This window comes from Nymphaea colorata, chromosome 10, assembly GCF_008831285.2.
Source record: "Nymphaea colorata isolate Beijing-Zhang1983 chromosome 10, ASM883128v2, whole genome shotgun sequence".
Lineage (NCBI taxonomy): Eukaryota > Viridiplantae > Streptophyta > Magnoliopsida > Nymphaeales > Nymphaeaceae > Nymphaea > Nymphaea colorata.
Window position 1 is genome coordinate 5,123,516 of NC_045147.1, and position 72,089 is coordinate 5,195,604.

At 38.4% G+C, this 72,089-nt stretch overlaps 1 protein-coding gene and 1 pseudogene across 3 annotated transcripts; one reads left to right on the plus strand and one right to left on the minus strand.

Moving 5' to 3' along the window:
- Positions 1–14,293: 14,293 nt before the first annotated feature.
- On the minus strand, positions 14,294–53,880 carry LOC116262387 (probable cyclic nucleotide-gated ion channel 20, chloroplastic). 3 transcript variants are annotated; one of them, XM_031641715.2, is made up of 13 exons: positions 53,570–53,879; positions 52,449–53,099; positions 49,899–49,994; positions 48,423–48,521; positions 47,548–47,688; positions 28,434–28,682; positions 23,577–23,846; positions 22,786–22,931; positions 22,336–22,413; positions 21,110–21,239; positions 20,299–20,548; positions 15,324–15,486; positions 14,294–14,811 (listed from the first exon to the last, which is right to left on the minus strand). In XM_031641715.2, the coding sequence occupies exons 2-13, from the start codon at positions 53,004–53,006 to the stop codon at positions 14,694–14,696; spliced, it is 2,298 nt and encodes a 765-aa protein (XP_031497575.1). In that variant the 5' UTR covers positions 53,007–53,099; positions 53,570–53,879; the 3' UTR covers positions 14,294–14,693. The 3 variants fall into 3 exon arrangements, with proteins under 3 accessions (XP_031497575.1, XP_031497574.1, XP_031497576.1); XM_031641714.2 differs by having other exon boundaries at positions 49,806–49,994; positions 53,570–53,878; XM_031641716.2 differs by lacking the exon at positions 28,434–28,682 and having other exon boundaries at positions 49,806–49,994; positions 53,570–53,880.
- A 3,542-nt stretch (positions 53,881–57,422) lies between these two features.
- Positions 57,423–57,519, plus strand: LOC116263459 (U6 spliceosomal RNA; annotated as a pseudogene).
- The last annotated feature ends 14,570 nt before the right edge of the window (positions 57,520–72,089 follow it).

Consider the following 72,089-nt stretch of genomic DNA (forward strand, 5'->3'; position numbering starts at 1 on the left):
TTATTGAGGGGCGCATGGACGGTAAACAGAGGGGGCAAAGGTGACTGTTTCCTTTTATTTTTTCTGTGTGGGATGTTGGAGCTTTGCTAGAAATCTAGATAGCGCACAAACGAAAATGCAGAAATTCGAAAGAAACGTTCATGATTCATGTGTTTCATAAAGGGCGAAAGAAGAACATGTAGAGGAGACCGCCGACTGAATGTCGGCGGCTGTGGGAAGAACGGCTACAGTCCCCGTAGAGTCGTTTCTCAGCGGCATTGGCGGCGGCGGTGGCGGCGGCAGCAATGGGTTTCTCTCCTCAGCCATAGCAGCCCAGTGATGGGGAGAGACAATTCACGTATGGCTAAGGGGACCGATTACCCAGACGGTAAAAACTTGATGTGTCTCACACCATCACAAGACACGAGTATTTATACTTAAGGGTCCGAAACGGATATGGACCTGTATCGACGCAGGACTATCCAGATGAGAAAATCTCAACAATCTCCCACTAGTCCAAGTCGATATCAAGGGTAAACAAAATGAATGGATTAGCCTTAAAATCCATTCCAAGGTCCCACCTTGTTGCCTTACAGAACTTCTCAACAAACAAATGAGAATACAAAATAAATAGACAACAAACTTAATGAGAATCAACAAACTGTATGTGATCACATTCATAAATGTTTGTATAATAGTGTGTTTACATTGAACTACACAAACCCATCCTCTTAACATGTTCAAAGAACATACCAGATGCTAGCGCTTTAGTAAGAGGATCTGCAACCATATTTGTAGTCTCAATGTGTTGAATACACACTAGTTGATTCTCTGTCCTTTCCTTAACAACAAAATACTTAAGTTCCATATGTTTACAAGAAGTAGTACTTTTGTTGTTGTTGGAAAAGGACACTGCAGCTTCATTATCAGAGTGAACCTTAAGTGGTCTATCAATAGATTCTACTATCTTGAGCTGTGAAATGAAGTTCTTTATCCAAATTGCCTGTGATGTAGTCTCATATAATGCAATGAATTATGCTTCCATGGTGTGAGCAGCAGTCACAGTCTGCTTTTTGCTTCCCCATGAGATGACACCTCCTGATAGAAGGAAAACAAAACCAGTAGTAGACTTTCTACTATCGGTACATCCTCCAAGATCGGCATCAGAATAGCCAATCACTTCTAAATGGTCCACCTTGCGATATGTCAACATGTAATCTTTTGTCCCTTGCAAGTACCGCATGACTCTCTTTACGGCCTTCCAATGTGCCATGTCTGGATTAGATTGAAATCTACCATAATATTCACCACCTCTATCTGATCTGACTATCTTGATAACCTCACCGGTTTGTTTCTCTACTTCTTTCTTTGTAGTCTTTGAAAACTTGACACACATCGGTTTTTTCAAAGATTAAGTAGAGATACAAATACCGAGAATAGTCATCTATAAAGGTGACAAAATACTTTTCGCCTGTGTAACAATGAGAAAAAGGTCCACAAACATCTGTGTGAACAATTCCTAACTTTTCAGTACATCGCTCGACACCTTCTTTATATATGTTAGTTTGCTTTGCCTTTATGCAATCTACACATATGTCGTTATCTGTAAAATCAAGAGATCGTAAGATCCCTTCATTTATGAGTCTCCTTATTCTCTTTTCAGAGATATGACCCAAACGGCGGTGCCATAGCATGTATGAATCATCCTTTATGGTACTACGCTTATTGCCAAATATATTATGACTAGAAACCAACGATTCAGGAGATTGGATCTTCACATTCAACTTGTATAAACCATCACACAATATAGCAGAACCAATTTCAACAAGATCTTTATAAATCAACATTTTTGAATTTTCAAACTTTAAACAGAAATCAAATTTGTCCAGTCTTGATACAGAAATTAAGTTTCTACTATATGATGGAACAAAGAAAACATCATGAAGATCCAAAACAAAGCCAGTATCAAGCCTAATCTGGCATTCTCCTACAGCTTTCACATGTGAGCGCATTTTGTTTCCTGAGAAAATGCTCCTCTCATGTAGTGTTGGTTCCCTTTTGCTCAGAAAGTCCTGTAAATTATTGGCAATATGCACAGTAGCACCAGAGTCAATCCACCAGCTATTAATAGGAACATGTAACATATTACTTTCAAGTGAAACAAATGACATGTTACCTTTCTTCTCTAACCAATTCTTGTACTTGATGCAGTCTGACTTCTTATGCCTCTTTTTCTTGCAAAAGAAACACTTTATAGGGGCTAAGTTACTCTGCGCAGTTTGAGAAGCAGTTTGTCCTGTTGACTTCTTCTTGGCACTCCTTTTCATTAAACTTTTCTTTATGCCAACTTTACCAGCCCCAGAGTGAGAAACCATATGTGCACTTTGCAACTTCTCACCCTTCATTCTTTCCTTCTCTTCAACACACTTAGACATCAATTCATTGAATGTCCATTCAGTATTATGTGTGTTGTAACTGATCTTAAAAGGTGTGTATTCAGCTCGTAAATAGGTCAAAGTAAAGAATACCAAGAATGATTCAGAAATAGCCAACTTCATGTCATTCAATTGAGAAGCAATGTTCCTCATTTCTAACATATGCTGGCGAATGTTACCCCCTCCTTGATATTTCATAGATATTAACTTTGACATTAGGGTACTGGCTCTGGCTTTATGAGAACTAACAAACTGAGCCACAACTGTATCCAAGAACTCTCTCACCGATCTACAAGGTGGGATAGCACCACGTATGTTCTTAGCGACCCTTGATTGCAAAAGCAATAAGCTTAGTCGGTTAGAACGCTCCCACTTGTCAAAATACACTATTTCATTATGTGTACTTTCTGGTGTAAGAGGTGGTGGCTCAGGTCGCCTCAAAGCCATATCTAGATCCATATACCCCAATGTAAACACAACATTTTCTTTCCATTCAGCATAATTTGAATCATCAAGTAAAGGGATAGAATTTGAGCCATTAAAATAAATAGATCCAGTCACTGCAGACGATAAAAGACATATATAAGTTGACATGCATTATATGAGACAAACCATATGGAACAGTAAACCAAATAAAGGCTCTTTATGTCTACTATTTCCAAGACAAATACCAGGGGTCATTAGGATACTACTTTGGTAATATACCTAATACGCACATGTATTCCGTCTTAACTTTATCTAGTAAAACTAAGAAATGTAAATCCAAACTATAGTTAAACATAACACCTTTGGGTGTAAAATGACAAAACTATGTAAGGATCTATTTTCCTATTTTACTCTACTTATTCTCCTGAACACAACACACTATCTTTGGGTAATTATGCTACTTCAAATGAGAATAAGTACAACATGAAACACTAATGTGCCTTTAAATCATGCGTAGTCACTTTGGTGAGGTATAACATGAATTAACTAATCATAGGCTCCTTACATTAGCGTTATCGTACAACTTTATGATCATGCAATAAAATTTAACCTTAGCATAATCTTAAACAAAACATGATACAAAAATATAATATGTCACAGTAACACATTTAAAATGAAATACACGAATCTCATGAATCATTTCTGCATAATCAACTTAATGCTATCTAAATTATTCATTAAAGCACCATAAAACATAATGAATCGGTCCTGTATCGATCTAAAATGATCAAACCAATCCATTAAACACCTTAAATGGGCATACAAACACATATACCAGCTTCCTCTAGCTTAGAACCGGTCCCGTATCAGTCCTAAATGGACCGAACCGGTAGAAAACTAGATGAACCGATCCGAAAAGAAAAAGAACCAGTCTCAAACAACTCTGAATCGGTTCGAAAAGGCCCAAAACCGGTTCTAAAACTGAATGAACCGGTTTGAAAATAAACTGAACCGGTTTAAAAAGATTCGAATCGGTCCTAAAATGGCCGAACCGGTCCCAAAATAGTCTGAATCGGTCCCCAAAAGCCTGAACCGGTCCTGAAACGGACCGTATCGGTTTCGAAACGAACCGAATCGGTTCTGTTTATAAAATCAGACCAAATGGATACGGATCGGGGTCGACAGGACCCGACCCGATCCAAAATGTTTAAAATCAAAGCGGGCGGGCGTAAGTCGAGCGGCAAAGGAAAACGTTTTTTTTCTTTCTTTTTTTAACTTTATGGATCCGGATCGGGTCAGGATTGACCCAACCCGGGTCCGACCAGCCTCCCGCTCGACCGAGCGAGCGGTTTCACTCACGCGAAACCGCCGCCCGCTCGATCGTCTCCCGCTCGACCGAGCGGGCGGTTTCAGCCATCGAAAAACCGCCGCTCCCTGCTAAGCACCGAACGACAGGGAACGGCGATCCATCTCCGACTGGCTAAGAATGGGCGCGGGAGGGTCGCACAGTCCCGTCCGGCGCCGGCGAACCCGATGGACCAAAACCCATGCGAAGATGGGCGCTTGCCCTTTCTCCCGCACCTTTTCCCGATTTTCCCCTTTCTTCAAATTAGGGCGTCTGCAACTGCGGCGGGAGAAGCCACCGGCAAGCCTCCCTTGGGTTAGGATGGGCTCTGGAGGATCTAACGACCCCGTCCGGCGTTGGCGAAACCACCGGTGGCCTCCCTTCCCAACGACGCCCTTCAATGGAAGGCCAATGCCTTCCCCTTTCCCTTTCCACTTCTTCCACGTTTCTGCCCTATTCCTTTTGCGTGAAAACATAATGCAAAGGGGAGATTCGCGCAGAGGAATCGTGGAGTGGGCCCATAACCCATTGTTGGAGCTTTGCTAGAAATCTAGATAGCGCACAAACGAAAATGCAGAAATTCAAAAGAAACGTTCATGATTCATGTGTTTCATAAAGGGCGAAAGAAGAACGTGTAGAGGCAACCGCCGACTGAATGTCGGCGGCTGTGGGAAGAACGGCTACAGTCCCCGTAGAATCGTTTCCCAGCGGCGGTGGCGGCGGCGGCAATGGGTTTCTCTCCTCAGCCATAGCAGCCCAGTGATAGGGACAGACAATTCACGTATGGCTAAGAGGACCGATTACCCAGACGGTAAAAACTTGATGTGTCTCACACCATCACAAGACAATAGTATTTATACTTAAGGGTCCGAAACGGATATGAACTCGTATCAACGCAGGACTATCCAAATGAAGAAATCCCAACATGGGACACCGGCAATTCGCCGGATGGCGGTGACCACGCGGGAGAAAGGCAGCCAATCGATTGTCTCATGCCCATTGCACCGCCTTAAAGGTCGGCCGAAAGGGGATTCTGGCAGAGCGTCACTCACCCTCAACGCCTTCTACTCTCTGCCGAAACCCCGTCTCTTTTTTTAGGTTGGAAGTCACCAGCGATTTGCTGGATGCCGGTGACCATGCGGGTCGGCCAACCCGTGTCCTGCCAAACGGTAGTGACATAGAACCGACCGGACGCGTTGTAGATGGACAGTCGTCTTGCTTGACAGTGAGATGACGACCGCTCTACGAGAGGGGGAAAACATTGTAACTCACGAGCAGACAGCGGATAGTGCCGACCGATAACAACCAGATGCAGCAGACTCGAGGGAAGGGCCAACCACGCTTCTGCATCTGCTAATCGACCCTCTGCCCAACAGCAGAGACTAAACGCCCCTGGAGGTTGACCTGTACAGAAGCTGGCCATCTCAACTCATGGGGAAGACTTGCACAACGGCAAGAGAATGTAGGCCCATAACCCAGTGTTGGGGCGTGCCACAAATCAGATGCAACAAAGATAAAAAACTTTTCATAAGACAAACCTGAGTTGGGGATCACCGTGAAACAATCCGTGGCGGTCATACCTGCAACAGTGCTGGTTCTCTCCTCAGCCATCCTCTCGTACTGAGGGTACACAGTAGGCTATGATGGTGGCTGAGAAAGACCAACTTTACCCAAGGCAATGAAAACTATAATGTGTCCTCGTCAAGGGACACTGTCATTTATACATCTCACACGATTAGTCAGTTTTAGTCACTTATTCATATTGATACAGGGTTGTTATAGTGGGTCCAGATCCAATACGACTCAACAATTCGACCATTCTTAGTTCAGTTCAGTTGAAGTAATTCACATGTTTTCATACAGTCTAACTTACACCAACTCACGATAGTCTAACAATTGAATGTGTATGATGTTGGTTACTAATGTGCCTCTCAATACTCCCCCAGAAATATGGTGTCCTGGTGAATGAAATCGATACCGGCGATATAACTCACAGGTATAGCCTCTTATTGCAGTACCTGCTGCCAACTGTCGACATTACTAAATGGTCGTTTAATCGGACCAAACGGTCCAACGAATTTATCCGGGTAGAACAAAACTAAATTAAAATACAAAAAATACATTAGACTACTAAAGATTTTCAAATTTTTGAATGTAATTTTTCTTTTTAGTTAGCTAGGGTGGGGCCACGGCTTAGGCGCCCCCCCCCCCTTCCGCGCCCCTGCACCGTTGGTTCCAAAGGTTTTGTGCTTCTATTTGTGGCTCAGGTGCTCTCTGTCCCTCCCTCTCTCTCTCTCCCGAGTCCCTACTCCTCTCAACCTCTCTTAGGAATTCATTTCATTTTTATGATCTTCAGATTTGTATGGCAATGGAGGAGCTGCTGGTAGATGGTGAAGGTCCAGTTGGTGGCCATAGATGGTGGCAAAAGAGCCGCTGATGGTTGTGAGGAACAATGACAGTGACAGTGCGATAAATATTTCTTTCTAACTAATGCTTGCAAATTTGGAGGATTCTTGCTACTATATTTCCCCTAAATTTCTGTCGATCACTGGTTTATCTTCTGTCAGTGATTTAAGTTTCATTTTTTTTTTCTGATTTCCAAGGTACATAAACTTGCGGCCATGGACTGATCATGGATAAGACTGTTTGCTACATTACTTATTACAGCCAGAAATCGTGTCCTCTTTTTTTTTTTTTTTTATTGTGTATTGTTTTTATTGCTCTTAGTCCGTTTCTTCCAAGCTGCTCGTTATTCACGTATGTGCTGAACTGCTGCTTTTGTTTTGAATGTGCTGCACAGTCAAAGCTTCATCGACTGCTGAATAGATATTTGAAGAGGCAAAAATAATAGTATAGCGTTAAATGCCGAATGCTTTCAGGCATTATCCTAGGGTCCTAGCCACATGGATGAATAACTTAGGAAGCACAAGAGAGGAAGGTGGAAATTGGGAAATTTTCAAGGGTATGCAGGAAGGAGGCTTGGGTAGGACATCATCAACAGGGACAAAAGGGCGACCAAAGGTCTCTCTCTCTCTCTTGGCTCTCTATTGTGTTTAAATGAAAGAATCAATGTGGAATTTCAGTTATTTATCCTGCTAATCACCAGTTTGATTAGATGCTTTAATGAAGGCTTATATTGTGAGAGTACCATGCCTTTCTTATTCCTTACTACCTTTATCCCCAAGAAATATCTAAATGGGATAAGATTGTTGTTAACAAAGTGCTTTTGTAAGTACATCTTGGTTTAAGTATTATTTTTTTTAGAGTCACCTATAAGAATAATATCATCAACATATACTACCATCACCACAATGCTCTTTAGTCTCTTCTTAATAAACGATGAGTGGTCAGATGGAGATCACTGAAAACCAACAACAAACATCACTTCATAGAACTTTTGAAGCCACGGTCTTGGGCATTGCTTAAGACAATATATGACTTTTTTTCCACGCTCTCCCTATCAGTGAAGCTAGGTGGCTGCTGCATGTTGATTGTCTCAATCAAATCACCTTAGAGAAACACAGTTTTGACATCTAACTGAGAGAGACTCCATCTATAATGCATGACTACAACAACCAACCATATAGTCCCTAGTTGGGCAACAAAAGAGGTATCAAAAAAGGCCACACTATAAGTTTGAGTACATCCCTTTGCAATCAAACAAGCCTTACACTCTCAACCGAGTCATCTGAGAGATATTTGATAGGTTAGACCCATTATAGCCAATTATGTCTGCATCAGACAGAGGAAAATCTATTTCCCATGTACCTCAAAAAGTAAATCATTCATCTCTACTTGCATTGCCTACATTAGGATAAAAAAAAGTTATTGATGACATATCAGAATGGACATGATATTTAAGGCTGAAATAAACATTGTATATTTTTGTCAAGTCTATCTACAGTGATAAACTTTGAGATGGGATGCAAGTGTCCTGTCTAGTGCCTTTGTGTAGGGCAATAGGCAAGTCATCATCACTAAGTGAAGCTTCTCTAAAATGATCATGCTCAATCAAGTATCCTTAGGTGCAATAGAGGGACTTACCTCAGCATGAGATGACAATGAGGGGTTGTTCGCATTTCTAGAAAATATTTGGTTTTGAATTGCTTCAAAAAAATGATGTTTTGTTTTAAAATAAGAGAGAAAGGGACTCGCCCATCGGTACGAGGATTGACCGTTCCCTGTGCCTTTACTGGAGGTAATCAATCCAAAGGCTATGTTTATTATTGATACATTTTGTTTTTGCTTGAACATTTTTTTCATTCTAAATGTGGTGTGGTGTTTTGGAAAGTGTTAAAGATTTGATATTTTAAATTTTTGAAAAAGTTTTGAAAAATCATTTGAGGGTATAAAACATTTTGATTTGGAAAATAGTGAATTGAGAAATCTTTACAAATATTGTTTGGAAACATTTGAAGATCGTCTTTTGAAAATTAATTTGGTGTTCTCTTAAGACTTTAAGTAGGTTTAAGGTTTTGCTTTAATTTGGTTACTACCTAATTAGAGCTCTATCTCATCTTGCTTAAGTTATTTTAGAGATGTACTTGTGATCATTTGTAATATTAAGTGAATGTGAATGTATGAATGCATTGATCCTATATGATTAAAATGAAATTATTCATTCTTATCATGACATTCATTTTAAAGTATTCATACCACTATGTACATATAAGTTTTTTTGTTTTTTTTATTTATAAGATTGTCATAAATATTGTTATGAAAATATAAAAGTTTTTAAAATAGAATGGGGTTGTAGACCATCAAGCATGATTCCAATGTTGAGTTGAATTTTGGTCTTGATGAAGCTGACAAATGAAAATATCTTGAGAGAAAAATATTCAAAAGGTTGAAAAAGATGAAAGACTTGATCACAAGAGATATAGAAAAAGAGAGAGAGAGAGATACGTATTCATATACATAATTATATATATACATATATAAATGTATATATATACATATAGATACATATATAAAAGCTTGTAAAAAGCAGGTTTAAATCAAATAGAAAATAGAAGAGAGTTTTAAAAAGAGAGAGATTTTATAATGAGATATACGTATATATGAGAGTTTGTAAAAGAATATGTTAAATAAAGAGAGAAGGACAAAGAGAAATATTCATGTACATGTATGGGTATATAGCATGTATATATGTATACGACTTCATGAGAGTTGAAATCAAGAAATGATTTAAAAATATCTGACTTCAAATTTTATGTAGGTGAGAGAGAAACTTGGACTCATGCAAGAACCTAAGCTAAGTCTCCAAGGCCGCATTAGAGGGAGTTTTTGCTTTCAAAAATATTTTGGAAAATATGATTCTAAATATTTTTGTATGTGAACATGAAAAGCATTATTAGTTTGTTGGCTACAAGATAATATATTCCTTCCACCGTTGGGTATGAAAGAAAACCAAACATACATAAAATGAAGAGCGACGTAGGAAAACACTCATTGAGGTACCTAATCGGGTGATTAAGAAAGAAACTAAGCGTGAGAATGACATGAAAAATACATATTAACATGTACAAATTCTTAAAGTGCTTTCTCGGGTTGGACAAGTCCCAACTTCAAAAATCAACACAAGAATGAAGAAATTTCAACCCAAACACTCATTATTGTCATACATTTGCTCATCAATTAAGGAAAATTAATATGTAAAGTATGAATATCATTTCAAGCATAAATGATGAGTAAAGCAACATAACAAGCATATTTTTTGAAATAAATGATGAAATAGAATTTATTTCGCCTTGCTCATACTCTCGGTGCACTCAAGATGTAGCTCTTGATTCCGGATAAGAAATCATTTGTTCTTGCATGGCCATGGGGAGTGGCAAGGGAAAACACAAAATGAAAATGGAATAAGAATTACTCTTCAAGAGAGTTGGAACTTAAAGAAAAAGAAGAGGAAAAGAAGAAGAAACAAGAGTCAAATCTTCAAGTGAAGAATCATTAGAAATTTTCCCAATGGTTAGCCATGCTCAAGTAAAAAAATTGTAGGGGTATTTATAAGGAGTTTTGGAGTCAAAATTCAAAATTCAAAATCTTTTTAATTTAACAAGATTTTCAAGTTTCAAACATTTTTGAATGATTTCATTTTTTTTAAATAAACTTTGACTAAGTGGGATTGGCCATTAGCCTTCAAACACCCATTGGAGGCGTGAGCAAATCTATTGCTCACCTAAAGAGGCCAAAACCGTCTCCAAAGAGAGTTTTTGGCGCAGGCCCTGTCCCGGCAACCCGCTGCCACGCACGGTCAAAATGCGTCGTGCGAACACGCTTGCATTACATGAGGGCTCGACGCAAGTGCTCGCGACAGTGCTTGATGCGAGCGCTCGCAATTGCCTCAACTCGAGCGTGTGAGCGACAGCGCTTGCGCGCTTGTGAGCTTGCAAGCACGTGAGTGCGCGCATGATGCGCTTGCGACCAGGCGTAAACGAGGGAAGGGCGAGATGCCTCCACCTGGCCTTCAAGGGAATTATTAAATGAATCATGTATTTAAAGGGGATCAAATTATTTTTTTTGTTAGAAATGGGGCTGACTCCATTTTGAGTGATTATGGACTCGTTTTAAACCCGGATTGTGTTCAATTGGTCGCTTACACGTTCTAATGAGTGGTTTAAGCTCAAAAGCATATCTTGGTGCAAAAATAAAACATAAAACAAACAAAGGTCCATGTACGCGCGCCCGACGCTCAATAGCATTTGGATCTCGGCTTTGGAATTTGAGTTTGAATTTCTTGATTTGGATTTAAACTTGGGTTTTGGATCTAATTCGGATCCAAGAATTGGATTTTGGATTTGAATCTCACGTCTAAAGTTGGGTTTTGAATTTGAATTTTGTATTTGGGTTCAAACAAGGGTTTAGATATTCATTTTGGATTGAATAGTCGTGAATTTTTTCGGGTCTAGGATTAGGTTTAAGATCTGAAATTTAAATCCAAATAACTAAAAATTTTGTTTGGGTGAAAATAAAATACAATATTTTTTTTGGAAAAATTTCGGATGATAACATGGACTATGAGTAGAAATAGGCTTTTGAGAATAGATAGAAGTAGATCGTCGAGAATAGACCAGTGGTGGATCCTGAAACATGTGGGAGAAGGTGTCACACCCCAATTTTTGACCCTTAATCTTCATTTTTTTTTCAATATAATACATCCATATGAGATGACACAAAACATGACGCATCAGCATGACTATACAACCCATAATTTCCCAAGTAGGATCTGAGCTGAGCCATCTGATAAATCTGCTGCCCCAGGTTTGTCAATACCTGAAAAAAAATAAAAAATAGAAGGCTAAGCCTTCACGATGATAAACCATTTAATTCTCTAACCCTCTAGGGTAAGGGCTCAAATATGAAGTTCAACATGCAAAGAAACATAATCACTATGATATCATGATGCATAAGTGCATTCATATAACTTGTCATGGTAGTCGCTCACATATTTCATAATATGTAGGGGTGGTTCAATAGCCACAATCAACACACTTTTGAGCCACATTCACTTCATTTACATTTGATTAATTCACATTTATTTCATTCACATTCTATGCATTCACATTCATTTAAGTTAATTGATAGCTTCTTGGGTGCAAAAGACAAGCGTGTGCACACCATGGCGACCTATAGTCGAGAGACAATCCCCGTAGTGGCCTGAAACATATGGATCCATACACGCTGCAACTATAGAGCAATCCACCAAGGATGTATGAATTTTAAGAAGAGTTGTTCAGTCTTTCTTAGGATACCCAGGTTTAAAAGGCAGAAGGCCAATGCTCCAAGCACCACACACAACTATAACGTAAGGCCATGCACCATATGTGCTCCGAATAGGCAAGATAGTGGATGGCAGAATCCTGTTCTGTAATCCATTTACATGCCAAAAGGATAATCTTCATTGATCATATTTATCTGGATACATTACCACTTACCAATCTTAGGAGAAATTTGTCCTTTTCCTTGCCTGAGCCTCCATAATTTAGGACCTTAGTATCTGGATTTGTCAAGGAGCTAGTCGACAAAGGGTTGCAGCAAAAACTCATAACATTGGTCACCTCCTCAGGTAATTTGAGTTTAATATATTTGCTAAAGGTTGCCTGCCTCTATATGCACTGTAAGTTATGAGATTAGTAGCTGTCATATCATAAGAAGATATTTCGGACTGAAGCCTCCTTCCCTCCCACTAACTGGCCCTCTGCTAAAATAAACCCTTAGAGGATTATGGAGCAAGTTCTAAACCACCTCTTCAGAGCTAGGGAGTTAGATATGAGCCGCTCACAATTGGGGAAAACTAGCAGAACAGGATCTAGTTGTTCTTCGTCCAATCTTCTTCCTTACTGGCTTCGTTTTCAACATGGCTCAGAAATTTTTCCAGGTGGTGTTAGGGTAGCAGTGTTCGTATATGCCAATCGGTTCATTTGGCTTGCTTTCTATTGGTAGATGTTCTGGATCCCATTTTTTGATTTTTTGATCTATATACTATTTTTCCTTAATAATAGATGAGAGGTCACCTCCCAGCAGTTCCTTATTGGAACATGGTTTGGAGACTTAAATGTAGGATTCACGTAACACCTTCAAGATGGGTCATTCGAAAATCTCATTACATCGCCCATGAGAAAAAAAGCTCGGTGTAATATTAAAAAAAGTCTCACTTGAAGTTTCCCAACTAAGGAGGTTTTGGATCGAAAGCCTTTCTTTTACCATTTTTTTTCTCAAGCATATTCAAGGTTTGCTTTTAAATTTCAAAATCCAAAGGTTTCCGAGTCTAAGAGAAACTAAAACATACGATTGTTTTTTGTGTTTACTAACCACCTTATCTGGTGTCAATTATTGGTGAAGCTAGAAAAGAAGTTGACGAAGGGCACAGTTTTATCTTTTACAAATTTTTAGGGGCCTGATCAAGTTTTTAACAAAATTTAAGAGACTTATAACGTTTTTTTTTTTAATTTTATTTTTGACAACATTTAAGTGAGTTATAAAGTTTTCTTTTAAATTAAATGTATTTTTATTCATGAACATTCAGCCCTCGTCCGTATCTCGCTCGCCCCCTGATAGGAACTAGGTTTTGCACATGAGATGCTCATTCTTGTCTGTGTAAGAGTCAAGAGGCATCGATTATTTATATGTCTGACCCAGTTCATGTCTATGGATACGTGAACGTATACTAAAACATGTACGAGTTCACATATGACCTATACCACACATGCATTATGTATTGTGCATGTGTATGATAAGAGAAACCATGGTTTTTGTCATCTGTTGCAGATAATGTGTCCCATGTGGGAAGAATAGCAAAAGCAACATTACATTTTGATGTTTCAGATTTCTTGAACTATAATCTTTAGACCAACCAATACATTTAGTGAAGTTTTCTTTTGAGACAGGACATATTGTTCACTAAAAGCTGACTTCGCATAAACATATTCTAGAGAATAAGTTGGTCCAGGGTCATAAAATAACTTTTACAGTAGGTTTGGGAATCAGGCCGGCTACTAATGCGCTAATGAGCCAACCACTAGCAAACTCACCCTTAACGGGACTGGACTAACAAATTCCCTTGTTCACTTGGGCCGGTTCTCCAGATGTGCCTTTCAGGCTCTTACTGCCATATAGGCGAAATTTTCCTCCTTCAAAACACAAAGATTTGTGGCCAATCTAATTGATACCAGGCTTCCCATAAGCGAAAAATATTAACCAAGTTCAGACACCAGATTGAGAACGAGGAAATAAATTTATTAACAAGGAAGAAATGGTGATTTATTTTCAAATGAAATTAGTTGAATAAGGCGGTCAAGCATAAACATTGTAATTCTTTTTCTTAATGACGGATCATGTCAAGCAAAATAGTATTCAAAAATTACTAGCAGGGGCATGTCATCTAAGCCTCTCCAATTCCTTTTTTAAGGGCAACAATGTCATTCCATTGAAGTTAAAACAGCTTTCATCAATAAAATCAAGCTTGACGTCTAATTTGTGATGATTATGTAAAAGGTAAGATTGTTCACGCAGGGATGGACATGTCAGTTGCCCATAAGCTATCGATGGATGAATATGAAAAAGAAAAGGAATACTTTTACAGAAAGGTGTCTTCAACTTTTCGGCATGCTCAAATTTGAATTTCTTTCATTTCAAATGTGTCCTTTTTTATGTACATCAAGGCAGTTAAACGTGACAAATTCAAACCCGAAAGTAGACCACGTTGTTGTACAATTTTCTAAAGAGAAAAAATACTGAATGGAAGAATTAAAGGCTTCATCCTAATACAGCCCACAGAGCTTCTTTTTTTTGCTAATACTAACAGTTGGAGCTCCTTGCTTCTTCACAGCGGATTATAACAGGGTTACAGGTGGGAGGCACAATTACATTAAAAACAATCAAACATAAGCACGATGATTTATACAACTCCCTCCCAAAATATTTTGAAGAGGCAAAAAGTTACCAATGTTAGGAAGAGAGCATAAAAGTTTTCATAGGACATCCCTCTCTAAAAAGATTGATTAAGTTCATGCACAATGGAAGGCAAGAGAACTATTGAGACGAGCAGATTGTCGCCGCTTCCGGTACCGCCATGCAACTTGAATATGGGTAGCTGCCAGGGCTCTCCAATATGGGGATTGATACCTGTTACAGAAAATAGAAAAGCATTTAACACTGCTTTAAATTTTCAGTTTGCAACAGTTAAATACCACCAATATTATCAAAACATTACCTATATTCACTGTTAGTTTCAGGGTTTTGGGTTTCACATTGGCCTGGCCAAGATATTCTCCAATAAAAAAATGCAAAAACAAATAGAGAAAATTGTGAATGTTGATAATGTCAAAGGCTGCTGTCTGCTGAGCATCATGTCACAGGGAAATGAGGATTAATGGTCAAAGCCAAAGGTCACATTATTTAACTGGAGGGTGGAGAGTTTGGATGAAGTTGGGGTGAAAGCGACAAGGGATTTACTGGGAAATTAAAAGAGTAAGCAACTGCACTAGCCCAGTAGATTGGAGAAATCATGTTAGCAACAAGAGGGATAACAATAAAGATGAAAACTTCAAGACAGCACTTCATGTAGGCAGTATTAACGGCACACTTGTATAGGGAAGTTTAGAGAAAGTGTATTTCAGAGAAGAGAAATTCCAAACCTTAATGCTCTTTGTACTCGAGGATTGCGAAGAAGCCTTGCAAAAAGGGCAGTCACTTCCTCCAAATCATTAACATGCAGGGAAAAAGCCTCCACGTTAGAAAGACAGGTCACAGTCCTGCTTGAAAACAACCTGTGCCCTGTAGACCTGATTTTCCTTACATCTGCAGAAACTCATTAGTTCACATTGTCAGAAATGAACTAAATATACAACCAAAAAAAAAAACTACATGACAAATGCTGAATAATGATGTGAGGCGGTCGTTTGCAATATTAAAGAACCTATAACAGTTCTTTAACTATTTTAATTTTTCTTATGGGTCTCTTTTGTAAAGTGGCTGCCGCTGTTGATCTTCTCTTAAGTCTTCGATCCCAGGTTAGTAGGTTCAAAAGAGAAGTTTGGAGGAGCTGCATGGATAGCTTTTCCTTTGTCAAGTGGCCTTCTGAGACAGAAATTAAACTGAGAATTTGGATAGAAACTGGGCACTACAGTGTAGACACCATAAGCTCCGATAGAAATGGAATGTTAATTAACATTGTTAGAGCTCATACCAGGCATGGATCGAAAATAGCTGGATTGAACTATGTGGATAATGGGCAAATTGTTGTGTGCTATGCCACATAGGTACGGGTACGGGTGCGGGTATGGGTACGGACCACTTTCAAAAAACTTGGGTGCGGGAGTACGGCCATACACACACATGCACATATATCAAAAAATGACAAATAGAATAACACACACACACACACACACACACACATATATATATATATATATAAATTACAAACAAAATAACATATTCACACGCATATATATATCAAAAAATACAAACACAATAACATATTCATAAATCATGATGATCTACCAAAAAACTGAGAAAACAATGCAAGCACACATGGAAGAAAAACACAAAAAAGTTGTAAAAACAGATGACCTACCAAACAGATGGAAAATGGAAATTGTGTTATTGGAAGAAAGTTTTAAGGAGGAACGTGAAAACCAAAACCAGAACTCCAACAAAGCAGTTGCATTGATCAGCAATATACAAAAGGACACAAAAGCAACTATTTCGATTTTCAAACATGACCTCGTTCTCAAGGGACAAAATTGCAGCACTCAACTGGTTATTAGACTGAAGACGCACAACAGGTTCTATCTACAACTATCAAAAAGTGCCGTTGTGGCCAATAATTCCATGTTAAGCATTACGAGAAAAGAAGAACCACAAATGAAACCAGATAAAGAAGGAACAAAACCAGGAAAGCAAGAAGAGGGAAAGGATTGACATTAAAAACTGAATAAAAAACAGAAAAGCACATTTAGCCAAGTTCAGGAACTAAGAAATCAACTGAAATGCTAAATCTCGTCTGTTAAATCCCCTAAAACCCTACAAAGAACCGAACAGAAAGTGAAGGGCCGATGAAGAAGCCAAAACCGGCCAAGAATGATTACAAAGGCACAAACAGAAAACAGAAGAACATAAAATGAAGAAAGGAGCTCGATCTTCACAAAACAAATGAGATTTTCAATAGATGAAACTGTTCGCGCCTCTCGCCTCTCTTCTCTCTTCATTCGCCTTCACCTCTTGCCTCTCTCCATTCGCCGTCGCAAGGTAGCAGTTCGCAGTTCGCCTCTCTCCATTCGTCGTCGCCATTCGCCGGAATGGAGACTCTCCTCCCGTCGTCGGTCTTGGTGAAGACAAGTGAAGAAGAACAGTTGGGCGTCGAGGGTTACGAACTTACGATATTTTTAACGTGAATAAAGTAAACCGCGTTAAATTGTAAATCACGTTTAAAAACAACAAAAAGGTCGAAATTGGACTCGGTCAACTTTGACCGAGTCCGAAAATGGAGGGACTCGACCCTGGCTGTGTTGACCGTACCCGGTACGGTCAACGCAGCACCCATGCCGCACCCAAGGCCGTACCGTACCGGTACCGGTACCGTGCGGTACCCGTGTGACAAAGGTTGTGTGGTGATTATCAAGGGGAAGGATTCATGAAGGAGAAACGAAAGTTTTGGAGCGCATTCTCAGATTCCATAAGGAATATAGTGGTGACTATGTTATTGTTTCCCATATCAAAGATTGGGTGACGAAAACTAGACAGAGACTGGAGGGACGACAGCCAAATGCAAGCTGGACTGGGTGTCTTGACCAAATTCAGATGAGAATTTGTGTGGAGCAGGGTGCTGCTACAGTTGACATAGGACGTCTGACCATGGATCATGCCAATGATCCTCATGACTATTTTGCTGACTTGAATAGTAAATGAATAGCTTGTACGCTATGTTATCATTTTTTTGATGAAGGGTTGGGTCAATCCTTTGTGCTTTTAAGGTCTGTTTCGGCCTTCCCTTGTATATAACCATTTTGTTGGAATAAAGGTGTTGGAGGCAACAAGGGCATATAACCTTAGCCGCTTGGGATCGGTCAAGCGCTTGAGGTGGCTGCCAGGGACACTACAGCAGCTACGATGCTAAAAGAGGAGTAAGCACAACTAAACAAGCCTAATTTTATTGGATTCTTTCCCTGAGAGCGTATATAATTATTTTTTTAGCATAATGGGTTAATATTTGAAGTGGTTACGAAGCATGGTAGAGATTTTGATGATGTTGAGAAGGTTTAAAACTGTTTTAATGAACTTGTGACATATTCTATTGTTGATGTGCATATTACGTCTCTTGTTGGGAAAGAATATTTATGTTGGGAAGCATAATTACTGGGATGATGCCTCAACTAAGAAAACAAGTGAGAAACATACTGGTGATAGGTGGAATCGAAGTCTTGGAGTTTAAATCGTTTGGTCACAACCTCAAAGAGTTGGGAAAAACCTATTGGAAGGCTTTATGAGCCGACACTACCTGTTGGCACCCCCTTGAGACGATGATCTACGCCTCAATGATCCTATTTCTTACTTGTATAGATTTTAAAGCGAAATGAGTGAAAAACTTATCGCTTTGAATATTTTTGTAGGTACACTAAGCACGTAGAATAGACCTTGAGTAAAAGAATCAAAGCTCGAGGCGATTTTGGGTGTTTGTGGCGACGTGTGACAGGTATGACAGCATTCTAGGCAAATCCCTGCCTGGGGCCAAATTTAGAGGGCGTGCTTTTCAGGATCGTTGGATCCTATGTTGTGTTTTGTTGATTGATGTGTGCTATAATGTGCTTATTGCCATATGAATGTATGTGAGTGATGGATTGATTATGAAATTGGTTGATTGTCTTTAAATTACTACGCGATAGTATATACATGCTAGAAAGTGTAACTACTTAGGACAGATTATGCGGGGTATCGAGTCGAGTATCTCTTCGACTCCAATTGTGCATTAATGAGCATCCTAGCATGACATTTGCATAGGACAGCTACGAGCCAATCACGGATCGAGACTACTCTCCGTAGTTCGGCTAAGTTTTTGTATGATGTGATTGTTATGTTTGATTGATGTGAATGCTATAAATTTTTTATTAATATTGTCTTTGGGCAGTGATGCAATTGAATGAATTTGAAAGGTAGAAGTACCCATAAAGTATGATGGCTAGCTAAAAGTATTGACTGTATGTGTAGCCCTCGTATAGAGGCGTTTTGAGGTATGAGTGCACTCGTGAAGTGAACTAACCTCGTGTGCTAGCCAGTTTTATTGTGAATATGCCCTTATTATGATAAGTTAAAAAACAATAATTGATTAGAGACCAGTGGGTTATGCATCCTGGTTTTTTCATGTATATATATTTTTTGTCAATAAAGGTGGGAGCCTATCTCACCGCAAATTCCTATTGGAAATGGCTAACTGGATGTCAATTTTGGGTTGAATAGCTTATACATGATTCAAGACCATGTTCAACTTAAGGGAAGGTGTTAAAATCAAAAGTTGACATGTCTAGATTTAGATCCAAACATATGTAATCTACGTGCACTCTTTTGTTTAAACATGTGCCAAAATGCTTCATTAATGACTCATTGTATTTGCTTTTTCTGTTGAAGGGATACTTGTCTATCATGTAAAAATATGTTTAACATTAATGATTAGGGGTTAGGAAGCAGGTGCTATTGCTGCCACCCTAATCATAGCGCTTCGTCTAATATCACGGAATCTATTAAAGGATCTAGTATCTAGAATTTTTTGTGGACTAAGGTAATATGGCAAAGGCCATTGGTTTTTTAGAACCTAGCATGTTTTGTGGTTCAAATCCTACTGATGTTATCTTTACCATCTATGAAGTTGAAAATGTTCCAAAATGTCATCTGTGGTATTTAGACTTAGACATGTTTCTTGTACCAATAATAGTCACTAAATTTTTATGATAAAGCAGTATGACTCTAATTTAGAAATAACTCATATCAAGCATGCTTCTCTGCGAAATTCTAACAAATTGATGTAAGGTCTAATTCATAGAATATAAATTACGCTGTATAATGGAAATTGAGCAGGACTCCACTCCATTGAGTAAACCATAACCTTTTGATAGGTACCAAATGGAACAGACGTTTAGTACCTAGGATTTTTAGGATGGGACCTCTCACTTAATAGACATGATTGTCAGTCCTTTATTTTTCCTTCTTTTGGCAAAGAATCACTAAACAGCAAGAAAATAGGGACCGTTATCCACCTAGCTAGGGTGTTGTAGTTCAGATGTTGAAGCTGGGGGAGGCCAATAGTTCAGTTTAATACTCAAGACACATCTTTTGAGATATAGAGATAGAGGTCTGACTAACGCTAGTTATCTTCCTAGAAGAAGAAGAAGAGAAAACTACAGAAGAAAATAATCAGAGTTCTATGACCCCACATAATCACCTTTACTTTTACTTTTAAGGGTGGAGAAAAGGCTGCTATAGCTTTACATATCAATTTCTACAGACTGTTTGTTTAGAAACCTTGCATGGGCATCAATTTTGAGACTGTCCACAAACTGGTTACCAGCCGTACTAGTTACAGAAAATGAGATAAAGATCAACCTAAATAGGTCAACGTACCTCTATCCACTGATGTTTGCTCAAGACACCATGTGAGGAGCTCTTCACCAAAAACATCTCCTTCCGAGAGGGGAACACTGTATCCTGATTCTTCCCATGTAACCTCTAATTTCCCACGGACAATGAAAAACATCTGCTCAATCACAGAACCACAACGCAGAATTTGACTTCCCTCTATGTACAGTTTCTGCCTAAGCCTTTCGCAAATTGCATCCAAGATATCATCATCCATTAATGTGAAAATCCGAACCTGAAAAAATAGGTGCAAAAAGGAAGCTGTAATATGCTAAAAGCAAGATGGATAAAAGAAAGAAAGAAGTTGGTTTAAAAAAAAAAAGTTGGTTAATGTACATAACAGGGAAATGGCAACAACTAGTTACTTCATTCTTCAAGCTGGAGAAAGCCTCAACATATTTTACAGTAAGCACAGCAAGAAATATGAATATTTGTTACAAAAGTCCCCATGCATGCTAAGATAGAAGTTGAGCTCTTCATCTATTAATGAGGTAAGACACAATGTAGGTAGTTTGAAACATGGTAAGATGACTTGGAAGAACTAGGATGTAACTACTACAAGATGACTTAGTCTATGTGCCTTGCAACCAAGAACTTATATGCATGGCAGTACTTGCACAGAAACTTCATCGTAAGACATTTGTTTCACATGCTATGACAAGTACTATCTTATATGAGCATTATCATAATTTTGAATCTTATGAATCTTACAAGAATGTCAGTAATATAGTTACATCCAACAATCCTATCAGACCAATTGGAGTTTATTCTTTTATGGTAAAATCTTCTAAAGTACCTCTTTGATAAATTTAAAAAGATGCTGGCGTATATCTCTTTGAAGATCCTCTGGCAGATTTTCAATAAGCTGTTCTTCATTTACACCACGTGTTGCTGCCCAGTTGAACCTTTCAGATTTTCGTACTCGTCTAAGAAAATCAAATCAAGAAAAATGAATTTCAAAGCCAGCTTAACTATATCTAGCCATCACCATACTAACCAACTTAACCTTTCAGATTAACTGACTAGCCTAAAAAACAGCAAAATCAAGAAGGCAGAATGTCAGAATCAAATTAGAATATTATTGGTTACCTTCAATTCAATAGAAAGTTAAAATGAAAACAATCTCTACTTGCATGACAAGGTAAAAAAAAAAGGTAACAAACATTTCAATGAGAAACAAATGATTTATCAAACGAGCTGCTAATTATTTCATGAAATAGATACTACTATTCTCCTTGGATTTGATTACAAGAACTAGCTATCCTACCTCTAATAACCTTTCAAGTTTCAACTGCATAACCTTTACAGAAATTTTCTATTTTAGACCCATTTCTAGGTTATAATCCCCAAAAAAAGGCCTCAAATTTCTCATTTTTGTCATACATGCCTCACTTTTACTGATAACTTTCAAAAAGGTGCCTCCAGCTAAATCATGACGTGTTAGAAAATGTGAATATGTATGCTTTCCAACATACATATTAAATCATTTGGTTTTTTTCCATTAATTTGTTCCTCCTAGCTCAAACTTCTGCTTAAAAACCGAATGGTCAAAATGAAGACATTCAAAGATTGTATCCTTATATTTGACAATCTCTCAAATCTTTGTTTGACACTATGGTTTATCTGTTCTGTGAGTGTCAAACTACTGTAAGATGTTTTTCTATATTAAATCAACATGTGTTGAAAAAGGAATTGTCTCACATTCTAGTAATCTTCTTTCATGGGAATAACAAAGACATGGAGTAAAATTACGAAAAATAGCATATGCAAAAGCTTAAGAACAGATCAAATACAAACGAAATTCATGCACAAATTACATCACATCAATGATAAATTCATTGAAGATAAGCAGCAGATCACCTGAAAGTCTATTTGGCTTAGCACATTGTCTAAGGAAAAAAATAAAAAGAGACTCTTATAGGTAGCTTAAGACTCAACATACAACAAGTGATTGAAAAATGTGCAATGGCATAGGAAATAGGAAATCTAAGGACATCAATCATGTTAAAGACCAGGAGCCACCTTCTCAATTGCTCTGGTAAGCGCCGATGGCTCATCCACTGCTCGACATCACGACGCCTCAGTTGCATTTCTAGTCTCCTTGAAGACAAAAATAATCAAGTCATTCCTTATTGAGGAAAACAATGATGCAAGTTCTTCAACAAAAAATGTGAGCATAGACTATTTTGATTTCCTTTCAGCTTCCAATTAGAACAACCACACATTTCCTTTTTTCTTCTTATTCACATGATTGTAATTCCTTTTCACCATACGAGAACATGTCCCTTCATGCTCTTCTTACATGGGTACTACCGTACTAAGACAAACATGTATAAAAAGGTTTTCTTAATTTCTCATTGGCCAAAGAAATAATGTTTTAGAACTTATAAATCATGATTATGAAGAATATACAGGGAAGCTACAACTTGGAAGTATAGCAAGGACACTATGTTTTCAAGCAAGAACATATACCTTCGACCCAGACCTTGGAGAAAATTTTGCATATTTCCAATTAGCAATGCAAATAGCAGAAGGCCAAGTCCAATTATTGCCATAGTGAAAAGAACTTCTCCCACGAATGAGCTGGGGGTTTGGTTTCCAGCTAAAGTGCTAATTTGCTGAAAAAAGTAAGAAACAAGTTTGAGTATATCAGGAAACATGTAAGACCTTAAAGTTATACTTTTTAGCTGAACAGTCTTGTTTTCCTTTTCATTCTAATAGATGGGGCCACACCAGCATGTTGCATGTGGGTGTTGATTCATTCAGACATCTGCCATTAATTTTCATGGTTGCCAAGAAAAAGCAAAAAGTAGATGAGTGCTAGAAGATGGTCTTTTCACCACTTTCCCCATCCCAAAAGAAAAGGAGATTCTTTATACCTTCTTAACCCTACACAATTGCATATGGACAAGAAGTGTCATCTTATCATAAATATCCTAGCTTAAAGGAGATAGTCAGTATTTGACATAATAGGAGATGATGTGTAGGTAGAAAACAAACAATTCTGCATATACACAAACCATTTTTCTAGTTTCTCTAGTAAATATCTCAGTAGAGCAGTAATCCTGACTCAAATTTTACCAACTTAGACATGATAAAGCAGGCACATGCATAGAGCATTTTTTTAGGAGTAAATAACATTGCACACTCTTTGGTATGGAAAATCATTCAATTTATATTTTGATTAATCAGACTTGTTTGAGAAACATGGTGCAAAAGAAACGAAAGTATGATAAAAACCAGCTGCATAAACAGTAATTTACCTGAAAACCCCAAAATAAAGAGTAAATATATCTCGTGATTATACTGCCCTGTGTAGTAATACTAACAACAGTCCCATATATTCCATATTGAAAAGAACCGCTCTTAATATCAAAACAGTTAATTGCAAAAGAACTTCCATTCCAACTTTTCCAATCTGAATTATCAGTGTACTCATCAATGTTGTTGTTGCTACGTCCACAATCAATAAAGGTAGGACAACCAGCTATTTTAGAATCTTTGCAAGCATCCCGGAGGCATTGGTTAACCCTCTGCAGAGTATGGAAAGAAATTCGATCACGTTAAGAAGTGAAAGTATATCATGAAATTTCATCAATTGAACAAACCACGAGTATCCTAAAGAGGAGGCTGAAAGCGACCATCAGTTAGTGTTCAATGCTTCTTGTCATTAGCCTTTTAGGGTAGTTTGCAGCAATTTTGCATGATGCACTCACAAATACATACATTCATGCATGCACACAAGCACACAAATACATGCACGTACAATGGCAGGTATGCTGATGCACTCACAAATACATACATTCATGCATGCACACAAGCACACAAATACATGCACGTACAATGGCAGGTATGCACATGCACAAATATGCACCAAATGCGCACAAACACAAGAACCCACACGTGCATGCACATATTCATTTGTGTGTGCCTGTATACGTATTGCAAGCATGCCTATGCTTCATCTCTGCTTGTATACACGCAAACAAGGATGTATAACATGGTTGATGGTTGATGATAGAAGAAGATAATTAGCATTTAGCAAAGCAACAAAAACCAAACACAAGTAAGGGAAAAGGGGAAAAGACCAGAATGTCAGAAAAGTCAGCCAACCAAAAAACATCACATAAGCAACAGATACGATTTACAACTAATTACGGTTGCTTAAGGTTAACCGGAAGATGGGTCCTAACTCCTACCTGCCTAAAATGTGGAACAAAGAAGATACTAGATAAAGCCTAAAATCTGTAAATATAAGGGTGTATGTTTTTGAGGTACCAACCTTGATTTGACCACAGCCTTGATCTTGCAAAAACAAAGACGTGGGAGACAAAGAGTGACTAAAGAGGGAGCTGGCTGCTTCACTAATCAGCCTTCAATCATAATTTTGATATTAATCACATGCCTAATATAGCTTGCACAAAAATGACCCCAATTACAATGATAAATACAACGAGCCATCAACAGAAAAGAATTAAACATGTGACTAAATAAAGGAGCGACTAGGACTTGACATGTTTGGATCTAGGTCCTGGTCCAAACAAGTCAACCCACTTCTTAACACCCTCCCTCAACTTGTACATGGTCTTTGACCATGCACAACTTTCTCTTAAGAAATGAAAGTTGATGATTGGTCAGTCCTTCAGTAAACAAATTGGTGACTTGACTATCAGTCTGAATATGGCATGGCTCGATCTCCTTGTTTTCTACCTTCTACCAGAAGAAATGTTGATCGATCTAAATGTGTTTTGCCCTGCTATGAAGAACTAAGTCACATGGACGTTGCAAAATGAAAATGACGCACCCGTGTCAACACGACTCAGGTGCGGGTGCAAACACGGGTGCAGCCCGGATTCGCACCCAGCACAAGTCAACAAGAGTCGAGTGTTGCTGACTGCACCTGATCATTTTTGTCCATTTTGGACACACACCCGACTCACGTTTGACTCAAGTCGGGTGCGGTCAAACGTGTCAAGCCTATTGTCATCTTTTTTCGATATTTTTTTTATTTTAAAATTTTTTAACATTAAAAAGAGGGTTTAGGGCATGATTGTATACTCTCTTTCCCTTCTCTCGTGCGCTCCTTCCTCGGGTTTTGCTGGTTTCATTGAAGCATCCAGCGGAATGGAAGGTCATTTCCGACGATTGAGGGAGTCAAACGACAGCTGGCGGCGACGTGTGATGGGTAATGAAACAGAAGACTTTTCTACCCTATTTCAGTAGTATTGTGATCTCATCTTTCTCAACCCTATTTCCGGCAAAACAGCTGTTTTTCTTTTTGTCTCTGGCTTGATTCTGTCATCTGCACTTCCCCATTGCACTCTTGAGTTTGTATTTCATTTTGTTGTGTCACCAATTCAACTAACGACAGTACAAGTTATGCTCAGATCAGTAAATGGTCATATTTGACTGTTAGTTTTTTCACTTTCTCAGCTTCTGTTTTGCTGCAACGAATGCAATTTTTTGTTTAGCATTTTTTGTTTCCATTTTTGGGTTTTGTCCTGCTTGTTTTTGTTTTTTTTTTTTTTGCTTTTTTCCTTTTACAGGAAACTAAATTTTCTCCAATGAAAATGCAAGAACTTGAGACAAAACTTCTCTCATCTGGATCTCCAGCCCAGCCTGCATTTGTATAGGTAACAAGCTCTCATCCTTTATGAGAGGAGTAACTTCTATGATAGATAAGGCTATCTCTTATTGTTCCTTTAAATATCTTAAAATTCTTTTAACAATAGCCATATGTCCATTCATGGGGACATGCATACACTATCACACTTGATTTACAAAATATACAACTTCTGGTGAGTCATACCAACAATGCTACCACACCTGGTAGGATCAGGATAAAAATTTCCTTCTTCAAAATTTAACTTTTGGTTCAATATACTAGAAGTTTTGATGGGTCTACAATTAATCATACCTGCTTTGTTCAAGAAATCAAAAGTATATTTCTGTGTGTCAAAGACAAGGTATTTTCCAGCCCATCAATCTCCAATCCAAGGAAGTAAGTTATCTCCCCGAGATCTTTCATCTTAAACATCTTCACTAATATAGCCTTTACTTCACAAATATGACTATCAAAATTTTCAATAATGATCATCAACATATACAAGTAACCAAGTGGAGACATTCTTGTCTTGGTAAATGAAAACAGAGTGATAAAAAGCGCTCCTATGAAAACCACAATTTTGAATTCATTGAGAGAAGCTTTCAAACCATGACCAAAAGGCTTCTTTCAAACCATAAATGGATTTACATAATTTACATACCCAATGTACACGATCCTTTCCAATATATTCCTGTGTTATTCCATGTATACCTCTTCTTTCAAATCTCAAAGCAAGAAGGCATTTTTAACATCAAACTGACTGAGCTTTCAATGATGATCAAATGGCTAAATATATAATAATACATATCGTGCCTATTTGACCAGGGCCATAAATGTCTCACCATAATCCTATCCAAACTACTGTGTAAGACCTCTGGTGACAAGTATAGCTTTACACCTTCCAATATTATCATCAGGTTTACATTTAATTTCATATCCATTTGGACCCTACTACATTCTTTCCTTGAGGCCTTAGCACCAGTTCCATAGTTTATTCATATAGGGATTCTATCTCCTCGTTGGGGACATAGAAGCATAATTGTAGAAGACTGGTTTTTCTTGCTTAGAAGGTTGAACTATAAATAACTGAAAATATATAGAGAAACGTTACAACTAGCCTAACTATTGATAGGATGCCAAACTCATTTAGATCTTCTCACAGGCAGAATATCTCCTTAAGAATATCTCCTTCATATGCATTATTTGCACTCATATCTTTGTCTATTTGACTATAAACTAAGCCAGAAAAGTGTTGAAGACCAGCATGCTTCGTGCTAGTACCGTCACTGGGATAGACATCGAAGGTATCTAGACCCACAAATGCACAAAAAGATATGTATGACTGAGCTGCATTAGACGAGTTATGAACTCAACCATGGGTCATAAGTCTCCTCTTGTAATGAAATAGCATGATCGGAGTTGATTTTTTATCAATCATATTCAACAGTCGATTACTGCCTGGATCATGACATTGGTAACCCTTATATTTATCTGCATATCCAACAAATCTAGGCTTCAAGGCCTTGTCCTAATACTTATTCCTCAAAGACAAAATACCTCACATCTAAAAGCATGCATATCATCATATGCAGGGTGTTGCCTATAAAGAACGTAATACAGTGACTTGTGCTCCAAAACTGACATGGGAAATCAACTTTTGATATGGACAACATTGTACAAAGCTTTCCTCCAGATCATAATTCATACATTTGCATCATGTATTATACTTAAGGCAGTCTTTACAATGTGCCGATGCTTCTGCTTAGTCACTCCATTATGTTGACGTGTATGTGGATAAGATATTTGTTTACTTATCCAATTACTTTGAACCTTGAGAGGAATATTCTCCTCCATCACACTAAAAATGCCGACATTAGAAGAGAATTTATTTTGGAGTAAGGCATGAAAATCCTGGAAAAGCCTAAAAACTGGAGATTTATGCTTCATGAAAAGTATCCAAATATAATGCGAGAACGAATCAATAAAAATGACAGTAAAAACTCAAAATTGGTTTTCCACAAATTTACATAATAGAAATTCAATTTGAAAATGTATTGCGTTTCTAGCTATTCCACCAGTTTTCATGTCAGACAATAAGAATGAGCTTGGAATGTCCAAAAATGTATGAATTGAAAAAAGAAACAAGATTCTTAGATGCGTAAGTTGAATTTTTATCCACTAAAAAGCCTAATTGAATTTTGAAGCCAATATAAAATACAAATACATCAGATCTCAGTGGCCTTCTCTTTTACTTTATATTGCACATTATAACATGAATACAGTTACCCAATACACACACATATATATATTTGATGGTGCCATCATGTCCACCACTCACATTTCCTTCACAAAGGTCATTATCAGTGCCCACCTTGGAAGGAAAAGTGAACCACTGGCACTATTTTGGGGTGGGGGGGGGGGGGGGGGAGGAGGTGTCTGCAGAGAGAGAAAGAGAATACAGTTTTATCTGCAAGCATGACAAACAAAAGCAGTATGTGTCACAGTTAATGTCTACCTGCAATCCAAACAGGTACCAGCAAGAGCCAACCACATGACCAGCCAGTACAAAAATGAACAGATTAATAACAAAATTAGCCCACGCTGTCTCAAATAGGAACCCATTTGGAGACTGTCCAGCAAGCAGGGGAATAAACCTAGACATCCTTGGCACGTATTGAAGAAGAATCACTGCTCTTAACATATTCTTCGCATAGTTGGCTGATCCAGGTTGAACATACTTTGGCAAGACCCCCAGAATCAAAATCTAAACAAAGTAAAGAAAATATTCAGCAGTTAAGAGCGACAAAAATCTCTGAAATCAATAATGCAACAGATTACATGGTGAAGCATCTCTATGTATGAAGATCAAAAACCTTTTTTCATAAATACCACGTTCAAACATTGTCACAGATATAATCCTCGGGTTATGGCAAGGCTTTTCTCGGGTATTTTTCAGCGAACTTATTTTTGACATGGGAAAGCTAGATAAGGTGTTAAAAATAATGTTTTAATGATGATAATAACTTCATTTAAGGTTGACTTTGAATTCATAATTGTTAAATAACTCTAGGAGTCGGGTAGCGGCTTTTTGAAATATTAGAAAGTTGAAATAGGTGCATTTAATTATTATCTTATGTTTAGTGGATTAAATTTGTAAAGTTGGTGATTTAATATGAGATTAGGGTTACATGAATGAAATCAGAAAGTTTCCTCTCTCTCTCTCTCTCTCTCTCTCTCTCTCTCTCTCTCTCTCCCCCTTTCTTCCTCCAATATTCAACATGGTATTAGAGCTACAGACCTAGGGTTGTGCGATCTAGGGTTTCACGCCTAGGGTTCCTGCTGATTACAAAACAAACAAGTTGATTAGTTGGTGGAAAGGGGCTAATCACGTTTAACATGTAGAAACGTGATTAGCACCCTTGTATTATTGTTGCAGTCGTTGAGTTGCAGAAAGTTGTTGCAATCTTTAAGGTGCTGCCGTGGAAGATGTTCAGACCAGAAAACGTATGATCTGCTAGGGCAATCTGATTTGTTTAGTCGTGTGGTGCCTGGTGTATTCCCAGAGGCAAAGTTATGTCGTGTTGGGAGGTTTCAGTCTTTTCTCTGCATCTTTGAAGACTTGAAGTGAGACACGTTTGAAATCATATGGAGTAGGCAAATTTATGTTTTTTCTCTGCATCGTTGAAGTAAGACAGTTTTTCCCCTGCTGTCAAACATGTGCTTGGTTGCTGCCTATTATCTACATTTGAAAGCGCTGCCTGCTATCCACGTCTGAAAACTGTCTGCTATTTTTGTGTTCAACCTACTGCTCATCATTTGGCTGTGGGATTCGTGTTCGAATACAATTTTTTCTTATGGTGACGGTAGTAGGTCAAAAGGGCCTAACGAATACAAGATGGCTGGTAACTCCTTCTCTTATGGAACCACAATCAAACTTGATGGTTCAAATTATGAAATCTGGTCTAGGGTTTTTATGATGTCTGTGCCTGGTCATCGGAAAAAATATATTCTTGAAGAAGATGAACCCCTTGAGAAAAAAGGGAAATATGTTGCGTGGGATAAAGATAATAACATTGTAATGGCGTAGATTATGAATAGTGTAGAGTCCCTTATAATAGACTGAGTCGTCTTGCAATTACTCTTACTCAACCTACGCATGACACTCCAGTCTCTACACTTGTGATGTCAGGCGGACGTAGCCATAGTTCTTTTCTTGAATTTAGGGGACGTGGTGCAGGAGCGGCAGATTTCAGTGCTCCTATTGTGGTAAATTAAGGCATTTAGAGGATCGATGTTGGGACAAACATCCCCACCTCTGTTCTGCTGGTTCACTAGGACGTGGTAGAGGGAGGACGAGCGCAGGAAAAGGGTCTTATTCATCTATTGTGACTTCTTCACAGGCTACAGCTTCTATGGTTGAGTCTCCTACTGGTTCTCCTATACCTCCATCATATTCTCTCAACTTAAGCAAGGAAGAATATGATCTGGTTCTTGCTTAGAGGTCTACCCCTGCCTCGACCAGCACAGTGGCCATAGGCTCGGCTTTCTCTGTTTGTGCCCCTACCAGTGACCCAGGTATGATATGGATGATTGACTCAGGAGCATCCTGACATGTTGTAATCAGCCACAGATGTTTTTATCATTCACCAGGTTCACTCCACCACAGCATGTTAGGTTGGCTGATGGCAAGTTGTCCCCTATTTTGGGGAGCGGTGATATCTATCTCACACCTTTGATTACACATGTGCTAGCATGTTATCTGTTAAGCAATTGGCTAGAGATTTACAATGTAGAGTCATTTTTTTATCCTGGTTCATGTTCTTTTCAGGACTTACAAAATGGGAAGATGATTGGTGGCGGCTATGAACGGGAAGGGCTCTATTTCCTATTTGTCCCTGTAGATGTTGTTGCATCCTCTTTCACATCGAAGCCTTCTCCTTTGCAGTGACATTTCAGATTGGATCATCCTTCTGTGTCCAAGCTTCGTCGCATTTTTCCAGATATTCCTGCATCAGAGTCTTTCTTATGTAATGCATGCTAGTTAGACAAGCATACACGTAGTAGTTTCCCTTCAAGTCAAAGTCCATCGAGTCAAAGTGTAATGCTTTTTGTTTTTGCAGGACGGGCTGGAGCGGGTCCAGACCCGGACCCGTAACTCACCTACGTGAGAGCCCGGCGAGGGCTGTTCTCCCTCGTCTTCCTCTCGGTTCCCCCTTCGTTGCCCTCTCAGCCGCAGGCGACCCGACGCAGAGAAGAAGGAGACGAAAGAAGGATCGACGGCGGCGCTTGAGGTGAGCCCTGTCGTTCCCTTGCCTCTTTCTCTCTTCTCTCATCTTCTTCCTTCTTCTCCTCCTCCCTCTCTCGCTGCTTTCTGTCGACTCCCCTTCTATCCCTTGCTCTTCTCTGCCATCTCCCTCTCTAATCCGAGCTCCCTCCCGACAACTCTCATGTCCTCTCACTCACCCTCTCGTCTTCTTCTCTCTCTCCCCGTTTTCTATTTTTCCCCTCTGTGACCCGTGTCTTCTTCCCCTCTACCGCTCGTGCAGTCTTACTCCCTCACGCATGCTCTCACTCTGCTCTAGCTCTCTCCCTCAACCAAACATTTCTGTGTGCTGCCTCTCTCCCACTCCCATCCACTCGTGCCCTCTTTTTCACTCGTTTTCAGCCTCCCTCACAACTACAGTGGGCTTCTTGTAACGACAAACCCCTCTTTTGCTAAATCTTACCCTATTTATTGTTGCTAGATTGAATTGCAGTTTGGGGATGCAATTTTTCCTTATAACAGCGACTAGAATGCGTTGGTGTAGCAGCATTGAAGGATTTTAGCCGCTTGAGGATCACTCGAACTCGTGAGGTGGCTGTCGGGAGGATTGCAGCAGCTAAGACTTTGAAACTGGGGTGAGCAAGGCCTAATCGAGCCTAGATTGTTGTATATTTTCTGTTGGAGCATGTATAATTATTATTTGAGCATGCTAGACTCATGACTTGAGGATTTGGAATGCATTGTAGCGATATTGCTATTTTTGGGGAAGTTTAGGACTGTTTTGAGTAGGACGAGAATCCACGTGTATATCTATCTTTTAGCATAGTGGGTTGATGTTCGAAGCGATTAAGAAACATGGTAGAGATTGTGATGTTGTGGAGAAGGTTTAGAACCGTTTTAACGAGCTTGGGAAATATGCTTCTATTGATGTACATATGTGTTGTATGTTGAGAATCTTAATTGCGGGGAAGACGCCTCAACTAAAGAAAGCAAATGAGAAATGTGTTAGTGATGGATTGATCGAAGCCTTGAGTTTTGACGTTTGGTGGCAACGTCAAGAAGTTGGGAAGTGGCCTATTGCAGGGCCTTGTGGGTCGACACTACCCGTCGACACCCTCTTGAGGCGATGACATGCCTCAATGATTGCATTTTCATATTTGTATAAATCGGAAAGCGAAGCGAGTAGAGAACTTACCATTTGATTGTGTTTGCAGGTACACCGGGCACGTCCAGTAGACCTTGAGCAACAAGACGTGAAGTTCGAGGCATTTTGAAGTGTGTTGTGGACGCGCGGCAGGTATGGCGACATTCCAAGCAAATTCCTGCCTGGAGCCAACTTGTAAATGTGTGTTCCTAGGATCGTTGGACCTTAGGATTGTGATGGGATTGAATGATTATAAAGTGATTGAATGAATGTATGTATGAGAGGTTAATGTTTATGTGATTAGTTTTGTTTAAAAATTTCTACGCAATTGCATGTGCATGCTAGATTGATAACTGCTTAGGACAGATGAGGTGGGGTATCGAGTCGAGTATCTCCTTGACCCCAATTGTGCATTAGAAAGCATCCTAGAATGATAACTGCCTAGGATAGCTACGAGCTAATCACGAATTGAGACTACTCTTCGGGACTTGGCTAAGTTTTGAAAGATGTGATTGATGTGTTTGATAAGATGTGAACTTTTATGAATGTGAATGTTGTGAATTGTTGCATATGTATTGCCGTGGGCAATGATACAATTGAATGAGATTGAAGGGTAGTTGTACCCGTATTATTATGACGGCTAGCTAAGAATGTTAATGATATGTGTAACCCTCGTGTGGAGACAATTGGAGGTGTGGGTGTACTCGTGAAGTGAACCAACCTCATGAGCTAGCCAGTCATTGTGTGAATGTGCAATTATAATGATAAGAATGAAAGAATAAGAGATGAGAGGCCAGTGGGTTGTGGCATTGTGTTTAGGAGTTGTCCGCCTTCGCCACTGGTCTCGCCTATTCGGAGCGCAAGCAGTGCAAGACCCCAGGGTATTGTTATATGATGTGCTTGGAGCGTTGGGCTCCCACCTTCCCAAACTGGGTGTCCTAGGGAAAGCTAAGTATCTCTCTTTGGAATTCACACATCCATGGACGACCGTTCTACCGCTGTAGCGAGAATGGATCCATATTGTTTCAGGCCACCACGGGGGTTGTCTCCCCGCTGTAGGCCGCCCGTGGTGTGCACGTGCCTGTGTTTGCACCCACAGGAACTGTCAATTCACTGAAGCTAATGAAAATGAAAACAATATGAATAAAATGTATGTGAATGATGTGCATGTGAGTGAAATGAATGAGAATGATATGTTTATGCATGCCTTGCCTGTGAATTGGAATTGCATTATCGTGACCATTGAGTGGCCTTTACATGTCGTGGTCCATGTGAGGGACCTTCTTGTCAAGTCATGTGACTATGCCCTGTCACGACATGATTTGATAATTGTGTTTATCTCATATTTGAGCCCTACCTAAGAGGGTTAGGGATTTTCCTGGCTTGTTGTCATACTGCGAAGGCTAAGCCTTCTGTTGTTTTATTTTTTAGGTTTTGGCAGACCCGGGGCAACAGGTTGATCAGATGGTTGAACTCACATCCTACTGGGGAGGTTTTTGGTCTTTTGTAGTGACGGCGCGTCTTGTTTTGGTTATATTGATGCCTTGTTTTTGTTAGGCATCAATTATATGGTTTGGGGCATTTTTATCATATACATAGATGTCATTTTGTATGAATTAAAATTGTTATATAAATGAAAGTTTGCCCTATTGTTTCGCATGGCATAGCTCTCTCTTTTTTGAATTGTTGTGTAGTTGCACCTCAATACTTTATGTTAGAAAAAAAATTTGTTTGAGGCTCAAAAAGGTTGGGGTGTGACACAAAGTCCCCTAATCTTTTACATGTTGATGTTTGGGGTCCAAGTCGTGTTCCCTTTCATTCACGTTTCTGGTATTACCTTGTTCTGGTTGATGATTTTACTAAAGTCAGTTGGGTATTTTTCTTACGGGACAGGTCTGAAGTCATCTGTATTCTTCAAAAATTTGTTAATGAAATAAAAACTCAGTTTGGTGTTCTTGTCAAAAATATTCGCACTGATAATACTCTTGAATTTAAATATTCAGTTCTACTTCAATTTTATGTCAATCATGGGATTCAACCACAATATACATGTCCCCACACATCCCAACAAAATAGTGTTGCTGAACGCAAACATCGACAACTTTTAAATGTCTGCACCTTCATGTTGCATACTCATATGTCTGCCTATTTTTGGGGTGATGCTATTCTTATTGCATGCTACTTCACCAACAGATTGCCCTCATCTGATTGCCCTCATCTGTCATTCAAGAACGCATTCTCATTCAAATACTATATCCAGATCGACCATTATTTCATATACCTCCCAAAGTTTTTGGATGCACTTGCTTTGCACACATCTTGGGCACAAACAAAAACAAACTTGCTGCCCAAGCTGTCAAATGTGTATTCATTGGATATTCAGCCAATCAAAAAGGCTATCGATGTTTTGATTCCCAGAACAAGAAAGAGATTGTCAATACGGATGTTACATTCTTTGAGTCTCGTCCTTATTTCTCCACTCCAAATACCACTTTGTCTGAGCTCCCCGTGTCTGTTCCTCTTCCTATTCTCCCAGTATTACTTGAGTCTATCCCTTCCTCTTGTTAAAATATAAATCCTTCACCAGCACGTTGAAGAGGAGTCTCTTAGGATTCCACCTCCTTGTAGAATGTGTTAAGATATTTAATGTCCTTGTAACATGTGAAGAGTCTCCTAGGATTCTATGTTGTAGTTAATATCCTTGTTATATGGGAAGTCTCCTAGGATTCTATGTTGTAGTTAATATCCTTGTAATATGTGAAGTCTCTTAGGTTTCTATGATGTAATTAATGTCCTTGGAGCTTATGAAATCTCCTAGGATTCTACGATTGGAGACTCTTAGAATTCTGGAAATGGGATTATAAATAGAGGCCGTGCAAACCATTTTGGCTACGGCTTCTTCTCCTCAGTTTCTTCTTGTTTTCATTCTCTCTCTCCCTCTCTCTCTCTCTCTATATCTCTATCTTCCTGCGTGAGTGCTGTTTTCTGGTTACAAATATTGGTGCTAGATTTCTATCATGGTATCAGAGCGTCAGGTTACGTTATCTCTACCAAACGAAATGCCCAAACAGGTCTGATCTGGTTAGAACTCTTTTCTCATCTTGTCTCTATCCTGAATTTACTTTTCTCTTGCGCAATTCTTGTTCCTTTTTCTTCTTGCTTACCCAAGGACACATCTTGTTATATCGTGTCTTTTTTCCCTCTCATCTTCTACCTATATACCATTCCTTTCTGCTGTCATGGAAAACCTTTCGCATTCTGGCATGTCCTCAAGTTTTCTTCCTCACCTTATTACCGAAAAACTCAACCATGAGAATTATCTGATCTGGAAAAGGCAAATCATGCCTTTCATAAGAAGTCAAGGCCTCTTTGGACATCTCGATGGTTCAACAAAGGCTCCACCAATATCCGTCTTACAGGAAATAAAAAATGAGGCGGGAGAAGTTATTGTTGTTCATGAAGACAACAATCCTGAACATGCTATGTGGATGAGACGTGATCAAAGTCTGGTTGCGTATATTTTGTCCACTTTATCTCAACAAGTGTTACTTTCAGTTTCTGATGATTGTACTGCAGAAGAATTATGGGAAACCCTTGCTGATACCTTTTCCCAAATATCAGAAGCTCGAATTATGTACTTAAAGAAAGAATTTCAGAATTTGAGCAAAGGTTCAACGTCTATCATGGATTATTTGGGGCGTATTAAGGCCGTCGCAGACCAACTTGCTGCCTCAGGGAATAACATTTCTGATAAGGAAAAGGTGCAGCAAACCTTGAATGGACTTGGGCATGATTATCATGCTTTTATTACAGCTCTTGAGGTCCTTCCTGTTCTGCCTTCCTTCAACGAACTACAAGGTAAACTTCTCCAACATGAAATGAATATGAAAAGAGTCATTGAAAGGACTGATCAAGGGAACTCCCAAAATGTATTGGCTATGAATGTAAAGTTTGGTAAGAGCCATGGGAACTCCAACCATGGTGGTCGTGGCATTCTACCAACACCACATAACCAAGGTATGTCTCCTTTGGACACTTCAAGAAAAATACCAATTTGTTTTCAGTGCAACAAGAAAGGACACATGAAGGCACAATGTTGGTTTAATCCTCAAAATAAAAACAAAGGGGTAAGACATGATTATAAACAAGGAGGACAAAGTTCTAAATCCACCGCTGAAGATATGCAACAGCTATTGATGACCGCATTCTCAAAGATGACTATAAAGCAAAATGAGCAATGAGAATGGTTCTTGGATTCAGGTGCAGCTACCCATGTGACAGGAAATGCAGGTAAATTGACTAACTTATCCCCTCATTACGGTAGAAGTTGCATTATAACAGGTGATGGAAAATCTCATCCTATTACACATATTGGAAATGCACATATTCCATTGTCATCCTCGTCTCTATCACTGTCTAATGTTGTTCTTGCTCCCAATATCAAAAAGAACATCATATCCATTTCTAAACTCATTGATGATACAAGCTCTTCTGTTGAATTCACACCTTCTTCTGTCTATGTCAAGGAAACCCAAACGAAGAAAATGTTCGCTAGAGGGGAGCGTCAAGGGAATATGTACGTCCTCAAGGAATGTCTACCCAAGGATTCATCCACTTTTGATATAGGATTGAAGACATTTTCTCTTTCTCATAATGCGTCATCAGTGCCAAGTTCTTGCCATTTTCAATCAAAAGTAAGGGGCCCTAACCAATTTTTGGAGTCTGATTTGTGGCATAGTCGGCTAGGACACTGTGGTCGACATTTCATTGAAAAACTTGTCACAGATAGTCTCATTCCAAGATCAAGTTTACCTCTTACTTCAAGTGTCAAAAAATGTTCAAGTTGTGGACTTTGTAAGAGTCATGTTTTACCTTTCCATAATATAAATCAAAGGGCTTCCAAACCTTTTGAAACTGTTTTTTCTGATGTATGGGGGCCAGCCCCTATTGATTCCATGTCTGGGTCAAGATATTATGTCTTATTCATTGACTCTTACTCACGTTTCACCTGGATTTACTTCATGAAATACAAATCAGAAGTACCTCACATATTTCGAAACTTCTATGCCATGATTCAAACTAAATTTTCATCCAATGTGGTGCATTTTCAATGTGATGGAGGGGGAGAATATTCCTCACTTGATTTTATTGAATTTCTACGTGAAAAAGGGATAACTAGACAAATTTCCTGCCCTTACACACCACAACAAAATGGTGTAGTTGAGCGGAAACATCGACATATAGTTGAAAGTGCCATGAGCATGATGCATGATACTAATGTGCCCATTTCCTTGTGGACTGAAGCCTTCCATACTGCTGTATACATAATAAATTGTTTGCCTATGACACTCTTGATGTCTAAATCGCCATATTTTACACTCTTAGGCAAACAACCTGATTACAAGAACTTGAAGGTTTTTTGTTGTGTATGCTATGTTCACGTTGATGCTGCCTTGAGGAACAAGTTTCAAGACAAAGCTATTCAATGTAGATTCGTTGGATATGCTGATGAATATAAAGGTTTTCGATGCTATGATCCAACAACTAAACGTATCAAAACTTCAAGAAATGTCATTTTTGATGAACATAGTTTTGATAATACAAATGAAATGCCTATGACCATTGAATCTTATGATCCCTGGACCAGTACACAGTTATTCAATGCAGATCCTGTTATAGAAAATGATGTGCCTCAAAGTGAAGATTCAGAGAGAGCAATACAACCGTCGGATATGGCTCAAAGTGAAAATCAAGAAGATCCAACACAATCATCAAGTCATCACGAAAACAATAATGAAGAACAGAGCAACGATGCACATCGGTATTCGGGTCTTATCTACAGTCGACGACTAAGGACAGAGATGATCAAAGTGAAGAAGACAACATGCCCCACCTTAGAAGATCCCAACGCATTCGTCATCCCATTCACAGGTGGGTTAGCTATGATTCTTTATCACTTGATTTTCAGTTATTCATGGCAAAAGTTGGCAAGGAGGAAGAACCTACTTCATTTGATCAAGCATCAAAATCACATCATTGGAGAAAGGCTATGAAAGAAGAAATGGATGCCTTGCATGAATGTGGAACATGGGAGATCGTTCCGAGGCCACACGAAAAGAACGTAGTGGGCTCCAAATGGGTATACAAAATTAAATACAAACCTGACGGCAGCATAGAAAGACACAAAGCAAGGTTAGTAGCAAAAGGGTTTACACAACAATATGGAGAAGATTATGATGAGACATTCAGCCCTGTGATCAAAATGGGAACAATTCGCGTGATTATATCATTGGCAGTTGAATATGGATGGAGACTACATCAAATGGACGTGAAGAATGCTTTTCTTCATGGTGATTTAAGGGAGGAAGTATATATGGAACAACCTCCAGGATACACGAAAGGAGACTCTCATGCATGGGTTTGCAAACTAAGAAAATCTATTTATGGACTTAAACAGGCCTCACGTTCGTGGTTTGACAGTTTCTCTTGCAAGATTCAAGAATGTGGTTTTCGGAGATGTCCTCTAGATCAATCTCTTTTCATTTATCGAAAGGAAAACATATTTACTTTACTTCTTATATATGTTGATGATATTGTTATCACAGGCAATTCAGAAAAACACATAAAAGAAGCTAAAGTTTTGATGATGCAAAACTTCAAAATGAAAGAGCTTGGTGATTTACGATTCTTTCTTGGAGTGGAGATTGATAGGCACAATAATCGCCTCACATTGACACAACAGAAATACACGTTGGATCTGCTAAAAAAGTCAGGTATGTCTGATTGTAAGCCTGTTGGAACTCCTAGTGTTCTAAATCAAAGACTAAGTGCTCAAGATGGGGAGTTATATGAAGATCCTACGCAATATCGAAGTATTGTTGGGGCACTTCAATATCTTACATTTACTAGACCAGATATTATATATGTTGTGAATCAAGTATCTCAATTTATGCATGCACCTAGAGATACTCACATGGATGCTGTCAAAAGAATATTAAGATATCTTAAAGGGACAGCAGGAGATGGCTTAGTTTATGATAAGAGTGAAAATATAACTACTGGACATCAACTTATGACATTCACACATGCAGATTGGGCTGGAGATCCCGATCAAAGAAAGTCCATTTCTGGTTTTTGTATTTTCATTGGACGTAATCTTGTGTCTTGGAGTTGTCGAAAGCAAAAGGCAGTAGCAAGATCCAGCACTGAAGCTGAATACAGATGCATGGCTGCAGGTACTGCTGAAGTTACATGGGTTAGACATTTGCTAGAAGACATTGGAGAAAAGATTAAAACATCAATGTTAATGTGCGATAATCAAAGCGCTATTAACATTGCCTTTAATCCCGTACAACATGGTCGAACAAAGCACATTGAGATTGATCAACACTTTGTCAGACAAAAGGTGGAAGACAAGGAGATTCAGCCTATTTATGTTCGTACAGATGAACAAGTTGCCGACTTATTTACAAAAGGATTAACAAAGGAACAATTCTGGTTTCTAAAAGGCAAGTTGTACATGGTGCAAAACCATGCACAACTTGAGGGAGGGTGTTAAAATATAAATCCTTCACCAGCACGTTGAAGAGGAGTCTCTTAGGATTCCACCTCCTTGTAGAATGTGTTAAGATATTTAATGTCCTTGTAACATGTGAAGAGTCTCCTAGGATTCTATGTTGTAGTTAATATCCTTGTTATATGGGAAGTCTCCTAGGATTCTATGTTGTAGTTAATATCCTTGTAATATGTAAAGTCTCTTAGGTTTCTATGATGTAATTAATGTCCTTGGAGCTTGTGAAATCTCCTAGGATTCTACGATTGGAGACTCTTAGAATTCTAGAAATGGGATTATAAATAGAGGCCGTGCAAACCATTTTGGCTACGGCTTCTTCTCCTCAGTTTCTTCTTGTTTTCATTCTCTCTCTCCCTCTCTCTCTCTCTCTCTATATATATATATCTCTATCTTCCTGCGTGAGTGCTGTTTTCTGGTTACAAATATTGGTGCTAGATTTCTATCACCTCTCAACCACTATCATGTGGCCGTTTTCTTAACCCTCCAATAGTCTATAATCAGCGTCAAGGTCCCTCTCCAAACCGTCCACCAAAGTCTTCTCATGAGGTAAGTTATACACATAGCACAAGTCCACTTCAACAGGAAACATATGGAAAATATCTGAAAGTTCTTAACTCCTTTTTCAAGCAGTACTTGATTGAAGATGTTATTATTGGGCCGCCACCACCACCACCACCCAACCCCTCCCCCCCAAAAAAAAGAAAAAAAAACCAACAAAAAGAGAAAAAAAAGGACCAACTACATTGAGAAGAACAACAAAACAGTTTTGTTGATCATAAATATTATTTTTCACATGTAGTGATTCCTTATTGCTTGTAGAAACAAAATATGCACGAGAGTAGAAGAAAGCACACAGATGTAACGTGGAAAACCCTCAACGCGAGGGAAGAAAAACCAAGGGTGAGGAGGTCTGGTGCCCACTAGCCTCCAGACACTCTCTCTCTTCAAAACTTCATTAACTCAAACATTAGGGTTTACAGAGATATAAGTAGTCCTAATTAGGACAAACCGGATCGGGTAAGGATCCGGACCCGGACAACAAAACCCGTCAACACTCCCCCTCAAGTTGGGCATACATATCAAACATGCCCAACTTGGATACATTTCTCTCAAATGGAGTTACACTTAAGGCCTTGGTTAGGATATCAGCAGTTTGGTCTTCAGACTTCATGTATGGTAGCGTTAATTCCTTAGCATCAATTCTTTCTCTGATGAAGTGACGGTCAATCTCCACATGTTTTGTTCGATCATGAAGAACCGGGTTGTTAGCCAAGTTAATTGCAGACTTGTTATCACAATACATCCTCATAGGCCCTTCAATCTCTATTCCAATATCTGTCAGTAAGATCTTCAGCCATAACAATTCTGATACCCCAATAGCCACAGCCCTATATTTAGCCTCTGCACTCGAGCGGGAACACACATCTTGTCTCTTGCTTCTCCAAAGAACTAAATTTCCTCCCAAGTAGACGCAGTACCCTGAAGTAGATCTTCTGATGTCAACACAGCCTGCCCAGTCTGCATCAGAATACCCTTCAACTTCAATAGATCTTTGTTGCACATATAGAAGTCCCTTTCCGGGATTCTTCTTCAAGTAGCACAAAATTCTATCTACAGCCTTCAAGTGCATATCTGTAGGTGCATGCATGAACTGGCTCATCACATTTACAGCAAATGTGATATCAGGTCTAGTCAGAGTGAGATAAATCAGTTTGCCAACTAGACGTTGATATCTCCCTTTAGCTTCTTCACACAACAGTTCTCCATCTTTGCTACCAAGTTTATGCCCAGCATCTATAGGAGTAGAGGCTGGTCTGCACCCCAGTTTTCCTGTCTCCTTCAGTAGATCCAGGGTATACTTCCTTTGACTAAGTACAAGAGTTGTACTTGATCTAGCAATTTCAATACCCAGGAAATACTTCAGCTTACCAAGATCTTTTAGATCAAATTCAGTAGATAGTAAACCCTTTAATCTTGCTATCTCTCCTTATCATCACCTGTAACAATCATATCATCAACATAAACCAATAGTAGAGTAACTTTACTCTCTCTTCTCTTTACAAACAGGGTATGATCTCCATTTCCTTGTTTGTAGCCATGTTTCTTCATAACAAGTCTGAGCCGTTCAAACCATGCTCGGGGAGACTGTTTCAGCCCATACAAAGCTTTCTTCAATTTACAACATTTTTCAGGCTTCTCAAAACCTGGTGGCATGCACATGTACAGCTCCTCTTCGAGATCTCCATTGAGAAAGGCATTTTTCACATCAAGTTGGCACATCTCCCAACCCTTCAGCACCGCCAATGAAATAATAACTCTAACAGTCTTCATCTTTGCAACTAGAGCAAACGTCTCTAAGTAGTCGATCTCATATTTCTGACTGAACCCCTTGGCCACCAATCGTGCTTTGTACCTCTCAATGTTCCCATCTGGTTTGTACTTAACAGTGTAGACCCACTTCGACCCAACCAAGTGGGCTGCTTCAGGAATAACAACCACCTCCCATGTCTGATTTCTGTCTAAAGCTTCCATCTCTTCTTTCATTGCATGAGACCACTTAGTGTCACCCTGAGCCTCTGTAGCATTCCTGGGAATCACAACCACAGCCAAGGAGGATACAAAACATTTATAGTCAGTGCTCAATCTAGAGTAAGATACGAAGTTACCAATAGGGTGCTGGGTACATGACCTGACACCCTTTCTCAAGGCAATAGGAAGATCCTCCTTTTCTTTTCCAGTCTGAATTTCTCTTTCAACATCTTGCTTCTGAACACGACTTGGATCATCCAAGGAAGAAGTAGGATTGGGATTCGGTGTAACCTCCTCATCATCAATCACCTTGTCAATACAAGCTCTTCTCCTGGAATACACCTGTCCAAACATACGATTACCCTCTTGTCCTGTCACCATAGGATGCTCTCCCTCCTTCTCCTGTTCATGTACATCAGTAGTCGTCCCCTCTTCATCTTTGCCAAGTACCTTGGCAACAGGATTCTCTTCACGCCTGTAATCCATAAAGTCTGTAAACTGAATTTCCTGTGTGGGAGAATACTCTTCCTTAGACATTAACTTCTCCCCCTGAAGAGAATTCTCACCAAAATAGGAGACATGTTCCAAGAATGTGACATCTTTGGTAATGTGAAGACTACCAGTGGTGGGATCTAGACATTTATAACCATTTGAGTGGAAGAATACCCAAGAAAGATGCCCTTAATAGATTTGGGATCAAGTTTTTTCACATTGGGGCTGTGGTTATGTATGAAACACACACATCCAAAGACTTGAGGAGGAAGGTGAAAAGGTTGACTACTCCCTGGAAGCATAGAGTAGGGAGTACGACCCTTTAGCACACGACTAGGCATGCGATTAATCAAGTAGACACTAGTAAGGATTGCATCACCCCAATAGTATTTTGGGAGATTTCTTTGGAACAATATGGCTCGGGTGACATTGAGCAACTGACGATTTTTCCTCTCAGCAACCCCATTTTGAGGGGGGGTATAACTACAGGATGTCTCATGAACAATCCCCCTCTTTCGAAAGAATTCTTCAACAGTGAGACACATATATTCACGAGCATTATCAGACCGAAAGGTCTTGACAGAATTCCCATACTGGTTTTCCACTAGGAGGATGAAAGTTTCAATAATGTGAGGCACCTCACTACGATCTTTCAACAAATACACAAAGGTACACCTTAAATAATCATCTATAAAAGTTATAAAGTATTGAAAACCACCACAAGAATGAATGCCCGAAGGCCCCCACACATCAGAATGAACCAAGGAGAAAGCTTTATTAGAACGACTATTTGAAATTGGATAAGAAGCTCTAACATGCTTCGCAAACTGACACACATCACATGATAACATGGAAATGTTTAAACTAGAACATAGTTCAGGGAACAAATGTTTCAAAATCCCAAATGGGAGATGACCAAGGCGTTCATGCCAAAACAAAAATAACTGACGACACTCTTCCTCCTTCTTCTCTGTCCTGCTGACTGCTGACATAAGAGCTGTGACAACGCGTATAGGAAGCCGATACAGCCCATCAGACACCAAACCAATCCCAATCCTCTTCCCTGTCACCAAGTCTTGCAAAACACAACGTTTTTCAGAAAATATAAGCTCACACTTCAGTTCCTTGGTAATCTTACTAACAGATAACAAATTTAAGGGAAGATGGGGAACATGTTAGGCATCATGAACTAAAAAATTATTTAACAAGGAAAGACTCTCTTTCCATGCCACAGAAGTAAAGGAACCATCGGCAAGGGACACACGTTCCTTTCCCGAGGATAGCTTGTAGTCATGGAAAAGCTTGGGGTTGCCAATCATGTGATGAGTGGCACTGCTGTCAACAATCCATTCACCCATATAAGAAGTACCTTCTCCCCCTGAAACAGCCAATGCCTGATTGATCTTCACCTCATCTGGTGTATCTGCCTGACCAACATCAATCTTGCTCAAATATGTTCGTAGCTCACGAATCTGTTCTGCAGAAATAGAACATTTCCCATCACTCAGACTTGTTGCAGACGATACAGGCTTCTTCCCACTAGAAGACCTCCCCCTACTATCCTTCTTCTCTGGATACAGGTCCCAACAAAAATCCCGAGCATGACCAGGTTTTTTGCAATGTGTACATTTTCGGGAAGAACGAGGAGTTCCCACAGGGGCACGGCTAACATAGACAGACTGTTCTTTCCCCTTTCGTCCACTAGAAAGCAGCCTTCTCTGTTCTTCAGCTTCAACACGGGAATAGACATCTTCAATACTATTCGTCAGAGTTAAGAATCTGACTCTTTATGTTTTCAAAGTCATCATTCAGTCCGGATAAGAAAAGGAATACCCTGTTTTCCCATTTATCAGTCATATACTGCATCTGGTCGTGAGGACACCTCCATGTAATATCAGAGTGATAGTCAAGGTCCACCCACTTAGATTTTAAAGCTGCATAAAAGTCTGCAACCGAGAGAGCACCTTGTCGCAGGGAATACACATCCTTCATAAGTTGATACACACGAACTTTCCTTTTCTTTTGGCCATCTCCAAAATAATCCACATATCCCTTACAGTCTTCTTACGAAGAATGAGGGGTTGGATATCCGGGGACACTGAATTGACAATCCAGGTTTTTACCTGGTTGTCTTCAAGAAACCAAGTATCCCAAGCCAGACTATCTACAGCAGGTTCAACCTTTCTCCCATTCACATAGGCAATGTGTCCTCGCCCAGCAATCCCCATAGTAATCGCAGCAGACCATCGGGAATAGTTCTCCTTGGTAAGTTGAATGGTGGTAACTTGAACCGGTACATGATCAGTCCGCGCAGACACAACATCAGGTAGATTAGTATTGACTGAAGAAGAAGACGAGTCAGCCATGATCACTACGTAGAAGTGGCTGCCAAAGAACACACACAGCAGTAGTAACCTAGAGAAGAGGGGAGATGACGCAGTCGGGGATCAACGGCGAAAGCAGCGGGACGCGGCGGAAGCAGAGGGCGGCGCTTGGCAGTGCGCGCCGAGAACAAGCGACGGCGTCGGACGTCGCGTCGGTGGTCGGACGTCGGCATTGGCAGAGGCGTCATCAGAGACGTTGGCGTCGGACGTCGGCAGTCGCGACACCGGCGACGCAGCAGCGGTGGTCACGGCCACGGCGGGGCAGCGACGGAGGCGGTCACGGTGCGGCGACAGCGGCGGCAGTCACGGTGCGGCGACAACGACGGCGCAGCAACGGCAGCGGCGGCGGTGGTGGTAGCGACGGCGACGGTGGTAGCGGCGGCAGTCAGGGTTGGAACTTCACAACCCTAGAAAAACAGATTCTGTTTTCTCCAAGTCCGACAGCTCTGATACCATGTAGAAACAAAATATGCACGAGAGTAGAAGAAAGCACACAGATGTAACGTGGAAAACCCTCAACGCGAGGGAAGAAAAACCACGGGTGAGGAGGTCTGGTTAACATAGGCAGACTGTTCTTTCCCCTTTCGTCCACTAGAAAGCAGCCTTCTCTGTTCTTCAGCTTCAACACGGGAATAGACATCTTCAATACTAAATAATTCATCAGAGTTAAGAATCTGACTCCTTATGTTTTCAAAGTCATCATTCAGTCCGGATAAGAAAAGGAATACCCTGTTTTCCCATTTATCAGTCATATACTGCATCTGGTCGTGAGGACACCTCCATGTAATATCAGAGTGATAGTCAAGGTCCTCCAACTTAGATTTTAATGCTGCATAAAAGTTTGCAACCGAGAGAGCACCTTGTCGCAGGGAATACACATCCTTCATAAGTTGATACACACGAACTTTCCTTTTCTTTTGGCCATACATCTGCTCCAAAATAATCCACATATCCCTTGCAGTCTTCTTACGAAGAATGAGGGGTTGGATATCCGGGGACACTGAATTGACAATCTAGGTTTTTACCTGGTTGTCTTCAAGAAACCAAGTATCCCAAGCCAGACTATCTGCAGCAGGTTCAACCTTTCTCCCATTCACATAGGCAATGCGTCCTCGCCCAGCAATCCCCATAGTAATCGCAGCAGACCATCGGGAATAGTTCTCCTTGGTAAGTTGAATGGTGGTAACTTGAACCGGTACATGATCAGTCCGCGCAGACACAACATCAGGTAGATTAGTATTGACTGAAGAAGAAGACGAGTCAGCCATGATCACTACGTAGAAGTGGCTGCCAAAGAACACACACAGCAGCAGTAACCTAGAGAAGAGGGGAGATGACGCAGTCGGGGATCAACGGCGGAAGCGGCGGGAGCAGCGGAAGCAGAGGGCGGCGCTTGGCAGCGCGCGCCGAGAACAGGCGACGGCGTCGGACGTCAGCGTCAGTGGTCGGACGTCGGCGTCGGCAGAGGCGTCAGCAGAGACGTTGGCGTCGGACGTCGGCAGTCACGACACCGGCGACGCAGCAGCGGTGGTCACGGCCACGGCGGGGCAGCGACGGAGGCGGTCACGGTGCGGCGACAGCGGCGGCGGTCACGGTGCGGCGACAACGGCGGCGCAGCAACGGCAGCGGCGGCGGTGGTGGTAGCGACGGCGACGGTGGTAGCGGCGGCAGTCAGGGTTGGAACTTCACAACCCTAGAAAAACAGATTTTGTTTTCTCCAAGTCCGACGGCTCTGATACCATGTAGAAACAAAATATGCACGAGAGTAAAAGAAAGCACACAGATGTAACGTGGAAAACCCTCAACGCGAGGGAAGAAAAACCACGGGTGAGGAGGTCTGGTGCCCACTAGCCTCCAGACACTCTCTCTCTTCAAAACTTCATTAACTCAAAGATTAGGGTTTACAGAGATATAAGTAGTCCTAATTAGGACAAACCGGATCGGGTAAGGATCCGGACCCGGACAACAAAACCCGTCAACATTGTTAATATGTTTTAATATTGTAATCAGCTGTTCATGTGTGTAAGCATATGTTTGCATGGGACATCAGACACTCCAAATTGCACATGTAAAACAGCTACGACACTGCAGCACATGCATGGAGAGAGAGAGAGAAGACAAAAGGAATTGCATGCGTTCCCAATGCAGGATCCAACCAAATTTCTTCCCTACAGTCTACTGCTAAATCATTCAAAAGTACATGACAGCATAGTAGCTTTAAAACGAAAACCATGCAGAGAGCACCTGTGGTAGTGGAAGCACAACAAAGAGATCAATCCAGAAGAACCGGCTGTGGAGGTAATGACGAGCAATCTTTTTTGGGTGATCAACTAAGTCTCCAGCACCCACCAACCGAGATTCTGGAGCAACATATGCCAATCTGAACTGCAGAGATGAAGCATTCATAGTTAACATCGTGCCATGACAATGCTAAAAAGGATGCCTGTACTGCAGCTTCTAGACATTGCTACTTAAATTCAAATACTCATGTCGACAAGCTTCACAACTACTTAATAAGGCAATTTCTGATTATATCCACAAATAACGGAATATGTACATAATATTTCAAAACTGCAAGTAAATGTGCCCCACATGAAAAGAGCTGGCGATTCAATGGATAAGATGGAAATATCAAACTTGGAAACTGTAGGACCATGGAAACAAATTGGTGTTATCTCAATTTTTATTTTTTGCACTGCATCTCCTAGACCTTGGTATTTAGATTCACATACTCATGTCCCATAAGCTTGACTTGGTGAAAATTCATGAGGATATCTTTTAATCACCACAAATAAGTAGCTGAATAAGTACATGACTTTCACTTTCTCAAATAATAAAATTGTAGGTGAATGAGTAATTGACATCCAGTGGATCAGTTGGAAAGACCAAACTTGGAAACTGCAGGTCCATGGAATCTAATTTGGTGCAATCTCAGTGTTTCTTATCCTTGGTTCTAAGGTTTCTGTTTTCTGGTAATTTTCATGTCAAACCCATTCTTTCTTTAGGCTTTCTTTTTCAAGAAAATAATGATTTTCACTCAAGAAAGTAGAACAAAGCACTAAAGAGAAACTCATCCTTTTGAGAAGGAAAATTTGATGAAAGCCGAGAAAATGTCATACCTGAAGAAGCATGTGTAGAAAATAAATGAAATCGGTCACACTCCTCACACATGCAATTACTGTTGCCAAGGTCCAATCAAGAACTATACATTTGTGATCCTGATATATACATAGGAAGAACCAAAATTAACATATCAAAGAAAAACATGAAAGCACTTCAGATATTTAGAAAAAATTCACAAACAAACACCATTTTCATGATAAAAACCTTAGCTAAAAGATAAGAATGAATTACTAACAATAATCAAACTATCTTAGCAATCCCAATGGTCATAAGACCGAAAACAAATTATTTTTGGATCTGTGCCAACAAATATGAGTGTTTATGTTCCTCTTCCTATGAAAATGTATTGTAATAACAAGGCTGCCACTTATATTGCAAATGATCGAGTATTTCATGAGAGAACAAAGCACATTGAGGTGGACTATCATTATGTTCGGGATCTTATACAAGGAGGTGTTGTATCTACGATACATGTAGCTTCTGAAGATCAAGCAGCAGCTATGTTTACGAAGGCTCTTTCTTCCTATTGGTGATTTTTCTAGATGTTGTAACAAGTTGAGCATGGTTGATATCTATGCTCCAGCTTGAGGGGGAGTGTTAAAATTAAAAAAATTATGTTCAAGTTTGGTAGCTTTTTAGTTTTTAAAGAATTAGAGTCTTCTTTGGTCATTTCATATATTTGTGTCTCTCGTATGTAAGGAGATCTGCCGACCCCTAATCTCTCTTAAATTAGAGATTAGGGTTAGCTAATGTAATATGAAGTGTTTCTTCTCTCTCTCTCTCTCTCTCTCTCTCTCTCTCTCTCTCTCTCTCTCTCTCTCTCTCCAGCATGTTCAACAAAATGCATATGGAAATTTTGTTCCAAGTTAGTTAGAGGCTCAGAATAACACTTGAAGAAATCTGATATTATTTTTACTGGCCAAACATTGCCATAGAGAGGCATGTCTCTTCAGTCACACACACAACATCATTTTCAACTGAAACTTGATCCTTAGGGTTCACAGCTTTGTCATAGATGGATGAAGCGCCAAGCATCAAACTGTATTTGTTACAGTCCTGATCTCTGGCATACTAGAACCAAACATGAGCACTTGTAGTGCTAGATTTGACATATTACCAAATAAAAGAAAATTATCAGTGACCAAAACTGATTTCCCAATTTTAGAAAGGACTATCGAATCTAACATGTAAAACAGCAAACAAAGCATGACCATGCAGTAACTTATGTTAGAAACTAAGCATGGTTTAGGATTAGAAAAGTACGAAATACAAATCAATCATCCCATGCATTGTCAAAATTTTTAAAGTTCACATACATAGAAGACAAATGTGCTCACTCATTAAGCTAATTACTTAATAGAGAAAATTTAGGCTGTTACCTGCCGTGCAGACAACAAAAAGAAGAATAATGGGTCTATAAATATAGCAACCAAGCATGAAATCACAAAAAATTTGTTCCACTGCTGGACGACCTTGGCATGAGGATTTATGACTCCAGGAATATATGAACGAAAGAAAGATATAGATCTTGTCACCCAATCTTTTGCATCCCCATAAGCACTATGAAGCTGTATGTCAAGCAAAAAGGTTAAAGAAACTCAGAATATGAATGCAGGAAAGGCAATAATTCAAAAACAATGCTTAGGATTCCCATAAAGGTCATTATTGAACTCCAAACAGCAACTGCACTAGAATATTTTCAGAAAAGGCAGCTTTATCTTCAACAGAAACTTTGACGAATGCAAGCTACAAAATGGCCATCAAGAGTACTTCTTGAAGACATTAAGGTAAACTAAGTAATTTATCACTACAATTATCCTTCACTCATTAGCACAAGCACCATTGCCAATACTGTCCTAACAAAACCTCCTAAATCACAGATATGAAAAGATACATCATATAAATACCTCCAGAAGACAAATGAAACTTACAAGACTACTGACCATCAAAGCTCTAGGGTTACTAATATAGATATTGTAGAAATTATGGGAAGTACTTCATTACAAAAGCTGGAGATCATTTCAAACAGGTGGTCCAACAAAAGCCAAGAGTGAAAAGGTAAGGTTGTACTTACTTGGAGAAAACCCATTCATGTAAAACAGCTCAAGGAAGCATAAGTTATGAAGAGTATTAGATGTATCAAGGCCTTAGACTTTACATGCAAGAAAATGATTACCAGGTACTGTCCTACCTGCATTTGACAGTGACATTAATATTAATGCTAGTATTTTTGGATGATTTTCTTTTCATTAGTGTGTTTTTACTCTAGCCTTCGCTATGCATTTACTTTCAAGCTTACTTATCAAACTTATAATATACTTCATACAACAAACTCTGTCAGTCATGTATAAGAACGCAAAGAACCTAATATCCATGACTGCACTATATCCAAGAGACTTCATTTCAACAATAAAGTTGTTTGATACTTTTCATAATTTTCAATCATATGTCCTTCTGTTGTTTAATGAATGTAAACACATGAACTCCTCCCTTTTTGTACTATGAATTTGAAAGTTTGATAAGTTCTGTACACATATATAAATTGCAATTCTAGATTCTAAGATTTTGACGTCATAAAGCCCACATTACATTTGGTCGTACTGGTAGTTTATGCCCAACCTTGTACCTCTATCAAAAAACAAATAGACTGAAGTAATTATTATGTTATGTTCAAGGTATGATGAAATGAATAGGAGTCCTAAGACAAAATTAGGACTTCCTACAAAATATGGTCCTTCAAAGAAAGGCAAGTGTTAATTTAGAAAAGCAGGGAACTAGAGATATGGAGCCTTTTAGGCACTAACCACAAATGCATCAACCCTTTAGCAATAAGATCATATGCAGAACCATGTTTCATGGATTTTCAGGAACACTTACCCTTTCTACAGAATGAAACAATGTTACAACTGCATATCAAATACACAAGAGAACAATTTAGCCACATTGAAGAATAAGTCTTAACAAGCACACAATCTGCACAAACTATAACTTCACTAGCAACCTAAGAAAAAATACCAATGGACCAAAACACCAATTCATTTACTTTCAGATGTTCCCACATGCAAACACATAAGTTTAACAGACGCACATCACTTTTTATAGTGAAACAAATGGACCTCAGCATCAAGGTTATAGAAGCAGTAGATACCTAATGTAGACACAAAAGAAGAGAAAAGCCAAAACAAATCTTATACATAGATATTCCAAAAAGTGTAAATTTCTCTTCTGTGTGGCTGAATGCAAGAAATTCATTGCATCCTATCCCCTTCAAAAAAAATGGAATGGACATGCTACAACTTAGGCATATCAAATTATCAGTACACATAAGGCATATCAAATTATCAGTACACATACTCTTGAGGGAGTGATAAAATATAGTGTCTGTTCACATACTTTATGTGTTTTACTTGCTCCAAATTTAGGTTAATTCTGGCATTCTGATTATAGACCATCCTTTGCTTCCCCTGCTTCAGATATATCAATAATTATTGCATATTGGAAAATGTCACAAAATGAAACCATCATCCCAAGGTGAGAAGACCCAGAGACTCGCACTAGAATGGGACCAGCATCCAGAAAACAACAAAAATCAGTTACAGCTAGGGTGGGATCATAATTCCGGGATTTTGATTCTGGAATGAACTTATAATTCCATAATCAAAACCCTTTGTTCGACATTGCAATTCCCACTTTTTAAGAATGATTCTAATAATTCTAAAATTCAACTGATTCCAAGCGAATCAAACTAGGAAAAGGATTAAATGGTAACCAAAAATACAAAAGCTCATATAAGGTAATGCCAATCCACTAGCCTGAGAAGCACATGCCCAGAGTACAAAAGGAAAAATATGAAGCGTAATAGAAGAACACTAAGGAATATCATCACGCTGTCAGTTAGTTTGCCAGAAGAATAAATTTTCAAGTACAAGCAAAATATACAACTGAAAACATGATCACAATGTTAATTTAAAGCATATAAATAACTTTTCAAACAGCTTTACTCCCAGAAGAAAAGCGCAAACCTTGGCATCAAAAACAGACGAAGCCGTGGAATATTTACGCTTGGGTGGATTGTCAAAATATATCGGGCATGTGGTGCAGAATGGATCATTGCATCTTCCCAGCAATCCAGACTTCATTAAATGTTCATTCCTCCCAGCAAAACCATCTTCTGTATCATCTTTGTTAGATACTCCATTAACTTCAGGATACTCCTCCGACCTAATTGCAGGAAGGACACCGCTTAACAATCTATTCATATGGATAACTGAATTTTCTGGTCTACTGTTGGTATACAACGGACCACTGAAAGGTAAAAAAATTTCAGATCTTCCATTTGAGAATAAAGGACCGCTATTAGGTACAAGTGGAGCTCTTTTCTCATTCCTCAGAGGGGCCGTGTGGGACACTAGATTGCGTTCATCTTCATAAAAGGACATATTTGTTGCGCTTTGGAGTGCTAACATTGATGTGCTTCTACTGTAATTCGATCGACGAAGCTCAACACCGGAGCTCTTATCTGAGGACTGAAAACGAGCGTCTCTCAGCATTGGAATATCTTCCTTTTCACTGGCAGCCATGTTCTAACTCTCCAAGGAAGCCCCACCAACAAACTACTTTCTTACCAACTCGAGTCTGGCCGTACCAAAGCAACTAAAACCTGAAGTGCTTGTCTGCAAGTAGCATTATTGAAATTACAAGTTAGTGAAAGAACTGGATGATACCAAAATTGAAAATAAATTGGAAATAATCATTTCTCTCTTTTTCTCTGATTGAAAATACATTAGGCCAACGGCGCAATTCATGAAATGTTGCACGCCGTTATGCAAAAAGCAGCGGCAGCCAGGAAAGCAGCTTCTATGATTTATTTCCTATGGACCCAACCATGCAATGGACGAAATTGTCATCAAATTTTGATGGATATGAAATACCCACAAAAGGAATTAAGCATTCTTTTGGAAATTTCCAACATCAACGACGACGGTTCCAACTAATACATCACAAGCAAACAGAATCAGCAAGCGGGTCACTGCAAAATCTCGCGTCGGCCATCCATAATCTCAGTAAACTTCTCCAGGATAAAAACACGTAGAACCCAAAATTAGTAAAAGAAAAAACAGAAAAGGAAGGGAAGCGTGCCCACCGTCTCCGACTCTTCGTCTTCTCATACCAAGACCATATGACTACAACATAAGAAGTTCAGAGCAGCTAGGAATTGAACGGAGCGTTAACATTTTCTTCCTCTGTTCTTTTTCGTGTAACTATTTCTCCTTTATATTCCCATCTGCTTCCCACTCGCGGGGAGAGGAAAGGACGACCGCGGGTGGGTGGGTGTGAAGGAAATGAAATTTCCTTGCAGGAGACGCCAAGCTCCGCCTTCACTTCCGCTGCCCACCTCATGGAACTTCCTTGACTGCTTTTCCGTTGACTTGAAGTTTTTAACCGTCTCTCTCTCTCTCTCTCTCTCTCTCTCTCTCTCTGCGTAAGATTGCGCGCATGTTCACATGATCGAAGAGCCAACTGTTACTTGGAGGAAGAAGAGGGAAGCACGGCACCTCCCCCAGTTGGAAAAAAAGTTTTTAACTAATGAAACATTTTGTGGTAAATTACAAATTACTTCGAACAAGCAAATAGGTGCCGACATTTGATAGAAACCTCAAATATAAGCTTACAATTACCCTTGTTAGTTTAACTGCAGTTAATTATTTCCAAGTGCACAGAGGGTTTGAGATCTCACTCCTTCTCTCTTGGTATTTCTCGAGCAGCTCTGTCTGCCATGTTGCTCTCTAGCTGATCTTAAGAAGTGAGACTGTTCAACGAGTTGAGCAAACTCGAGTTGACTACTCGCTCGATAAACTTAATTCAGCTCAATTTGTTTATTAAACAAATTGAGTTCAAGTTAAGAAATGAACTTGACAACCTCAATTTGTTTATTAAACAAATTGAGTTCAAGTTAAGAAATGAACTCGACAACCTAAACGAATCGAACTCAAGTTAAGTGGGCTTAACTTGATTAAACTCAATTAAGCTGGAGAAAGAAGTATATATAAAAAATATATTTCATAAAACTATAAGAAAAGCTAAATTGCTCAAATGTGCATCAAATAGAAAAGAAACAAAAGGAACCAATTGAATTGTTCGTCATCCAAAATTGCACATAAACAAAAGAGAAAACTCATGCTCATGAATTACCACACTCAAAGCTTGGTTGAGCAATATGGAAATCACACTGCTTAAGTGAAAGTCAAAACCCTTTATTTATTTTCATCTCATTGTTTGAGTGAAAGCCAAAACCCTTCATTTTCTCATTTCTCAGGGTCTAGAGCTGTTTTCGATGTTTCAAGTTAGCACTTATGCTAGAGCTGTTTTCGATATTTCAAGTTAGCACTTATGCTATGCTTCAACTTATATATCGGTGTTCATCTTTTTATCTTTTTAAAATTGATGTTATGGAATTTCAAAATTTAAATTAGTTGCTTACCAACCTTTGTATTGACAGTTGCACCAACTCCCTTGCTGCTCTTTCCGTTCACTTGCGCCTGAGGCTAGGTCTATCTCGTCCTCCTTTTTTGCTTTTATGAAATTTATACGGGAAAAAAAAACCCGACATACCGAACAACGATGATGCACTACCAAATGGAACGCCTAAGCCTCTTTCAAACAAAACCACATGTTATCCCTTTAGCTTTCTAGAGCAACCGTCTGACATAGTTATATTGACGTAGTCAACCAGAATTTACATCCACTCCCATGAAAACTCAAGGACGACAACAACCTGTAAGCATTTTTTTTTCATGTGATCTAGATTAAGTTGTTTCAGGCGTGAAACTTATTTCCTCTCATAGCTACACTATTAGCATCACATTGTTGGGATATTTAATAGGCGGAATTCCACTGTAGCGGTGAAACTTTACTTTCCATCGTACAATAAAAACTCTACACGTCATCAAACGTAGCATGAAAATTCTTAGAAGTTTGGGTAGATCTGGTATTTTTATACCAACAATAAAGTCACACCTAATTAGGTGCAACTCTCCCTTATGTTTATTCTCTCTGTACAATTTACCAATTTTCATCTTCTTCTCCCATCTCCCATCATAACCACAACTCCGTTTTTCATCCGCCCATTGTCTTCTTCATTCAGGTCTTTAGGTATGGAACCAAGACCCTCTCTCTCTCCCACACACACTTGCTGAGATAACATTTTTCAAACGATAAGTTATGAAGAATAACCAAAAGAACAACAAACAATCGTGTTAGAGAAAGTTAAAATAAAAGCCCTACGACCTAATCTACGATAAGTCCACCTCCTTTCTCCAATATACCAAAGTCACAAGAATGAAAACAGCAGAGAAGCAGCAAAATTAATATACGGTGATCAAATAAAAGAAATATACTTGAACCCTATTCTTTCGACAAAAATAAAAGTGATATTTTGTGTATGGAAGGGGAGCGAGTGAAAGTTCTAGGCCTGGGCATCGGGCTGGGCCGGGCCGGCCCGATAGCCCGGGTCTCGGCCCGAGCTCGACTCAACCCGGCCTGTCGGGCCCGCTCAGCCCGACCCAGCCCGGCCCCCTCTCCCGACCCCCTTTCTCCCCGCCCTCTGATGGAGGAGGACGGGGAGGGGGAGTGGCGACGGAGGAGGAGGGAGACGTAGGGGAAGGGGAGTGGCGAGGGAGACGGAGGAGGAGACGGGAGCGGCGAGGGAGACTGAGGAGGAGGGGGAGGGAGGGGGGAGCGGGAGCAGAGAGAGAGACGGGAGTCGGGAAGGGAGAGGGAGAGTGGGAGCGGAGAGGGAGTGGGGGAGACGGACGGCGGGAGTCGGGCTGGGCCGGGCTGGCCTATCGGGCCCGGGCCAGGTTTTTCCCGGCCCAAACCCGGGTCCCACCGGCCGGGCTAGGCCGACACCCAGGTTTAGAAAGATCCCTTCCCCCTAAACCTCGAACACGCTGGCTCCATTCTCTGGTTTAAGGGAAGAATACTTCACACTCTCTCTCCCCTCTTATATCCACGAGACACAAAACAGAAAATAACTTTCATTCCATTTGAAATTAGGAAAAGATTTTAGTTTTTTTTGTGTATTAAATAATGGACCAGTGACATTTTGGTATATGCACCAATTACTTATATTTTGCTTTCAGAAATATTGAATTATTTGTTTAATTAAGTGGCTCCCTGTAATTGCTTAAACATTGTTCAATAACGAATTCTGAATTTGTTTATTAACAAAGTGTCTTTTTTGGACTTACATAAACATTCAGTAGTGCTTCTTAAACTCCCTAATCATTGAGAGTTGGTTTGTAATTTTTCTTTTTAAGTGGTTCATGGAGGGACTGCTTTACCCAATGAGCTTTTGAGAATCTTTACCTTCGGTCGCAAGTTTCATTAAAAATTGTTTCCCTAAAACTTCTAAACATGTCCCTCCGAAAAAGAATTTCCGTGTCAGGTGGCCTAACAGGGAACCCGTGTTTTACCATAGCAGTAATTTCATCTTTTTATAAAATCCATCTTTAAAATTTCATTTTTGTCTTTATTCGGGAGGGAAAGGTGGGACCTTTGGTTTACCATCAAGTGCATTTTTGTCATTTCCCTCTTTTTAACACTGGTGGCCCCATCAGGCCCTCCTCCCGTCATGAATTGACAAATTCATCCGTCTTTCATTATCACTTTATCTATCTGTTTTTCAGAAAATCTTTGGTTTGAAGTGCCACCGTTTAGTCATCAAATGAAATTTCACCGTTTAATCACAACCAAGTCTGCAATAATTTCATAACTTACAGATTAAATCGGTTAAAAAGAACCCACATTTTTTTATTCATGATGCATATAATTATATTGTTGTTGTCGACTGCAAGATAGGGGATGACCCCAGCATTCTCCATGGTAAAAAGAAAACGAGCTTCCAAATAGAAGCCAAGTTCAAAGTTACTATTTTGAATATAAGAATGTGAAAGTATTTGTTGGCTTACGTCAAAAAGAAGTAATTATTATTGCTAGGTCCCTTTGAAATTTTTTGATGAAATTGGAACGTTAAAAAAAATTAGCATGGCCCTTGCGCAAGAATGACAAAAGGATGACGCACACAAATTGTATAATGGCTAGCAAAAATATGGCTTATATATGAAATTCCCAAAGTAGTAAATAACGGGAATTTTGATGGCCTATATATATATATATATATATATATATATATATATATATATATATATATATATATATATATAAAATTTAAACTTAATTTTGAAATAAAAAAGTATGAAGAGAAATAAGCATGTATATTCGTGTATCTCATGGACCGACCTTCTCGTATAACATGGGACTTTATAAAGGTTGGGCAACCAAAAAAGTGGGCTTCTAAGTGAAATTATCTCTTTTTCTTACAAGTGATCTAATTTACTTTTCTAGATTCCTGTTCACCTACTTGTTGTTTAGCATTCTTAACGTCATGCCCTCATGATGAATAATGGTTTAAGGAGATATAACACGATAGATTTGCATTATGCGTATATCCTTTTGAATTTTCTAGTTGTATGAATATGGGTTTTGTGGTCTGAATCCTACAAATTGAAACATGCATTTAATATTGAAACATGCATCTAATATTGTTGAATGCCATGAGGCAAAGCCATGAGCGGAGCTGTGAAGCAATGCAAAACAAAATTGAGATGAAGCGATGCTAGCTTGACGACAGAAAATTCTAAATATATAATATGTATAAAATAATATGAAAAAGAAAAACAGCAACTTAAAATAAAATCATTATAAAATATGATGCTTATATCGGTGAAAGCGAAACTCACCGAATATAATACTTGGTCATACGGGTGAAAAATTAGTTTCATACTTGTCACATGTAGGTGTCACTGGCCCGAACGACTAATCTAAACGACAATATTATTAGCTCATCTAAAGATATAGTTTACACGCATAATCTTCCTTTAGATTAAAGGTCAAACAATGTGATTGGAAAGAAATTGTTCAACTGTATATTATAGTATTTTAAAAAACTTTAGCCAAGTGGATGATCGGTACGGTCACAAAAAATGGAAATTTACTTCACGTACGCAGCTTTTATGTTATTTTCGTTTCAAGTGATTTTTTATCACATTTATGTTTTTTCTTCTGATTTTGTCTTATTAATATACCGTTACTGGAAGCTTTAGTTTCTCCCTTTAGTCGTTCTTCAGCTAAGTGAGTTTTCCAGAATACATCTCTCCAAACTAGGAATATTGTTTAACGAGTCGAGTTTTAATATTCCTAGTTTAACGAGTCGAGTTTAACTCGAGTTTGTAGACGAGTCAAGTTCGAGTTGGATGAACTTGACTCGATTAAACTCGTTTAACATTAGTACTTCTTTTTGTAATTTCAAAAACATAAAATAACTTAAATAAAGATGTGAAAAAATTGAGAATAAAATATATATTAAAGAACATAAGCAAGTAGAGCTGGAACTAGAACTCGTTAAGCGAGTCGAGTGTGAGCTCACCTCATAAAGATCAAAACAAGCTCTAGTCGAGTTTGAGCCAAGCTACATGTGACTTGAGCCGAGTTCGGCTTGATCCTTGTACATCCCTACTTCAAACCTCATTTGTTTTACAAACACGAAAGAGTTTTAATATTTCTTCAGTCAATTTTCTTTCTTCTTAGTTTTGCCGGTGGCATGTAGATGTTACGAGTGTTGGACAAAAAAAATGTAGAGGGACAAGTCATCCTTATTAATACTTTCATCACACTATAGATTGGAAAAGTTTTGTAATTAGTGGGCCAATTTTGCAATTTTATATAAAAGGGTATATGTCGGCCGGGAATCTCCCTCTTTTTCACTCCTATCTCGACTTTCCTTTCGGGCGAAGGTTCATGGCCGTTTCCATGGGTATCGCCATTTTCTTTTTATTATCATTTTCACCTTTCCACCGGTGACACCGACGGCCAGAATGCCCGGGACGGCTCAAATGAGTTCTATATTTGTTTTTCTCATTATCATTTTTATCTTTCTGGTTTCAACTTTCAACGGTGTGAAACTTGAATTTGATCGGAAGATAGCAGCGGCGGTGTCTGGCCACCAGCGGCCCGTCGGTTAATGGCCACATGGTCGATGAGCCTTCAGGAGCGGCGTAGAAGAAAAGCGAAACTAGAAATTGAAAAGAAAGACAGCAGTAGAAGGTTCAACCGGTTGAGAGCATTAAAAAAACCAGATGCCTAATGGTGCTTAAGCATCACGCCATCAAAGTCATGCAAACGCCTCGATTTTCAATGGATCTGGACAGCATTGGAGAAGGAGCAATTACATCCGATCCCTGTCAGTATCAAGAACCATCCAAAACATTTAAAATTGTCCATCAAATTCATGATAAGGCATTGACGTGGAGCTGTGGGGCTACTCTATATAAAGTTGCATCCTATCCCTGTCAGTATCAAGAAAGAACCATTCAAAAACAATGAAAATTGTCCATCAAATTCATGATAAGGCATTGAACCGGATCTTGTGGGGCTACTCTATATAGTTGGATCCAAGTTCACTCAGATTTCAACAAGTTAAGGTTTTAAAGAGTAGGCTCAGTTTGACCCCACCTGCCTCCTCCCCTTACCTCATGAATGTTTTTCAATGCTTTGGGAGGCTTGATGCAGGCACACACTTAACAACACTGTTTGCATCACTTGCGTGAGGTAGATATCATTTATCTCTTGCAATTTGTCAAGAAATCTGCCATTGAAATATGCATCTCATCAAAACCTTAGTCATGTAAATACATAATACATACTCCGAATGAATGTTCTTGGTTTCACCCATGACGTTATCCAAACGAACTCCAAAGCTCCCATGTCCAGTTGACAGAGGCCTCGCAATAAAGAAATTGCAGTTTGACTATCGAACTCAATGTCCTTCAACTAGAATATTTTAAGCACAAGAGAACTTACACATGGACAAGTCGTGAAATTCCAAGAGTCCGTATATCTATTTATTTAGCTTATGTTCATTTCGGAACGCTGGTATGCAAATAAGCATAATTTATTGAGATCGGATCGAGTTCAAACCATACATTTCAGGTGTTGTGCCGAGCTCGAGTTGGACTGACTAGACTAGTGTTCAGGCCCAAGGTTAACCACAGTCTCCAGTTCTAAGTCCCAAAATATCGTTAGACCCCAAGGCAGGGGAACTGGGCCAAGAGGGGGAGGAGAGCAGTTTCAACTCCAGTCCTAATTCCCAAAATATCCTTAAACCCCAAGGCAGGGGGAACTTGGCGAGGAAGGGGGGAGAGCAGTTTCGACCCCTCATCAAAACCATATTCCCCAGCTATCCTATGTCCTTGTCAGCAGGTGATGGAGGAATTAATCGATTTAAAGTGAAAAAGAAAACGTTGGGCCATTTTTGGACTACCCAATGACGTAAGAATGGTAGGTTGTTGGGAGACTTTGCCTAACCCATTTTTGGGTCCATTATATATATGTATATAGGACAATTGAAATATGTTAGTTGCCAAATGCTCAAGTATTTTAAAATCATCGCCAAATGTACTATAAACCATCGCTAACAATGCTATAAACCGCCGCTATGCAATAAACCATTGCAAGTGTTTCTGTTGCCTAGTGTTTTTAGTAATAGTTTTCAAATATTTTTTCATCCGGCAATTAGCTAGCTGGTTTCAATTTCTCATATATAGAAGACTGAAATCACTACAAAATATAAGTATATTATTGACGGCAAGAAAACGTCAGTAAAAGTGGTTCATGCATCGGCAAAACTTTTACCAACGTTTCCTCCGTGGCTGGTAAAAATTTTATCAGTAAAAACTATCACCAACATTTCCTCTCGGTTAGATCCTATCCACTGACACGTTGTGAACATAGTTGAATAAATTATTACTGACATTCATAATAGTATTACGGATGATTAGGTACACATTGGTGATTATCCACACCAACATGTGTTGAACGTTGACAATGATCATTACGAACAATCACCTGGACATCACTCGTAGCTTTACCAACGTTTGCCCAAAAGTCAGAAAAAGCTTGACTGACATCCATCTCTAGCATCAGTGAAAGGATTACAAACACCTTGTCAAGTGCTAGTAAAGATTTATATTTATTGTTTCAATTGACAATTGAAACAAATTTTGAAAATCAAAAGTACATCTAGAAAGCCATTCAAGCAGGTAAAGCTATCTGAGTAGGTATATGTCCACAACTAAATAATGTGCATACGACACAACACCAAAACATACGTAACCAAGGTTTCAAGCTACAACGATGGATTAAATGAAGTTATGTACATATCCACGTTCCTATAGCCTAATAGAAAAAAATCCCCAAAATATCATCGCTGAGGTGGAAATCGAGCAAAGTTTGGTAGTGTGGACATGTCTACAATGAACATTAAGAAAACAAGTTAGAATGACTAGGAATATTGTTTAACAAATAGAACCCATAACTGAAAGTTAAGCACTATATAACTGGAATAGTTTAGCTGGTGTACCATAAACTGATTAACCCTTTCTTGAAAGTCATGGAATTGAGACCCAAGCATAGAAAGCTTATCCTTTAGTACAACATTTTCTATTTCTAGAGCACGTATCTTGCTCATGGTAGAGGATGAACCAAGCTGAAAATGACTGAAATGAATCTTCATCATCCATGCTCGACCATGTCTCTCTTGTTCCATCACCCTGGAGTAGACAACATTGCTTCATAGTGTATCTTGTGTCCCTTCAAGCAACATTTGAAGTAGTTCTGTTAGTTGATCTTACAAAATAGAATAATAGGTACTATGAATTCAAATTCGTAGATACTAAGATGGAAAAATGTAATTATTTGATTGACACTTATAATGACACTATTGGTTTTTGGGTTTGAGTAGTTCGTTCTCTTACTAGTTCTAGTAGCAATGGACAACTCAACCTGATGACTACTTTGAACTTTTTTCAAACAGTACATTTGCAAAATATGTTATAAGTAAATAAGTTCAGTCATAGAATACGTGAACCATGAAAAATTTACCTCCTCCTTAAAACATGTGAAACATTGTGTGCTTGTTGTATGTAGATATTTTTGTTTAGTATGTGCCTGCACAATTTCTTTGTTAATTTCCTGAAACACAAAAGCACATATATTTTATATGAACTCCTTACATGGTATACCCAATAATATACATAATCTTATTTATACCTTTGATTTATCTTTGGCAAAGTAATTTGAATGGACTCTCAAAGATGTTGTGGAATATTGTATTTGTTGATGAATTTTGCAATTCTTACATCAGTTCGATGACTTGTAGGTAGTTTGAATATTTTTCTACACTCATGGCTACAATAGCTATACAAGTGTGCATATTCATGCTTGACCTACTTATGCAGAGGTGTTGTTTCTTTGGGTGAGATTTCATACTTCTCCTGTTTTCATCAAATAAAATAGATGCCAGTATAACTTTTTATATTGCACAATGTCAATGTAAATATTACATACCTGTACATGCAATCAAATTTCTGTCTTAAAAGATGATGATATCTTAGAAAGATTATAATACAGTAGCGGCATAGCAATAGGATCACGTGTCTATGTATCGATGTATGTCACCAAATATTGAGCCCATTTTTCAATTGATTGCCCCAAGGGTTCATCATTATCTTGTGCTTCGTGCCATTTTTTAAATTGGTTGCACCTAAAGCTCGAGTGATCCCACAAGTATTTCTACTTGGGGGGTCTACGAATAAATTAGGCAAAGTTTAACAACAATATATTGATAAATAAAGCAACTATGAATTTGAGCATATTCATTACCAAAAAGATGTGCATCACATATTTGTTTTTCACTACATGTGTCTTCGCTCTCCATAGTTTTGTATTATTCATTCGTCTCATTGTCAGTATCATATATCGATGGAATAACATGTCCTCTCTTATATACCATCATTTGTAACATAAACAATATATGAATGCATTAGTTTCAACTATTTAAATAAAATAACAACCACAAATAAAGAGACATACTGAATGAAATAATAAAACTTAATTCTACAATGTAAGTTCATAAAAAATATAATCATATCAGTTATTAACCAAAATATCATAGTCACCATGCCTGACCCAATCAATATCATCGTCGATGTTATCGGCTTGACTACTTCACAAGTTGTGTACATGTATATCACATTCTGTCATCTATCTTAGTCTGTTGTACAAATCTCTAGGTTTTGTTTTAATGACAACATGCCAATTGTTGTCTACCAGATCCTTTGCATAAAAAACTTCTTGACACTGAGATGTTAACACAAATGGTTCGTCATTTATACATCTAAACTTGATGTTAATACATGTGAATCCAAATTCATCAACTTTAATGCCCATTTGATGTGCATTTAAGACATTATACCATTCACATTTGAATGATATACTTTAGTCTCTTACATTAATTGACCTCCATGATATCAGTGATGTATCTAAAGTATTCAATTTCACTAATATTATGAGCATGTGCATTAACAACAACACCACTATTCTAATAAATCATATATGTATCTTTATTTATATGAAATTTGAATCTATTTGATAAGAACCCTTTATATCTGAATGTATTCCTGTTTTTGCTTGATCACATTTTTTTTAATATGTAATATTAAACATATATATATAAATGTCATAAACAATGTAAATGGCCAAGGGTTATGTAAATATATATGAAGCTTACATATTTTTCAAACCAATCTGGAAACTTTGTTTTGTGGAGAGGCTGCACATCATTGGGATTCTTTACACATTATTTTTTAACTAGGCTCGGTGTTGCCTATGACAAAAAAAAATCACGTTATAACGTTAATGTATATTTTATAAACAATGTATTATAGATAGATGAAGTTTATGATATTCTTACGTAATATATGGTAAAACAACCTGTGACTAAATAGTATGTAAGTATGCACTTGCTAGTGAGTTAAGATATCCATAGTTATCAACTGTGATGTGCCTAATGGATGAACCACTTGATCTACACTAAATTCATCTTTTGGATGAATAATAATGTCTTCGACATTCTTTTAAGGTCTATTGGTTCTTGATCCTATACACCAACAATATGTTGAATAAAATGTCATACATTCATTTACCAAGTAGTCCATTGCAATTGACTCTTCCAATTGGATTTTATTACGTATATATTTCTTTAACCTAAACCTAACAAGCATAAATCAATAGTGTGAACACTTATACTTCTGTTTACTACTAGTTTTAAGTTAAAATGAGTAATGTATCTCTCAATAGGATACATCCAATGATATTGCACTAGTCCACCAAATCAAACCTCATTTACTAAATGGATAATTAATTACACCATTACTCAAAAAGAGTTGGTGGGAGTATAATCTCTAATTGACAAATTGCTAGTGTCATTTATTGTTTTAATTCTAAAAATTCACAAAACCTTTTTAATACGAAACTGACCTTCTTGGGTAGAGGTCTCCATAAAGCTACATGAAGATATTGCTGTAAGAGTATGTGGCAATCATGACTCTTCAGACAAGAGAGCTTGTGTCTTATCTCAACTATTTTTGCATGATATGTTGCTTGAATCACCATATAAAACTATTAAATTCTTCAACACATGACAAAAGATATTTTTTTCTCATTCTTGTTCATGGTGCAACATGTTGGAGACAATACCTATCTATCTGAATTTCGATCTTGTTGTGCATGAAGTGACTCCTATATGTTCATTTCCTTCAAATCAATTTAATCATTGAAATGATCTTTCGATTTGCTACATATATTTAATTTAATAATGTACCAATGAGGTTGTCATAGATGTTTTTTTCTATGTGCACAATATCTAACTTATGACGTAATATGTTAAGCTCCCAACATGACAAAGTGAACAAAATACTATTCTAACCATGAAATCATTTGTGTTGGAGTTGGTCTCAATTCCACTTTACCATCAAACATGTGTTTGTCTTGTCAATATCTATGATTCAAAAGTAGCTAATAATGAAAACCTATATAACATATTTTTTTACGATGCTTTAGTCTATAGCTAAATGTATCTTTATAATAGACACAACAAGCTAGTTTATCATTCGTACTCCAACCCAACATATCTGCATATTCTGAAAAGTCATGTAGAGTCCACAATAAAGATGCATACATTTGAATTTGTTGTCATCTATGAAAATCAAATAGACGTATTCATTCAGCCCATGCACGTTTTCATTCATGTAGAGTCCACTGACGGCAAAAATGTTGCCATCGATTAAACTTTCACCGGCATGTCGATGAAGGCTGATATTCATCAACACCTTTTTCCAAACATCGGTGAAAGTTTATCTTTACCGACACTCATGGATGGATGTTGGTAAAAATAGACTTTCACCGACGGCCCTCAAGTCACGTGTTAGTGATTCCATGTTTTTTTTTATAGTGAATCTATTGATTACCGAATGTCGTCGGATGCCTAAATATTTAAATGATATAGTTAAATGAACCATAGATGGTGTTTTTAGTGATTGTTTTAAAATATTTTTATCATTCAGCGACCAGCTGATTTCAACTTCTCAAATATATGAAAAATTAAAATACACCAGCCGATGGATGTTGTCAATACTTAAATTTTTAAAAGCTATGGCTAAAGGCATTGTAAATAACTAAAAACATTATAAATCATTGCTAATACCATAAATTGATGCCAGTGTTTTTGTTGCATGGTATCTTTCATGATAGTTTTCAAATATTTTGTCATCCAAAAATGTTGTAACAACTAGCTGGTTTCAGTTCCTCATATATATGGGAAATTAAAACTTGTTGGCTGCAAGATGTTTCCAAATACCTAAATATTTACAAGCTATGACTAAATGCATTATAAACAGTTGCTAAAAACACTATAAACAGTTACGATACCATAAACGATCACTAAATGCTTTCATTGGATAGTGTTTTCAATGATAGTTTTCAAATATTTTATTATTCAACCTGAGGCATAATACAAGATAAAGGACCTTTTGTAGTACATCATTTACATTGCCAATGATTTTTACAAAAGAAAATTGTGAGTTAGCAGTTGTGATACTAAAAGCACCATTACCAAATCTTTCCCTCACCAAAAACTGCATGTTATGGTTAACCATTGGTAACAATCTTGTAGTCCATGCAAACCTATTGGTTATTGCCAATGCACTTGATGTGTTAGGGTTCATAGTTATGTTAATTTATTGCTAACACAATTGATGATGTGTTGATATAGCCTTTTTTCCTCCTAAATGGGTGCCAATATGTTACATTTACAAAATCTATTACATTTTGAGAAGAGTAAATCATCTTCTTGCCAAAACTATTGCTGATTACAAGTTGTGTATGTCTGAAACTTTTAAATGTCACCTAGACAGCAGGATTCGGGGCTTAATTATGTTGAACTGAAGGTTTGTGTGGACCTTGGTATAAGATCTTCCCCTAGCATAAGTATATGACATCATCAAACAATACATATGACTCCAAAAAAGGCACAACAGTGCCATGACCATTGTTGTATCCATAAACATGAAAAATGTGCTGAGGAATTTCTCAATCTTGAATATTGTGAAACTCTCTAAACCATTTTATATCTCATCCATGAAGAAGGCTCTTATAGGACCAATCAATATCTCACCAAAATTTCCCCGAAAAATGCGTTACCTAAAATTTTTAGTTGCCTTAGCTTTATAGTGGGAGAACATTCATTCACAATTATAACTCCACAAAAAATGAGGCTCATATCCCGTTAAATAGAGCAAAAGATGAATTTGAGATCTGGATCCATTTGAATGAAATTTGAAATTTTTGAATCCAATTACATATGATCTAGATTTTGGATAAAAATAAAGGTCCAAAGCAAGATAAAATGCCACACAACAACCGTAAACAATGCTCTGAACACAAATTTCTCTTAATCTCTTCTCCTACTCAAGTATACATCGATGTGAGTATGCTTCTGCTTCAATCTTTCTATGGAGGCAATGATATTGGAACATGTAGTTCTGCCTTGGATCTCAATGGAGTATGGCGAAGCAATGACAAACAACCTACAACAACAACACACAAAAAAAAAACAACAAAGGAAGAGAGGGATTACCAGGAAACCAAAATGATGAGTTTTTGTTGTTATAGGGTTTCCTTCTTGAAGTCCTTAGAAGTTTGAATTGGCTTATGGTAAATTTATAGAGTCCCTGGTTTCCCCTTCTGAGCTCAACATCAAATACATCTCTTGGAGGTATCAATTAGAAATACGTCTTGGATGCACCTCTTGAAGGCAACTCATGGACTCACTTCTTAGATGCAACTCATGGCCATGTTCTAACGTCTCCCACTTGACCATGAGTTTTGCTTAGTTTGCTCCCACTAATAGGACTTCCCAATAATTGCTATGAGGTTTTCCATTTCAGATTTTTCCATCTTATATCATGTGCATTATTATGAGGTTTTTCCCATTCTAGGTATTTCCTTCATAATCATAAATATTGAAGTCCCATATGTGCAACATGATTTGCAAAGATGTCTTTACTAATTCATTTGAATATTTAAAAAGTCTTTTCCTCAACTTGCCAACGAGGTCAGTCAGCATGATTTTGGTAGTGACGAAAAAGATCCACAACAAAGCAATATATAGACTTGTATGTAGTATGATAAACCGTTTACATGAAAAAAATTACATTATATATATATATATATATATATATATATATATATATATATATATATATATATATATATATATATATACCATTCATCGGCAAAAACATGTAACTCACATTCGAGTAGTTGTATAGGATTACGTTGAGAGACAAGGCCTGACCTATTGGTGTGAGGCCTAATTATTCAAGATGCCTTTATTAGGGGTACTCAAACTAAGAACTATACTATATTAAACATATTGTCTAAGTATTGATTCTCATCTAGTTCATATAGGCACAACCGTGCCTTAGTTTTAGAAAAGACTTGTTTAAAGATTTACATGAATCATCAAAGCTTTATGGTTCAAACATGAGAGCTTGAAGAGGCATTGCCCAATCCTGTGTTCATCGCTGATGTAGTGACCATAGACTAGCACGATGCATGCAACTAGATCACACGTGACTATAATCTAGTTTCAAGTTTTTGTAGCTTGGGAATCTGCTTGGTATGGGGTACTGGGACAGACCCCTAAAGATTCAGTCCAAACTTTATCCAATCAAAGATCTAATATTGAGATTAATGATCTTATGATATGATCGCATTCATGTTAAAAATCCAAATAGTAATATAGAGATCCAAATCCAATTCAGATCTAGATCTCAACATGATCCAATTTAGAGTTCTGATGTTCCAATTTCAAAATAATTTCAAATCCAAGATCAAAGCCCTTGGCCATCTAGGGTATTATGAGGTCCAGGTTTTTGAAATTGTTCATGATCATGTATCCAATATTCAAATTAGAGATCCAATATAATAACTTTCCTAGATCCAGTATCCAAATTTAAGATCCAATTCAAGGTCCATTGTTCTAAGTTTTATATCTAAGCTATCATAAGGTTCAACCATATATTGGGTCACTTAGGAATTGAGATAATCTAGGGTTAGGATCAACCCAGATTAAGGTTTTGGATTGAGGGTTTCAATATCCTGTCTAAAGTGGATTATTGAAGTAGAGTTGATGGGATCAATCAAGGTCCTGGCTTCAGGGTTTTGGGAGTTGAGTAGGGGCTTCTAAGAGCAGGACCTTAGAAGACACAAACATGGATTGAACCTAGGTTAGATCCTGATCATGTATGAGCCTAGGGTTATCCGAAGAAAAGTTTTTTTGGAAGGCAGACTTCTTTCAAAATACATTTTGAAATTTATAATTTATAAAGTGTCTTCAGGTAAAGGCTAAGCCAGATTAGGGTTTTCACATGCTTGGACTGCTCTTACGAGGCATGGTACTAATCCCATATGGCCTAACTTGTACAAACTGAGACGTGTGCCATATGTGTGGATCATGGTTCTTAGTAAAATCAAGTGTGAATGTATGCTTGAATCTGTGTCATTCAAACAAGAGAAATTATATGCTCCATGCAAGAAAACAAATTAAAATTGAAATATAAGAACTAAAATGGAAAAGAGATAAAGAGAGGGAGGCATACCTAATCTCCTAGAGACAAGAAAATTAAATCTATCTAGAAAGCAGAAAGTAACTATTCAATTGCATGCATAAGAAAGCAAACTATCCTAGAAAAGAAAAATAATCTATCCTAAGCATGCATAAATTATCATAAGGAAACATAAATAAAAAAAAAAGAAAAAGAAAGAGAAATATTTGACATGCTAACTCCTGGAGTCTGCCTAGGACTTACCGTCGAGACTCGGCCAAGAGTGGCTTAGAATTGCTGCAACTTGACCCACAAATCCGGCTTACATCTCTAAAACCAAGCATATTACAGATCTCTAAGGATCAAAATTTTTGGCCAAAAGGCCTTTCTCACCAAGGACTAAGCTAGTGCACAACTAGGGGGAATTTTCACCACTCGTTTCTCTAGTTTTCTGCAATAAGGTGCCTTGAAAATTGGTGTCTTCACCTCCATTTAAATTTCACTATTGATAGGGTCCTAAGAACAGGGAAAACTCCTCAACTATAGACATAGGACTAAATTTTGCTCAGAAATCATTCCTCCTTACAGTAATATCATGTGCACACCAATGGTATCATGCATTAAACATTGGGTTGGATGATAATTTTGACATTATGTGCTTGATTCTGCATGAAAACAAGATATGAGGCTTGAGAATCGATCTACATAGACAATAGAAGAGTTTTGCAAAGTTTGTTAACCTATGCTAATGCACCCATGAGAAAAATTAAGGAAAATATTCACAAAAAAACTATAGTATATACTGCATATAAATCAAATACATTTGGCATAATAAGGGAGGTGTCTGAGTTCCATGTATCTTAAAAACAGATCAAGATATACATTTAGTGATCCACAGCATGGTTTGTATTCAAAGTAAGTTATAGAAAACATATCCTAGATGTGATATTCAATCCACATATGACATATTAGTTCAGAAATATGGATTTAGAAAGATAAAAATTATACATCTAGGATTTGAAGATCTGGAAATGGCATGCCTTAGCCAGACTCAATCTTGGGCTAGGTGGGTTCATACATAGTAGTTTCAATCAAAGGTGACCCTAACCAGGTCAAATTCTGAGTTTTACCCTAGTGTGAAAACTGGTCCCTACAACCTGTATGGGCAATCTAACCACACTTTGTTGTGGTCATCTCAATTTCTTGGCAGGGGCGGAGGTAGAAATTTTTTGTCACAGGGGCCAAACTGTAGTTTCAAAATTTTAATAGGGGTCGAAATAGAAATTTTTAAATTATATATATACATTTATATATATATATATACATATATCTATATATATATATATATACACACACACACACACATATACATATATTAAACTATTTTTTTTTTTAGATTTGCATATAAATTTTAGAGTTTTTAAGTATAAGGATGGGCCAAGGCCCCTACTGGCCCCCCTTCCCTCTCCCCCTAGTTCTTGGTGCATAACAAATTTCAATTCAAAATCCCCCCATTTGTCCATTGAAATCACATTTGTCTAAAATAACTGGTATGTAAATGAATCATTGCATGAATATAGTAAAAGGTTTTATAAGAAAAGTAGAATTAAGAGCATGTAACTCCATCTGACTGAAAAATACATTTATATAATGTATCTAATCTTAGATCAATGAACAAACTAGGAAAGTTGGTACTAGGATTGATCAAAATTGAGCTTGAAAGGTGAGCTGCATACTAAATGAGATGTCAGGAACTAGATAACCCTTAATAAATCTATAGAAAATACAATTAAACTCAATATAAGAAGAAAAAAGTAAAATTGAGCTAAAGATACTTCGATCTAGCAATGAAAAATATGGTCCAAGCTCGGTATGAATTGACTAGCTTTGTTTGAATTCAAATCCTACCAAGTAGGTGAGGGAGTGATACAGTGTGTGATCACACATCTCAGTCTAGACCTAAAATCTAGATCATGTTACTCAAAGTAATTGAGGTTTCAGTTAGATTGCACTGAGGTGGTCCGAACTTGGACTTTAGGTGTTTGGCTCCTAAGTGGGATACGTCTAACCCTATTTTAGGTTTAAAAGGCCATCCATTTTGAAATGGCTTTATAAACCAATTCAAAACAACATAGTAAGGGTAAATTGGTAACTTAGTTAAGGTACAAAATGTAGGATGTTTATAGATGCCCCTCTTTCTTACTAAGCCAATGAAAGTTGAGTTAGTGGCAAAGAAAAATCTTTTGCATTTTCAAAAGAAAATAAAAATGTCCCAATTTAAGGGAAAGCACTTGGTTTTTTGAGAACAATGTTCAAGTCCTGAAGTATGAGGACAAGAGCTTTGGTGCCTATAAAAATAAAAAGATGCCCAATTGGAAAATTAGTTTGATCTTGTAAGAATTTTTTTTTTCAGAATATTGGTTAAAACATTATTCAAAATCACAGATGTCCCTAGTTGGGATGAGTTTCGTGAAGGTTCTTTAAAGAAGTTCATCATGTGAGTTCAAAGCTCCACATATTTCAATTTAAATTTCTTGTAGAGAATATTTGGTATTCAATATCTTTCAAGAGTTAAAACTTTCCCTAATCAATGTTATCAAG

Coding starts and splice junctions, on each gene's coding strand:
- LOC116262387 (XM_031641714.2), bottom strand. CDS start 53,006: ATGGCTGCCAGTGAAAAGGAAGATATTCCAATGCTGAGAGACGCTCGT. Junction 20,549..21,109: donor TTTTTAAATTTATCAAAGAG/GTACTTTAGAAG, acceptor CTATTTTTTCAG/GTTCGGATTTTCACATTAAT. Junction 15,487..20,298: donor GCAAACATCAGTGGATAGAG/GTACGTTGACCT, acceptor GAGTTTCTGCAG/ATGTAAGGAAAATCAGGTCT.